Source organism: Manis javanica, chromosome 17 (assembly GCF_040802235.1).
Source record: "Manis javanica isolate MJ-LG chromosome 17, MJ_LKY, whole genome shotgun sequence".
Lineage (NCBI taxonomy): Eukaryota > Metazoa > Chordata > Mammalia > Pholidota > Manidae > Manis > Manis javanica.
Genome location: NC_133172.1, coordinates 3,051,377 through 3,118,721, shown reverse-complemented (window position 1 = coordinate 3,118,721; position 67,345 = coordinate 3,051,377). Strand labels below are relative to the sequence as shown.

The following is a 67,345-nucleotide window of genomic DNA, read 5'->3' as shown; positions in this document are numbered from 1 at the left end:
CTGGGGCTCAAGGCTGAAAGGGGTTCCCCGCCAGGCATAAGTTCTCTGTGAATCTGCTGAGACTGAAGAAAAACAGGGGTGGAAGACTCGGGAGGGGGTCTTTATTTCTCACTGTCCAGTCTCTGTGCGCAGTCATCTTTATCTCCCAGTGCTCGCGCCCCCTCTCGCTGTGCTGTGCTCCCCAGCTCTCTCCCCGTGTGCCCCCAAATCCTCCGTTTCCCTGCTGCCAGTTCTGCTTGCCCCTCCCCCTCCGTGCAGGAGCAGCTTCGCGGGTGGGTCCCTGCTGACCAGAGGGCGCCTGGCCAATTCTGTACCAGAAAAGGAGGAGTGGAGAGAATTACCATTTCCCGTCCACGCCATGCCCTGACCAGCAGTGCAATTACAGGCTGGTGGCCGTGCTGTGCTGATGATCCCACTGGTGTGCAAACAGACCCTTATATGCATCCAGGTGGGGATTCTAGTTGAAGACTCCCATTTACCCAACACCCCCCATCACATTGTTTGGGGAGCGTTGTGTATATCCTCTGTCCTTGTCCCCGCCGCGACAAAGAATTGAAGGGCAGAGACAGTAGTGAAGCAGAGTAAAAGTTTTATTTAAAGTAAGTTAAAGAGACAAGTGCAGCAGGCAACCTCAGCAAGGAGAGGTGCCCCGGAGGTTTTGGAGCGAGAAAGCTATGCACTTAGTAAGTGCAGACGAGCTCAGAGAGAGGAGAGCCCTGAAAGGTTGGGGTTTCCCTCTTTTAAGGTTTCTTTAGGAATGTGACTAAGGGCTGGGGGTGCGGATTTGTTAAGTGGTCTTTGAATACTTAGAATTAACTTAACACAAGGAAGTTCCTGCTCTGATTTCTCCTTGGGATCCCAGCGTCTGGGTCTGGGAGCACATCAAACAGCTTCCTTCCCAGAGTTTGCTAAAGGTAAGTTAAGAATCCTAGATTTTTATCTTCCTGGGTATTAAAATACACTCTTTAAGATGGAATCTTTCCTGCCTTTTACTATCTTGTTTAAGGCTGGGCCTGCATGCTAAATTAGTTGCCTAGGTTACAGAACTACTTAATTAGGGACGGAAGGAGAAAAAAAACAGCATATAGGTAAAGGTGAAGATAAAGTAAGCTGGGCCTGGAAAAACCTGGACTGGATCACTGACCGAAGAACCAAGTGGCACTGGCAAGTCTTGGACTGTTGAGGGTTTATTTTACACGGACGGGCTTAGAAGGGAGTTGTCTCCAAGGTCTGAGCCCCCAACAAAGGCAAGGGGAGCAATATGTATCTTTCTGCTTTGTATCTGCACCATTTCTACTTACACAGCAAACGAGCAGCAGAAGGGAGCTACCTGGGCCAGACTGCTGTCCTTGCAAGGTGTTCCCTGTGAGTCACACTGCCCTGACTGCAAACATCCTGCCTTGCTTTCCCCGGAGGCCCTCCCCCTACTCTGACCACACCCACGCTCCCTGTCTCACAGGGACTGGCGATCTGCATTAGTATGAGCCTTCGCCCTCCACGCCCTCCTGGCCAGGTCTCCCTGGGCAAGTCTTTGAACACAGCGGAGGGTTGAGCTCTGACTCCAGGACGAATGGCGATGTGCAAGTGCGGTTACTGGGGTGTCAGTGTGAAGAACCCCATTCCCCCCAGGTAGACTTTTCGTTTCACATTCTAGCTTGCATGTCCCTCACAGACAGTTCCAGGATTTAATGAAATTGTTTAAATTGATTTCAATTGCAGGGAGGTTCCTGGATCCAAGCATGGCTCCACGGCCACTGCTCCCCTTCCCCTAGTTCCCGGATTCTTAGTTGCTTCAGCCTCACTGGCAGAACTTGTGTCCATCCCGCTGGAAAAAGCTTTTCACTTGAACTGTTTTTCACTGAGGGAGAAGCCATGTTTCCCAGCGTCAGTGGTCCTCGCAACTCTGCAACATTGTATCTTGAACTGTCTGAAACATAGAGATAGGCAGGATGCAGCCCTTCACGGAAAGAGGAAAAGCTAGTGAACAAGGGACCTGCCAGCAGGGGGCGGGGCCTCACGCGCCCAGCTCAAGGGCTGTGCCTCACGCGCCCGCGGTCATGCGCAGACCGCCCCGCGCAAGGCCCGCCCCCAGGCCGCCCGCCTCTTCCTGCCGGGCGCGCAGGTCCCCGCAGACCCGGAAACGCCCTGCGCGAGGCGGCGGAGGCCCCTGAAAGCGTAGGTCCCGCCGCCTTCGGTCCCCCAAAAGTGGACCGGGTTCCCTCCGGCCTGTTCCCCGCCCACCACCGTGATATCTCCGACGTCACTGCGGGCGCCCGCGCGCGCACCCCTCGCGGTTCCCAGTCCCCGTGAGGCTGGGCCCCGCCCCTGGCCCGGCCTCCACGCCCCTTCCCCGTCGTTTTCCTGCCTGAAGCCCTTCCCTGGCGTCTCGGGCCTCCCGCGCCGGGTGACCCTCCACCAGGGGCTGTGTGGCCCCCGAAGCGTGGCGCCGGCCGCCCAGCTCCTGGACAAGGCCCACCGCGCCCGCCGGTCCCCTGCTGGCCCCTCCCGCCGCCCCTAGCCGCCTCCCCGCGGCCCCGGGCCGGGCTCTCTGCTCCCCGGGCCGCCCCTGCGAGGCGCCTCCTCCCCGGACTGCGGTGCGGGAGGGGGACACCGGGGCTCGAGTCCCGGATTCCGCCGACGGTGAACGTGCTCTCCCGGGTGGCCGCGCTCGGTGCCGCCGCGCCCCTGGGCTCGCGGGCGACGGCGCTGCGGAGAGGCCGGGCCGGCGCGGCGGGGACAGAAGCGGGACGAGTGCGGAGGCCGGGAGGCTGCGGGAGAGCAGGCGCAGGGAGAGGACGGGCGAGCCCGGGAAGGAGCAGGCGGCGGAGCCGGGGAGGCTTAGAGGCCAGCGGGTCCCCCGGGCGGAGGTGAGCCCCCGGGGAGGCAGGCCCTTGGGGGGCGTGGAGGCGCTCGGGGCGGGGGTCCGGGGAGGGTGCGCGCTGGGAGCCGTGGCCGCAGGGCGGCGTGGTGCTGGGCCCGAGAGGACCGGGGCGGCCCGGAGGGCGGAGGAGGGAAGCAAAGCCGCCTGGGGTGCCGGAGAGGGGACGGGGGGCGCGTGACCGGGCGGAGGGCAGGGGAGTGACTGCGCTGGAGAGTGTAAGAGGCGGGCGGAGGGCGGGAATGCGGGGAGAGCGGGGACCGTGAGGAAGGCCGGGGAGAAGAGGCAGCGGGAGGGGGACCAGTTGCAGTGGGCGGAGCAGGGGGGGGGAGGCCCCGAAGGGAGAGACGGCCGGAGAGGGGACGGCACCTGAGTGAGCAGCAACCCAGCGGGAAAACACAAAATCAAAGAGAAAAAGAAATAGGGAGGTGGGTATACAAAGTGAGAGATGGAAACACAGCGTTAGAGAGGCAGGGGTGGAGTCGGCAGGGCGCTGGTGCTGAGGCTCTGGGTCCTGATGAGTGCTCCGTGATTCAGCTGTGATACATCGGTGGCTTTGAAAATACATCTAAAATTCGTTTCAGCGAGAGATGAGACTGAGAATTGCAAAACTTCTAATAGGCATGGGCAATTTCTATTGTATGTCAGAAAATAGCTTACATTTGCAACTTTTAGCCTGAGGGCAGTGACCTGACTTGGTCAGTGGTGGGTCACCCCCTTCCGTTTTCCTGGTGTGGGTTACAGGTTGGGAAAGACAAGTGTGGACGAAACGACTGTCACTGTACGGTGCTCTTTTTAAGGGTACAGTAAAATGACTGCTTTGTTTTTTAGTTTCTTTATAATGGAATTTTATATATGTACATATATATATAGACACTTAACATTTAATTCGTAATTTGGTAGTTTGAGATAAATGTTAGTTCTTTCATTCTCTACTTCCTTATGATTCTCAAATAAGTTTTGGTGCCTTTAATGAATTCATGTCATTCTTTTATCAGGGTGATGTATTCTAACATTTACTTTTAACATCAAAATGACTTAGACTTGAAAAACTAGACGTCATTTCCTTTTTAAACTTGTTTGTGGTTTACGTCAGGCCTGCAGTCTCTGTCCCCTGTATCTTCTGTCTTGGACGTGTTCTTTGGGGACCAGTTAATAATTTTAGACTGTTTGATTGGTAGTTGCTAGGGATGTCAGTGATGTTTTAAGAGTCAAATACTAATTTGACCAGTTTTGTAGTACTCAGTTTTCTTGCCTTTTATGTGATTTATTAACATAGTGAGCTGTGACCTCAGAGTAGTTGTTCCCCTCTGGTCTCTCTTGCCTTTTTTCTGCAGTGTTGAAGATGTGCTGGATTGACTTGGAAGCTCTGCGCAGCAGAGCCCAACTATGTCTGGTGCAGCAATATTCTCAAAACAAAAACAAAACCGCACCCATGTGTAAAGTCGAAATGAAAAGGAAACACCCTCAGCACTTATTTCTACAACTTACTTGTTCCGTGTTGTGCACACCTGTAGTCGCTTTTTCACAATTCTGCATTTTAAAAACATTTCACAGTGACTGTCTGGAAAGGAATTAAGTGTTGGTATCAGGGTGAGAACCTGGGTGTGTAATGCTGACTCGTGGATGGTACTTTGGTCGCAGCCACAAATGATGGTAAGTGCATCCGAAGCACACAGAGGAGCCCCGCACACAAGCACAGGCCTACCATGCACTCCATTCTCCCATCTTTAAAAGCAGACGTTATCGCACACACTGCAGCAGTGGGGACCCTGGCTGTCCCCACACCTCTTTAGGTCACAGACCCGGTCTTGATCACACCCCATGGAGGCCTGACAGCCCTCCCTGCAGCCACCCCCAGCCTCAGGAGAGGAGGCTCAGCGCCCTGGTGCTCACTGCTGCACACAGATGACATACATTAAGGCTGGTCCCGTCTCACCTCCTGGAAGGGGAACCTCTGGTCAGGTGACACTCTATAAAGGTTTTCACACCGATAGTAACACATAACTCCGTTTCCAGGAAATAATTGTAAAATATTTTAAAAATACAGAATTGCAAACATAGCTATACGTGTGCAAAATATTGAAAGAGAGTCAGGTGTAAGCTCTGAGCAGATTTCTTTTTAATTTCACCTTTATTGATATGTAGGTTTTTGGTGCAGAGAGTGCGAGGGCTTCCCAGGAAGGCAGGATCTGAAGAGATGGTGGAGGAACTCACTGGGTGGCCTAAGGAGGTTACTGTCCGCGAGTCCCTCCTGAGCAGTGGGCAGCAGGGGACCGTCCTTTCCACACCGGGAGGTCCCCCCATGTGGTTGTGGCAAAGGAAGGGAATGCAATGACTCTAAGCATTAAACGGCATGTTTTCCACCTTCAGGATTGGCTTCTAAGAAAGACTCACGTTCCCTGAGGCCAAACTCCGGAAAAAGAGGAGGACGACGGCAGAGAAGGAGCCGGGAATGGCTGTTCCTCAGGTAAAGTCCCTACCCTTTGGGTAACCTTCTGTCTGTCCTTCCTGAGAGGCCCTTCCTGGGTGTCCCTGAGCCCTGACCCTGACTGCGTGACCCCTGGTCACTCCACTCGCCCCTCAGCACCTCTCATCCCCACTTTGGTTCCATGTCAGCTGACCCAGTGACATGGGGCTTGTGGGGGGGAAGGGGCGTCAGGATGGGTGGGCAGCAGGGACGCGTCCGGGGCTGCACCTGGATGCACCGTCAGCTCTCCGTAGCCCAGATGAAAGAGGTTGCAGGGGGAAGCCACGTACCTAATGTTCATAAATACGTGGTAAGTTGTGGGAAAGGAGACCAAAGAGGGGCAATCTTTTCAGCCTGATTTTGAATATATTTGAAGCTGGACACGTGAGTCACTGGCTCAAAATCTTAATGATTGGGAAACACCATCAGAGACAGAGGGTGTGGGATTCTATCATGCATTTTAAACTATGGCGTCCACCTTTCCAGCACGGATGGCTCCTGGTCATGTGCGTGGTAATGACCTGGCTGAGACTTCGGGTAGTTCAGCACTTTGCACGGTACTCGGGTCCGGGTGCATCCTGAGCCGCTCCCCGAGCTTGAAGGAAAGCTTCTGGTCTCACTGTTCTATGTGTGCCTTTCATATAGGGTCCTCGTGTTTACTATTCCTGGTTCCTTCAGTGTTTATCTTCAGAGTTTGTCAAACGTTGTCAACGACTTTTTTCCCATTAACTGAGATGATTGTGTGTTTCTTTTCCCTTCCTTCCTATTCAATGGAGCGCTTTAGCATTGAGTGGTTTTGTATGTTGAATATTCTCAGTCGTGCAGGAATAATTCCACCTGTGGTCTGTACTGGTTTGAATGTGCTGTTGAGTTTTATTTGCTGGTATGTTAAGGATTTTTGCATCAATGTTCTTCAGAAATATCGGTCTCTCCTTTTCTTCCTGTCTCTTTTTCTGGGTTTGGTGTCAGAATCATGTGATTCCATACAAGTGTTTCTGAAGATTTATAGCAGGATTCGTGTTTATTCTTCTGTAAGTATTTGGAAGGCTCCTGGGGAAGCCTTCTGGGCCTGGGTGTGTGTGGGAGGTTTCTGAGGACTGCTTGACTCTCTCTCGTTGTAACTGTTCACATTTTCTTTATTACTTGGTGATGTCTGCGAGGTTGTTATGTTTCTCTGAATGTACCCATATTTTCTAGGATATGTAATTTCTTGGCATATAATTGTTGATAGTACTTTCTTACAGACCATTTGCAACATTTCTGTGACACCTGTTGCAGTGTCCCCCTTTCATTTCTGATTTACTTGAGGGCTCGTCATCCTCTCTCTCTCTCTCTCTCTCTCTGTCTCTCTCTCAGCCTAGCTAAATGTTTGTCAATTTCTAAATCTTTCAGAAAACTTGTTCTCGGTCTCTTGATTTTTAGGTAGTTTTCCTATTCTGTTTCATTTCTCCCTGCTTTAATCTTATTCCTTCTACTAAATTTTGGTGCAGTTTGTTACTTTTCTGATTTCTTGAGGTATAAAATCCTATTTCTGATTGGAGACCACTCCTTTTCTGTAATGTAAGATTTACCACTGCAGGCATCCTCCTCAGTGCTGCCGCCACTACGTCCCCCGAGTTCGCTGTGTTGTATTTCTATTTTTATCGTGATAGTTTTAAAAATCTATGTGATTTCTTCTTTGACAGAAAATCTAAACTTTCAAGTAATTTTAAGTATACACTGTAGTGTGCCAGCGATATTGTAGATCTCCAGAACTTATTTCTCTTGCATAAATAAAACTTTGTACTTTTTGATTTTTGAACCGCATCTCCCCATTTCCTGCTTCCCCCTCCCCTAGCCAACAATGTTGTATCCTCTGATTCTCTAATTTAGACTATTTTAGATTCCACATACAAGTGTGATTATACAGTATTTCTCTTTCGGTATCTGGCTTGTTTTCATTAGCATAGTTTTCTGTAAGGCTATACATACTGTCAAATAATGACAGGATTTAACTCTTTTGTAGAGGTGAATAGGATTATATTGTACATATATATAGCATTTTCTTTATCCATTCTTGTGTCACTGTTCATTTAAGTTTCTATACTGGTCTATTGTGAACAGTCTTTCGGGGAAAATTCATGGAGTATTGGTATGTCTTTGAGATCCTGATTTCATTTTCCATGGATATAAACCCAGTACCGGGATTAATGGATCACATGGTAGTTCTGTTTTTAATTTTTTGAGAACCCTCCGTTATGTTTTCCATAGTGATCGTACCCATTTCCATTCCCACCAACACTGTGACGATGTTCCCTTTTGTTCCACATCCTTGCCAGTTTTCATTATTATTTGTGTTTTATTAACAGCCATTTTAACAAGTGTGAAATGATATGTCATCGTAGGTTTGCTTTGCTTTTCCCTGGTGATTAGTGATGTTGCGTAACTTTTCACATACGCGTTGACCATTTGTACGTCTTCTTTGAGAAATGTCTGTTTAGGTCTTTTGCTGATTACTTGTTATTGAGGTGTCACCAATATACAGTCTTATGTTGGCTTCAAATGTACAGTACAGGGGTGCAGCAGTTACCCATATTATTATGATTGTTATCTGCCAATGTGGAAGGATGTCCCAGAAACACTGACTGTATTCTCCATGCTGTGCTGCTGTCCCACGACCAGCTTACACTGTGACTGTGAATTACTGGGCCTCTGCATCCCTCTCGCCCTTCCCCCCACCATCCCCAGTTCCTCTCCCTTGGTAACCACGAGTCACTTCTCAGTATGTTTGAGTCTAATGCTGTTTTGTTCCTTCTGTTTTGCTTTCTTTTCTTTCCATAAATGACTGAAATCATATGGTGTTTGTTTTCCTCCTCCTGGCTTATTTCAACGAGTATAATTCCCTCTAGCTCCATCCATGGTGTTGCAAATGGCAGGGTTTCTTTTCTTTTCATAGCCGAATAATATTCCACTGTGTTTATGTCCCACATTTTCTTTATGCACTCAGCTACTGATGGACACTTAGGTTGCTTCCATAACTTGGCTATTGCAAATAGTGCGGCAATAAACATAGTGATGCATACGTCTTTTTTAAACTTTATTTTGGTATCATTAATCTACAGTTACATGAAGAACATTATGTTTACTAGGCTCCCCCCTTCACCAAGTCCCCCGCACAAACCCCATTACAGTCACTGTGTGTGAGCGTAGTAAGATGCTGCAGAATCACCAACTTGTCTTCTCTGTGTTGCACAGCCCTCCCCATGCCGCCCCCCACACACATTAAACATGCTAATTGTAATGCCCCCTTTCTTTTTCCGCACCCTTATCCCTCCCTTCCCACCCATGCTCCCCTGTCCCTTTCCCTTTGGTCACTGTTAGTCCATTCTAGGGTTCTGTGATTCTGAGGCTGTTTTGTTCCTTCAGTTTTTCTTTGTTCTTATACTCCACATATGAGTGAAATTATTTGGTACTTGTCTTTCTCTGCCTGGCTTATTTCACTGAACTCAAGACTTTCTAGCTCCATCCATGTTGTTGCAAATGGTAGGATCTGTCTTCGTCTTATGGCTGAATAATATTCCATTGTGTATATGTACCACATCTTCTTTTTCCATTCATCTACTGATGGACACTTAGGTTGCTTCTGTTTCTTGGCTATTGTAAATAGTGCTGCTATTAACATGGGAGCGTATCTGTCTTTTTCAAACTGGGCTACTGTGCTGTTGTTATTTTGATAGGAATTGCATTGATTGCTTTAGGCAGGATGGCCATTTTGACAGTATTAATTCTTCCTGTCCATGAGCATGGGATGTGTTTCCATTTATTGGTATCTTCTTTAATTTCCTTTAAGAGTGTCATGTAGTTTTCAGGGTATAGGTCTTTCACTTCCTTGGTTATGTTATTCCTAGGTATTTTATTATTTTTGATGCAACTGAATGGAATTGCTTTCCTGGTTTCTCTCTCTGCTAGTTCTTTGTTAGTGTATAGGAATGCCACAGATTTCTGTGTATTAATTTTGTATCCTGCAACTTTGCTGAATTCAGATATTAGATCTAGTAGTTTGGGAGTGGATTCGTTAGGGGTTTTATGTACAATATCATGTCATCCTGCCCTTTCTTATTTTAAATTCTGTGAGGACAGTGGCTCAGTGCTGCTGAACACACAGCAGAAACTGAAAGAAAAAAAACAACTATATTGTGAATACTGCAGGTAGAGTGGCGTCTGGATACTCTGTTGTCTGGGCTCACAAGGACAGAGGGCTGAAAGTGGGGAAGCAGGAATGCCTCCGTGCAGTGATGGTTCCCAGCCACGAACTGGGATCATTGAACTTCACCGTATGAACTGCAAGAATGGAAGGGAGGATGTAGAAAGAGAGAAAGGTGCTCCCCAAGGCAGGATTCTTTGGGAAGCTCTGTTCTCAGAAGAGGATCTGGATGAGTGGTAGGTCCTCTGAATATGTGGGAGTTGATGGTTCCATCTTTACAGGATGGACACCATGTCTATCCACTTGGTCATGAGTCCAAAGTACAAAGAGCAGGAGAGATTATAAAAGCTGTCAGTAGGGGGTGTTATTTTGCCAAGCATGCTGGAGCAGTATCTCAGATCCTTTGTGATGTTTGTCTGGCTTCATTCACTGGACACATATATAAAGACAACTGTATTTATAAGCAAGTACAAAACCCATGGCAGGTAAATAGAGAAGCCAGTGTAGGCTGGGAGCTTTAACTTTAAGCTCTGTCCATGTGGAGTTTCTGGAACTTGTTGTGATGGCCTGGATGAGGCTCAGGAGACGTATGGTGCTGAGGGCACAACCCTGGCCACTCTGTGAACACAGAGAAGTCGGCCTCCAAAGTCACTGAGGAGATGCCTCCTTGTGTGGGAGAGACCTTTAGAAAGGAGTGCCGAGATAGTGGCAAAGGTCAGGAGCCAAATTTGAGGACTTTAACCTGCATCCTCTGAAGTAAATGATGACACCTTTATTGCTAAATCCCTGGGGGCCGTTCTGCCCAGATACTGATAGTCAGAGTCAGAATGTCATGGCACTGCAGGGAAATTGGAGATTTGTGTTACTGTTAACATGACCATTGATATTCACGATTTTTCATTCACAAACTCATTAGATATATTTTCTCTTAACAAGTGGTTTCATAAGTTTATATATTATGCTTTATATATGATGAAAGTAGACTCGTTATTGTTTTGTATGTCACAACTGATTGTATCTTCAACTCTCTAAGTATTGTTGTTGTTATTTTACAGATGAGGAGACCCTAGGCACAGCATGTAAAACCGTTCCAACTCACATCTCCCTGTGTTGCAGCATTAGAAGCCGAACCTGTGTTTTCTGGCTACGAAGACAAGCCTCTTAATCACGCTGCTACATACAGAAAGGTAGTTTTCCTCTTCAAGTTCTCAACATCTCTACTTACTTCTGCTCACGTCTTTCTCCGTTTTTAAGTAGTTTTATCTTCATGAAAAATTGTGATTGTGGCAAATTTGTAATTATGTCTGTAAGTTGATTTTATAGGCCAATATTACTTATGAATAAATATTTAAAGATGCAGATAAGATGATACTGCATTAACTGCCATGAAACCCTTTAGAAAGATTATCCAAGGCCAAGTGTTAGGTTTATATGGGCAGGACTGGCTTGATATTCTGATGGGGACAAAAGATGCAGTTGTCCTTATCCAAGGAGCATGTTTGTAATTGCAGCAACAACCAAAATCTGTACATTGTAAAATAATGGGCTGATCTTTGGATTTTGAAACACGTATAAGAGATGAAACACTAAAATAGAGGCTAAATTATTATTGATTACTTACCATTGATTAATAATGAATGACACTCTAGAAACAATGTAACAATTATTGAAATAGACTGTATTCAAGAAAAACATTCAAAATAATATGCAGAAGGGATGGACATGAATGTATTGAATAAGTTTAAATGGTCGAATCGCTGTGAGATTACAGTTGACATTAAAATTTTTATTTTTAACAGAAAAATATCACTGGACACATTTGAAGCTGCAAACTGCCAGGTCCCAGATTTTTTTGGTCTGAAACCCTCAGTCATATAAACTTCTCCCCAGATAGTCATGGCCTGATTTCAGGAGGGATGATAGTTCCACCAAAATCCATAGACCAGAGTTTTTCCCCTCATTGCAGATGCAGTAACCACATCTATTAATCACATATATGCCCAGTTTAAGGGGAGAAAAAGATGTTTATACTGTAGCCATTGCCTCTCAAACATCATTTCTCTATAGAAATATCTAGATATATATTATTAATTAATTTAGTATCAATAATCTATTAGAATTGTCTGTTGACATACATGATTTATAAAAATAAATATAAATTTTTTATGAGTTATATTTGTTAATCATCACATGAAAAGAAGTTTTATATCAATACCTCTACTATCCTGAAAAATAATGTTTGTGATTCTTGTAGGGTGGGTGAATCGCACAGCTACAATCACAGAGTGACTTATGTTTTAGATGATATTAGAAACACAGGCTCAAACACCAGTCATCCCCGTCAGGGTGATTCCATGAAGTTACACTGAGGCATCAGGGACTGGTTAGAGTTAAGAATCTCCAGTCTCTCTCCACCAGTTCAGCACATGCCCCAGGAGTTATTCCTATGTTGCAAAGGAAGTTAGCACTGGGCCGGTTCTACCAAGAGGAATCCTTTTTCTGCAGTGAACACCTCACCTCATCCCTACAAACTCCAGTCTTTATTGAGGGCTTCTCAGAACAAAAGTACAAAATACAAAATACTCACTAGACACCTGCTTGGATGGTGGGCTCCATGAAAGGGTCCCCACAGCCAGTATGTGTGTAAGAGAGAGACAGCCAGCCCCTGAAGGCTTGTCATTCTGTGACCTCACCTATCCATACCCACAATTACCATTTTACCTGTAGTGGAGATGACAGTGTGCTAGGGGACCTGAAAATACTTGAAAGCAACGTGTCCCAGTTCTCAACACCAGAAACAGTCACAAGTATCTAGTGAGCACCTTCCAAAATACAGCTGGAATGTTTGGGAGAGGCTCTCTCGTGTCTGTGCACCGGAGCATGTACAGGGGCTTCCAGGGAGAGAACCAGAAATGCTGAGTTCAGGGCCATGAGGGACTTGCAGCAAGGCACGTGTTTCCCTGGATCCTCTGATGCCTTGAGACATTCTACAAAGGATTCTAACTCCTTCCTAGGTCTCGGACCCCTCTCAAGTCTTGTGGGGATGTGAGAGGATGACACGAAGAGACTGAGAAGGGTTTATTAATGGAGTAAGAGTTAAAGGAGGAACATGACGCCGAGAACGGATGCGTGAGAACATCTGATGGCTTTCTATGATGTGAATGGTTGAATAAGTAAATAAATGGGAGAAGAGACGATATCCCATACAGAAGAATGCTGAATGATTTACACTCACTCAGAGAGGTGGACGATGTTTCTCCACCCCGTAAGTGTTGGCTGCATATAGACATTTCCTTTTAAAGAGTAGAGTATGCAAGGGGAGAAAAGATGAGGTTTCTAAGAGAGGAACTTCACACATTCAACCTTGGCCAGATGATCAAGGTCAAAACTGGGGTCATGTTGGTAGTATGCAACCTTGAGACCATGTGATGAAACAAGGCTTTCCTCTGCGGTGTTCTTCCCCAGGAGACCTAACCCCAGTGTGACAATGAGGAAACCTCAGTGAGCTTTTAGGAGAGTGGGACTCGCCAGTAACCGCACTGACTGCTGCTCTGTCTGACCGCTGTGCCTCAAACTGTCAAGAACATGAATGTATCCCTCACATCAAACTCTATTCTCTCAGGTAAAACAGAAATTTGGTAAAAATAAAAAGCTAAATGATACAAACACAAAAGAAAACTTTGGTGATTTCTTTTATACCCTGAGAGAGGATAAACTGGCCTCAGCATGGCACAATTAAGAAATATTAATAAACATAAGGATCAATAAACCACAGATGAAAAATGTGCCATGTTATGCTTGGTGAGAAACACGAAAAGCAAAATCCTGAATTCCAGACGGAGAAAACTCATTAGATCTTATATAAGAAAGGGAAACACTAATCTGTTCTAGGAAGTCAAAGCATGTGAGGAGGTCATGGGACACACTAGCCAAGGAGAAGGGGCTCCTGCTGGCCTGCAGGGAGACAAAATTTGAGCTCAAAAAGAAAAAAAATGTCAGCAATGGGTTGAGTTATACAAAACATATACAAAATCCATGCATTCATAATGCTCCTAAAATTCTCTCATATGATCTTGGAGAGCCTTTCGGCAAAAGGAAAGCTAAAATTCAAAATACACAATTTTTCAATTCCCAGTGAAGGAATGGAGTTAGGAAACATTAATGAATGACAAAACCATTAGGTCAGTCGTTGATGGATGGAGCATCCTGTGAAAATAAAGTGAAACCTTACTAAATGGAGTCAGGAGGCTAGAAGGGGGAGTCACACCACCCCACTTCCATTACAAGAGGCATTGTCAGTTACAGGCCCCGACAGGAAGGAATCATCCATTACAGGCCCCAACACGGAAAGACGCACACAGCATCTCCTACAAAAAAATCAACTGCCTGGCAATTCAGCCAACGAGACATGGTCATCACTAAACTGCTGCTCTCCAAAGGACTTCCCTTCAGAACAACCCCTCCCAACACCTTTCTTCTCCATAAAATATTTGACAGTGGTATTTCAATTGTTCTAGCTGTGCTAGAAAAATGTATTTGCTATTTTTATGTCACAGGGACTAAATAACTATTTGTGAAATTAGTTCCCAGTTTTAAAACAACTTTGAATCTTTAATAATTTGCATCTGTTTTATAATGATATCAAAGAGAACCATATTTCAAAACCTTTCTGTGATTGGGGAGATACCCTTTTTTTTCCTTCTGAGTATGTCCATTTTGCTCCCTCGAAAATTTTACAAGCCACAGAACTGCCCATAAACAAGATGGATTCATGATTTTTTCACCTATAATCAGCTTCTCTGCTGTGTTCTGTGTGTCATGAAAAGTCCCACCATCAACTCCTCGCCATGAGGCAGCGCAGGGACACTGGACAAGCAACATGATTAATTTTCCCTGCCTATGTTGCAAATGCCGACATATAAGCAGTATAGTAAGAACAGAAGGGACTCCATCTGAAGGCTGCGGTTCTATTTCAGAAACCATGGACTTAGGAGGTGCAAGAGTCCTCATCCGTTCTTTGGCAGTCAGCCAACAATCTGTCCTAAGGCAGAGCAAACAGTCCTAAAATGATGATCCCAAGGCTTGAGGGTGATCATTATCTTGCAAAAGAACAGGATCAATAAATTCCTGGTGTTAAACGTTTATAATGCAGAATATATAGAGGACTGACTGTGGAGGGTGGCATAACGTCCATGCTGGAGACAGACATCATGAGACCACATGTCCAGCCCGCATTTCCCCCCATCCCCCACCACCCTTTGCTGCATTCCTGAAAACCTAGAAAGTCAGAGTCCGGATGCCCACACTACACTCCCCTTTCTTTGAGTGTGTTTTTAATAGCCTTACACATAGACTTCCCACTGCTCAACTTGCTGTATTTGTCACCATTTGTTACTTTGCGATTTTATTGTGTTTTCCAGACTTAAGCACCAGTCTTCCCTCTGTCTCTCCTACCCCAGACAAGTAGGGAGGTGCTCTTGAGCTCTCTTATTTGGACTCGGAATTCCTGCTGCTTGGGGTCCCCAGAAAAGACTGCTGCTGTTATGATCATGTTCTTTAGTAGCCTGCTCCCAAGTCTTCCTTGGCCCTTGGGAAACTCACAGCAGAATTTCACTCCATCAAGTGCTCTGCGGCTCCCCCAAATCCTGGGGTAGTAGGACTCAGTACCCACATCCTGCAGACCCAGGCGGACATTGGGCGCCAAGTGAACCTGGCTTCAGGAGCTGGCAAGGGATGTGCCCTTTGCTGAGCTAGAGTTCAGTGAACTTCCCTTTCCTGCCTATTCTCTTCCTTGCTCTCTGCTGCCTGCAAAGTGGCTGCCATTTGCTGCTACTCTCACTTTGACGGATTCCCTCCTTACCTGCTCTCCTCTGACCTGCTCCGGAGTTCTTCCTCCATCAGAAGCAACAGCCCTCTCCTTTGCAGGTTCAAGTTTCACCCGGTGCTCAGGGAGAAGTCTCCCCAGACTCAGCTGCCCGGCAAAACCCTCCTGGAGTCATGGAAGTCTGCGATGGAACTTGTTTCTTGCCAACAGAGCTAGTGAGCAATACCGCATGATACAGGATAATTTACCTTATAAACATCCCAAATCTATTGCAAACACCAAATCCTTTAAAAATGTGATGTTACGCCTTTTTGTATTCATCTGTGTCCTATGCCAGGGCATTGTGCTCAGTTTAATTTGAAAATGTGTTAAATGTGCCATTTTCCCCATCTGAACATTTCAAGCGATCACAGTGGATGTCGCGGTGAGTAGAAATGAGGCCATTGAAAATTTGACCATCCAGTTTTGCTTCTTTTGGATTGTTAGGAAAGAGCATAAAACCTCGAGACTACCTGTATTTCCTCGAAAGCACCATGACGCTTGTGTGTGTGTGTGTGTGCGCGGAGAGCCTTCCGTCTCGAGTGCGTCCCTTCTCTTTGCTTCCTGGGTGAATTTCCAGCCAGCTCTTAGGTGGGACTGCAGCCTCCCCTTCTCGGGTTTCATGGCGCTCCTTCATGTGGATGGAGTCAGTCACCCCCCTTCCCTGAGCTCCATGACATACAGGATTTATTAGACTAAGTGTTGATTGTGTGTTCATATGCTTGTTTTTGTCACTATTTTTTTATTTTCTTAAAGTTGTCATTATTTCCCTTTGCATCCCTTTCCTAAGCCCATTGTAGGTGCATAGTTAATACTTGTTCAAGACATCAGTGAATAAACAATGATAAAAGAAATGAACCCATTTGATGCTAGACATTACAGGAAGGAGCTGGTAATACCCTGTACCCAGGGGGAGACAAAACAATTTGTATTTTATTTTCCCAGGTTCAGCTGTCCAGACAAGGACATGTTACCCTGAATGCAGCGGAAGTAAAAGCATTGTCACTAACTAGCTTCACGTTCGCCTAACATTTACTGAGCCCATGCCATGTGCCAGGACCCGTGAAGGACACTTGCACGTTCATGTTCTAGTTTAGACTCCCAGCAACCTCGTAAAAGACGTCTTGTTTTCTCCATTTTACCAATGAGGAAACTGGGACTTAGAAGGACGAAGTGTTAAGGCCAAATGAGCAGTACACCAGGGGTCCAAACCCGGCGTTGTAGAGCTGGTGGGATCCATTTCCTTGCCTGGGTCCTTAATGTTTTTTCTGTCCCCTTTTTTCTTGGCCCCAGGCTCTGCTTAGGCTTTTTGTTTTGGAGCTTTGGGTGGCCCTGTGAAGTTCCTCTGGAGTCTGGTTTGCGGACTCTTTGTGGAGGGGGCAGCATGTGCCAGTGGTCAGGGCAGTGGTGAAGGTCACGGTGGTGGCGGCGGCGTTGAGAAGGAACAAGGCCGACACCGGACGACTTGCTCTCAGGCTCCAGGAAGAGGATTCCGGGTGGTCCAGCCCAGGTGGCCAGGGAAGCAAACAAGACAGTGATTAAAAGACAGGCACACTGGCCAGAGTGAAACCACCGCTGGCAGGAGGTCCCTGTGCTGGACCTTTCTGGTAACTGAGGGAGGGGCAGTCGGGGGCGTCCTGGCATTTCCCTGCTCTGGGACTGGCGAGGTCTTTGAAAGGCTTGGTGGTAGGGTGGGGCTTGCCAGACAGGTAATGACGAGTGCGACTGACCGGGCCTCTCAACTCCAGGTGGCAGCCACTAATTTCCCACCAGTTGTCACCAGGAGAATTTTGGCCATATTACCAGGTTTTATAATTTTTTGAGAGAAGCCAGATTTTATGTTAAAGTTCCAAATGTTAATGTTGAATTTAAAATTAAAAAGAGGACACTCCCTCCCTCACTCTGGCCGGACAAAATAACCATCAAGAATGTCGCTCTGCTTGGTATTTGGGGCCGAATGATTCCTTCTCCGGGACTCACCTGCACATCAGATTTCCTACCCCCCTCCCATCCAATACCGATTTTTTGTCGTTCTGCCAAAGAAAAGTGCCCTCAAATATGCAAATAACTCCTAGGGGAACAATATTCCTACCCCCAGCCATGGTTTCTCCAGACTCATTATACAGGATATTCACGTATCTGTCTGTGTTTCCTTTGCCGGGAATAATCTTGGGCCAAATGGGACACTTCAGACTCTTGGTAGAATCCTGTACCTCAGCCATCCTTCCTCTTACTCTGATTTCAGTGGGATTTTTTTTTTTTTTTTTGAGTAAATGCACCTGGCTCCTGGTTATAGGCGAATCAGGAGGTGGTTAGCTGGCAGGATTACCTGGAGACTTCTGTGAATCTCACACCTTTCTTTGGCTCTAGCAGCCCCGACTCACAGCAGATACTCAGTCCTGAGGCTTTTCCCAGGAGGCATCGTGCGCTAAGCTGGCAGCATTCCGTCACGGAAGTCGGTTGTCATCGGCCGTGCCTAGCTAGAGCTGAGGTTGGGTGATGCGTGCTCTTCAAGGGGAAGTTTCATTTTCTGGAAAATAGTTTAGTCATGTCTAAAAGTGTGTGTCCATCTGTGTAAAGATGATCAGAAATGTGCACAATTATATTATTTCTATAGCTAATTCCAACAGCTGAAAGTAGTAAGAAAGAAGTGTTCCATAGTAGGAGAATGATTAAATAAATTTAGATTTAGCCACAGGATATAATAATAAAGAGCCCTTTAAAACAATATTTATGAAGAATCTTTAATGACATGGGAATATGACATTAATCCACAGAGAAAGAATATAAAATTATGTATATGCATGTAGTTATATGTATACCTATTTTTATAGGTGTTATTCTTTTTTACAATTTTCTGTGTCTTTCCAATTCTACAGAAAAAAACAAGTATTACTTTTTTAAAAGTAAGCTTTTTACTTCAGAGTACCTTTTTTTTCAAAGAAAAGTTGCAAAGATAACTTCAGTTCCAGTATACAGTATCCAGTTTCCCCTATATTTGTATTACTGTTTAAAATTAGAATAAAATAAAAGCTATTTTAAAAATGATTAAAAACTTTCTGAGGCTAACATCAGAAGATAACTTATATTATCAGAAGATGTCTTAATTAGGTTATTTTAAAGGAGGCTTTTAAAGGAAAAAAGTTATGTTCTTCATTAAAGGCTTGTGTGACTGCCAGTTACTTCATTACTTATTTGTGCTGCTCCGTTTAACTGCAGTCCCAGGCATTTCACGTGGACTGGATGGAGCGTTAGAACATTCAGAAACCCTCTGTCAACATTGCTGCTTGTCCTAAAGTGACTGAAATGAATCTGTTATTTATCACTGACTGACTTTGGACTTGATTCCAAAATAGATTTGTATTTGAGACAAGAGAAGCCATTCATCCTGCCTTTTTGAGTTAGATATTTATCTTTTTTAAAACTTGCTTAGCCATGAAAAAGACAGCTTTATGTGAGTCTGTAACGAATACAAGTTGAAGATGCAGTCACCTTCCCAGCACCCCCAACCTTCCCCTCCAGGTAGAGCTTGTCTTGGCTCCTTCCACGGCCTGCAGGCCTGCACGACACAGCCACACGGCGGCCGACACCTGCCTCCCGGTGTCCTTCCCAGAAGCATCTCCAGGGCTGGTCCATCTCTGTCTCCAGAACGGCCCGGAGGACCAGGCAGGTGACAGTTCGATTGGCCAACATGCCTGATGTTCTGTCTGGGAAAAACTTAAAAACATACTCATGACTCTTGTGGAATATCCAGAAAATACAGAACAGGCACAGAAGGAAACAAGAATCACTCATCAGCCACACCCAGGAAAGAACCCCTGTATATGTTTTCTTTCGTATTCATTTTTCCCATTTTTTTATTGTGGTAAAATACACTCAACATAAAATTTGCTACGCGGCCATCTTAAATGCACAGGGCAGCTGAGTTAAGCACACGTTGTGCAGACACCACCGCCATCCCTCTCCAGAACCCCCCACATTTTGCAAAACTGAAACCCTGTCACCATGTGACCACAGCCATGGGAAATGGATACCGGTGTTTAGAGTAACCCGACTGAGGTCACCAAAGTTAGCAACTACTGCAACATTTCCTCTGAAAGTCTGGTGGTGAGGACAGCATACTGCTGCCCAACCTCGGCTTTTGTGCCACGGGGACAGATTGCTGAGGACAGGCTGATCAGAGAGGTGAGGATAGGTGTGCGACCACAGATGTCCCCTTACCGGTCACAGGGCTGGCATCTGTGCTGACCATTACTCTTCACATGCCCTACTCATCTGCAGGGCTCCATGCAAAATGCCAAGCCCAGGAGGCCTAAACAACCGGCGTTTCTTGTCTCCCAGCTCTGGAGGCTGGAAGTCTGAGGTCAAGGGGGCAGTCGGGCTGCGTCCTGAAGCCCCTCTCTCTGGCTTGCCATGGCCACCTCTCTCTGGGTCCCCCTGTGGACTGTCCTCTGTACCAGGACAGGGAGAAGGACATGTCTGGGGTCCTTACTCTTCTTGTGAGGACACGAGTCCCACAGGATTGGCATCCATCCCATGACCTAATTCAATCTCAATCTCCGTGTTATACTCCTTTCTTATTTCTGTTGGAGCTCATCCCTGCTTTCACACTTGGTGACATGTAGTGACACTGTCACACATTGACTTGTATGAACTTGAGTCCCCTTCTGCGAATAAGGAGATGGATGGCAGGTTTTTTTTTAAAACACATTACTGCTCTGCAAGATAATGCTATTGTCAAATCCTTTGATTGCTATTTCTTATTAATTAAATCAGATTTCCTATTAATGAACTTTAATCTTATTTCATTGATATATTGGGATGCGCAAGGGTCTTGTGCTAGCCTGATGGCTTTTTTGTTGTTCTTCAATGCAATTTTTTATTTATTTTTAATGGGTGTATCGAGGCATGATTGATGTATATTTTAACAATGCACATGTTTGATGTATAGAACATGTGATTGGACACATATAATCTGTAGCCTTTTTAAAACACCTTCAAGCACATGCATTGTCCCTTTGCTCTTCCCAGAAGTCTATTTTGGGCATTTCATCTCCACTCTACAGAGGCGGAGGTGAAGGCTCCTGGTGGAGAAAGGATGGGGTCAGCCTCACTTGGCCTGGTCCAGAGACCACCCACCTGGGGCTGCGAAGAATCAACGTGTGTCGTGTGCTCCCTCTTGTGGTCAGAGTGGAGAAATTCCCTTCTGAGTCAAAGAAAAATAATTTTTTTCACCTCTCAAACTCATTTTTTTTGTTTCATTCAAGCATTTGCTGGTGCTCTACTGTGTGACCGACACCGTTCAAGGCTCTTGAGAGCCATCAGTAAACAAAACAGACAAGGATCCCACGCTTATATTTTTTGCAGAGGGAGACAGAGTACCCCATCAACCTAAGTAAATTCATAGTCTACAGGAAGGTGGAAAGTGATTTGGAAAAGCAAGAAGGGTGGAAGGGAGGTCCAGGCGATGAGAATGCGTGAGGACAGGAGGTCAGGGAGGGCTTCCTGAGGTGGCATCTGAGCCACAATTAAATGAGAGGAGGAGCTGGTCAGGGATCTGCAAGGGCAAAGGCCCATGGTGGGCGCATGCGTGGCCCTCGGTCACCTCCAGGGAACACAGGGTGGCGGGTGTGAAGAGGGAGGTGCCAGGGTGAGCTCAGAGAGGTAAGCGTTGGAGGCCGCAGGTCATAGGTGTCCTGGGAGGCACTGCAATGACCCTGAGTGAGGTGGAAGGTGACAGGAATGGCCCCACGTGGTGCACACTCCATCAGCAGTTCCTTCCGAGCCTCCTTGGGAGAGCTGAGCCGGCCCTCCCGCAGGGGATACCTCATCCCTCCAGTCTCCACATAGTCTCCCTGGTTCTCTTTCTTCCTGGGTGTCAGGCCTCCTCCCTCCTGGTCTGGACCTGCATCTGGCTGTCAGCGATGCCTGTCCTGGAAGCCCGAGAGGGCTCTCCACACTCAAGAGTGAGAAGGCTGTATTGAAAATGGAGTTTGCGGGATGGGGACCCTCGGGTTGTGCAGTGCACGACCTACACAGCTGTACGTGGCGCCCTGAAGTCCTTTCCCTGTGCTTCCACAAAGTTCTGGCTATGTTGCTTCTCTGGGAGGTGCGTCGCGTTCACTCCTCTCCTCCAACGACCTGTAAGTCTCTGAGGAGAAGAGAGCTGGAATTCCATCTGTGTCCTGGTACCCAGAAAAGGGGGCTGAGATCCTGGAGGCCTCAGTAACACACTACTTAATAGATATAATAAGCAAATTGGATAATTATGATTGGATTTCTATAAACGGCCATATAGTAATGGCAGGGTCCTAGGATTTGGCGCATAATTATGTAGAGTCACCAAAGGACGTAAAGTCACAGGAATCAGCTAGGGAGTCGTGGTATAGACTTAGGAACCAGCCGGGTGATTGCCCCAGGAGCCTGCAGACCAGCTGGGTAATTGCCGTAGAGTCTCTGGAATCCACCCTCTGGCTAATTAACCATGGAGTCAGGAAATCAGCCGTAACCGAAGGAACAGGCATCTCACTAAGGCTCGGATTGATGGGAACCTCTTGCCACATAGGAGAAGGGCCCCTATGCGGACAGCGGAGAATGACAAGTGTGGCCTGCTCTGCTGCGTGCACCCACGCAAGGTGACTCCTTAAATAAAACCTCTCTTCCCACGCACTCTCTGCCAGGTGCCCAAAGTCATTTTTGTAACGAAAAGAAACTGATGAGCCGGTGGGGTGAGACGACTGTTATAGGCTGAGTTTTTCTCCGACATTTTACTATGAAAACTTTTCAAACATACAGAAGAGCTGGAAGACTCTTCAGCGAATACCCGCCTACCCCCTGCCCAGGTTCGTCCACTGACAGTTTACTCCACCGGCTGCGCCTGCAGCTATTCACCGGCCCCTGTTTGGGGTGCCTTGCCGGGAAGCCGTAGACTGGGGTAAGCTTAAAGAGTCTTTCTTGTCCTTTGGTGTTAAAATTTGCATACAGTGAAAGGAAATTCCCTAATAGCAGCATTTTGACAATTAGCTACCCAACCCCCAACGGAAATGCAGATTAGTGTCATTGCCCCAGGAAACCTGTGCTGGCCTGGGCGGCGGGGGGCAGGGGGGGTGGGGGCCTGCAGAATTAGCGTCTAAAGGGGCCAGAGTTGCCGTATTAGAAGCTGAAAAGTCCTGGGGATGGGCGGTGGTGATGGCTGCACAGCAGGAATGTAGCCAGTGTCCACTGTGCTGCACACTTAGAAATGGCCGGCATGGCAAATTAACGGTATGTACATTTTACCACGATTTAAACATGAGAAATAAGAAAATAATAATAATTTTATGGCATGGGGATTATTAGAGTCGTACTGCTAAAAAACAACAAAAACAGGCCAGATCAGGGTTGTGAGTCCCACAGAGTCACAGACCTAGTGAGGAGGGCGGAGGGGGACCAGGATTTGAACTCGCATCTGTGTCACTGCAAGATCACCCACTTTCTTTCTCCTGCCAGTTTCCAACCTCTCCTGTAAAATCCCCAGGAGCTGTAAGAATGACAGTTAGTAGTGTACTCGTGAAAACTAAAAGGAGGAACAAAATGTGGCCTATCCATACCTGGGGTCCCACAGAGGGCCTGCAGTCCTGGTACGGGCTACAAAATGTCAAAGCATCCAGGGGTCCTCTGGGGGATGGAGAAGGTTTGGAACTAGAGGGAGGTGATGCTCACAGCTTTGTGAAGGTCCTACGTGTCACCGAATCGGACACTTTAAAGTGATTACTTTATGTCATGTGAATTTCATCTCATTAAAACATAAAAACCACAGTTAGCCCTTTCTGAGTATTCACTCTGTAAGCCCTTGGACAGGCGTGAATCTTAGGGGGGAAGGGTGGCTATCTCCATTTCTGGCGATGGGTATACCAGGTCACAGCGTCACGAAGCTGGCAGGCGGCACTTCTGAGGTCCCAGCAGAGGCTGTCTGGCTCCGGGGCTCCTCCTTTTAAAAGAGTGTGGCCTCCGCTCCACCCTCCTGTCCCGCAGGGCTCAGGCGGATCCGGGAGTCTGCAGCTCGCACTGCCTTTTTCTCGGCTGGCGGCCAGTCTCTGTGTGCCTGTCATGCTATAAATAAGATGGTTTGATTTTGTTCCACCTGCCGGAGCTAAACTCATGTGCACAGCGGGACCCACACACCGTTTCCTGCCAAGCTCCATTCACAGCCTCACTGTTATGTCCAGAGTTGCTGGGAGCCCCCCATGGTTTATGCTGCCTGAAAAGGAGTTCTAAACTCCTCTGGACTTCAGGCCCTGATGGACTGGCCCAGCCCACCTCCCCAGCCCCATCCTCTAGCAGCCGCCCCCCTCAACAGCACCTCCCACATGGGGTGTTCCTTTGGGTCCCTCCGCAGCTCAGCGTGTCCCTGCCCGAGGGCCTTTGCACATGCCGCTGCTCCTGCCTGAAACTCCCTCCCTGCATCACCTTCTCATCCTTCAGGTGCCAGTTTGCACCACTTCCTCCAAAATTCCTCATCACACCAAACAAAGGGACCCCCCATTCTTTTCTCTCATATCTCTGTGATAATTTGTAACCAAATGGTGCTGTACCCTGGGATCCCCGTCACTACACCGGAAAGTCGAAAAGTAGCCAACAGATGCAAAGGGCACATCCTCTCTGGTATTCCTCCCCAAACCCACATCTGAGCCCAATCCTGAAGAATGTTTGTTAGACAAACCATGCAGAGGAGGATAGAACACCATCCCTGCCGGCTCTGCAAACCTGTCAAGGTCATGGGAAATGGAAGGGCTGAGGGCTGCCCTGGATGGGAGGACACCACATGTCACCTGCGATCCTGGGCCGGGGGAACAGTGTTTGTGGAAAACCTGGGACATCTGGAAACAGTTATAGTTCAGCTAATTGCAACATGCCAGCATTGGTCTCTGTTCTGAGCAGTGTAAGGTAGGCCGGTGAGATGTCAACATGAAAGGCGTGAACACACAGGGCAGGGGCAATGTCAGGTAAGATGTCAGCGTCCGGGCTCGCCGAGAGAAGGGTGCTGGGGATCTCTGCACCGTCTCCACAGCTCTTCTGTAAGTCTAAAATGACTTCAAAATAGTTTAATAGAAAGTAGACATTCTAAGCACAAAGCAAGTGAATACCAGCAATCCCACCCCGGAGCACCCCCCAAAAGAATCAAACGCAGGGTCTCACAAGGAATTTGCACACTTGCATTCGTGACAGCATTATTCACAGCATCCATCAACAGGGGAATGGATATAAGCAAAATGTGGTCCATCCGTACACTGGAATATTATTCAGCTCTAAAAGGGATCGAAAATTCTGACACTACAACATGGATGGACTTTGAGGTTATTTATGCTCAGTGACATAAGCCAGTTACCAGAGGACAAATACTGTGTGACTCCACTCGTACGGGGCATCTGGTAATCACATCCACAGAGGCAGAGGGCAGAATGGGGGCTGCAGGGGCCCGGAGGACAGACAGGTAAGCAGGGAGTTGGCGTGTAACGGCGACAGAGCCTCAGGTCTCCAAGATAAACTAGTTTGGGAGATGAGTTGCACAACCATGTAAACTTAACACTTCTGAGCTTCACACTCACAAATGCTTCCAACGGTAAGTTTTATGTATTGTACCACAACCTAAAAAAATCTTAAAAACAAGCAAGACGCTGACCTGTACTGAGGTGCTGGAGCGCAGGGTAGTTCTTTGGTGAGGATGAAAACCCCCCAAGAGGAGAGTGTAGGGGAGCAGGGCCCCTGGGGGGTGTTGGAGAACCTGCAACCAGGTCCTGGTGATTTAGATGAGGTCACCAGGGGTCCCCAAGAAGGGATCAGTTCCCTTAAGGAGAGGAGGAGACCATCTTGGGGCGGTCAGCTGCATGCTGGGAAGGCCACTGCCTCTCGGAATCCGAGTGTAAGAAGCCGTCTCCTCCTGGACAGGTGCCCTCATGGCCTCGCCATACCCAAGTAATAATAGAACCTGTATTTGAGGACATCTGGGCACCTGCCCGGAGCAGCTGGAGCACGGTGAGAGGAGGGCATGCCCCTGAGGTTGGGGCTCGCCGCTGGCTGGAGCCGGGCCTGCTAGCACTCAAGCCGGGAGGCTGCCCGGCGAGGGGGCCGCTCCCCAGGCCTGCCCGAGGCTGGGGCCTGGGTGTGTGTTGGCGAGCAGGAGCTGGTGGGTCCCAGGACAGCGAGGGAATGACAGGGAGAGGCAGAGGGTGCCGGCGGCCCTGCGGTGGGCAGACCCCCACTTGGGGGTTTGGCACAGCCCGGGTGGGCCCATCCCAGGTAACGGGATGCCCTGTCTTTGCAGATACTCCAAGGGCAGAGATAGTCATGAGGCCGGGGGGCGAGAGGATTGCTTCCCAGGGAGGCAGGGGAGAGGTGGTCTTTCATGGAAGAACGGAGGTCTCAGCAGCACTTCATGCTGAGGACAGGGAGCCGGAACTCGGGGCGGGGGTGGAGGGAGCGCAAGGGGAGGGGCTCTCCAGGGTTCCCACCGCCCAGAGAGACCAGCTGGACACCTGGGCCTGGGGACACGGTGGCCAGCACTGCACAGCACCAGGGTGCTGAGTCTCCCCTTCACCCTGAGTGCCTGGACGGAGGGCGGGGAGGGTGGACAGCAGCCATGTGCCCCCCACGGCTACCCTGCTCCGTGGGGTCCTCCCTCAGGCCTCCCCCAGGAGAGGGGTGTGACCTGGGATGCCAGATGGTTCCTGTGATGTTAGGTTAGGCTGGACTGTTGCCCCCCCTGAAATCGGGACAGTTGGAAAACCCCAGAATGGTAAGAAAACCTGGAAGACCAAGGGCAGGGGGCAGGAGCTCAGGCAGAGGGGGCAGGGCTGCGGTGGGAGCCGGGAGGGCTGCTTCCTGCTCACACCAGCCAACCCAGACTTTGTTTTTCATTTACTCTCCTGTCATTAAAAAAAAATTATTTTTTGGATTGCCTTTTTTAAGTAAAACTTTTATTTTAGAATAACTTGAAATGCACAGAAAAGTCACAAGCAGAGTACAGAGTGTTCCTCTACAGGCTTCGCCTGGCTTCTGGGCTGCTAGCCTCCTGCAGTCCCGCGGGGACACAGGCACAGCTACTGACCCCGCACTCCCAAGGGCCACATTCGGCTTGGACCAGGCACCTTGTAGAATGTGCGAGAGACTGGGGTCTGGGCTAAGGCAGATGTTTTTCTTCTGATTAGACCAGGGTCATGGGTCTGGGGGAGAAAATCACAGAGGTAAGGGCCATTTCCACACAGGGTATCAAGGCTACACAAAGTTACCGTGCATATTCACTGCTGGAGCCAGGGTCCCCTGGCTGAGGCCGCGGCTGTCAGGTTTCTCAACTGCAAAAGCACTCTTTTCCCCCATTTTCATGCTGTTCCCTTTAGTGGAAGTCATTGTGCTCAGTCCAACCTTAAGTCATAAGGAGTTACAATCCGCCTCCTTGTGAGGAGAGGATCTACATGAGTTATTTGGACTTCCTCTGCCTAGGAGATTTGTCTCTTCTCTCCCATTTGTTCCATTTATTACTTTAAGTCAATCGTTTATTTCTATCATTTTGAACTCGTGCATATTTGTTTCATGCCTGGGTTATAATCCAGTACAACTTTATTTCTTTTGTTGCTCCAATTGTAGCTCTGCACTTTCCTTCTCAACATCTTATTAGGAAAATTTTCAAACAAAAGAAAGGTGAAGGAATATTTCAGTGTGTGTGGGGGGGGTTCAATTATAAGATGGGCAAAGGACCCGAATAGACATTTTTCGAAGAAGATATTCGTATGGCAAACAGGTACATGAAAAGGTGCTCCACATCGCTAATTGTCAGGGAAATGCAGATCAAAACCACAGTGAGACATCACCTCACACCTGTTAGAACATCCACAGTCAAAAAGACGATAACAAGTGTTGACGAGGATGTGGAGAAAGGGGAACCCCTGTGCATTATGGATGGGAATGTAAATTGGTGCAGCCACTATAAAAAACAGTATGGAGGATTCCTCTAGAAATTAAAAATAGAACTACCATCTGATCCAGCAATTCCACTTCTGGGTATTTATCCAAAGGAAATGAAATCACTAACTTGAAAAGATATCTGCATGCCCATGTTCATTGCAGCATTGTATACAATTGCCAAGATAAGAAAACAACTGAAGTGTCTATCCATGGATGATGAAGAAAGTTGTGGTACACACACACACACACGCACACACACAAAATGTAATTGTGCAAGGTGATGGACATGTTCACTGACCTTATTGTGCTCATCATATTGCAATATGTACATAAATCAAATCATTAGAGTGTATACCTTAAACTTACAGTGTTGCATGTCAGTCATATCTTAATAAAGCAGGACAAAAATAAACAATATTATAATGAACATCTGGATACCCACCACCTAGATTCAACCACTAATGCTTTGCTTTATTACCTCTCTCCGTCTTTGTTGATCCATCTTATTTTCTTTTTGATCCACCTCAAAGGAAATTGCAGACACACCACACTCCCCAGAACTTAAGTATGCATACCCCTGACTAGAGTTCCTATTTTTCTTTTGAGATAAAATTTGCAGTGAAATGGAAAAATCACAAGTAGGCCGCAAATGCAGACCCCTGTACGACCCAAACCCTGATGGCATACAGAACAATGCTATCTCCCCAGATTGTTCCCTCAGCCCTTCTCTGTCGGCCCAGTCCCCACGCTCCCCGAGGCAGCCATGATATCACTTCTGTTACCACCATAGATGAGTTTTGAATGTTCTAGAACACCATCTAAACGGACTTACACAGTATGTACTCACACCACCTTGTTAAATTGGTGGGTCTTGGGGAGTTTAAGTCTCAGGAAGCCCTTGCTGAGCCCTCAGCCAGGATCTGCCCTGGCCTTCCATCAGGAGGGCTGCTCGGGAGGCCTTCCTGGAGGTGGTGGCATTGCCGCCTCCCTTCTGGCTTCCTTCCCATCTGCCTGGGCTGTTCTTTCTCAGCCTCTCTGCAGGCTCCTCTTCCTCCGTTGCCCCTTCCATGCTGGTGCCGCTCAGCATCTGGCTAGACTAGAGTTTACAATCCAGCCAGTTCCAACCCACAGACAGGTTTTAATTGGCCCACACAGTACTTTTTTTGTTGCTGTTGTATTTGACTTCATTTTGACATTTAAAAGCTGAGGGATTTTGCTTTTAAAAATACCCAGATTTCTGTCTTCTTTTGGAAATTTGGAACCTCTGGTGATGCTGCGTCCCTCTTCCCACACGGCAAGCATTGCCTGGAACGGAATAGCAACAACCATGTGCTCCCAGCACTCCTCCACTGGGGGGTTCTCGTGCACCCAGGCCCTGAATTCACACCTGTAGGGTTTGAGATGGCACTGGAAGGGTAATCAGCCAAAAGCCCTGGAAATTATCCGGGACTGCCCTGGAATGACCATTTGTCTTTCCCAGGAGGAACAGACCGAGGGGACAAGGGCCAGAGACGGCCAAGGAGAACTAACTCCTATCAGACAGCGACTCAGGCTTCCCTTCACGACAGTACAGTCAGCACAGGCTAATGCGACCCTCTAAAGACCCTGGAAGCGGCCCTTCTGGGACCCAAACCATATGCGAGAGAGACAGAGAGATGGCACAACAGAAAGCCGGGAGATTCAGCCAACCAATTTTCCTGAGGAGAGTGAAAGGGCATGTTGTGTGTATGTGCACAAGTGTGTTTGCACACACGTGTGTTGCATGGTGGTGCACTGAGCTCCCCCTGGAAGCCAATAAAATCTACTGCTGCTTAGTAGTAGTTACTCCTCTTCCAACACCAGCCCACGCTGTTCCCTGGGATTCGAGATTCGGGTTTTTCAGGTTGCAGGTGAAGACCCATTAGCCGGCAGTGAAAGATTTAGGAGGTTGTGACCAGATTTTTATTTACAAAATAGAGTAAGCATAGAAGAGAACACATCTGCGAGCACCGCACACCGTGCAGGTCAGTTCTGCTTCGTGCGTGTGCCCGATGACGATATACAATGTATTTCTCACCGTGAGTCCCGCAAGCTGGAAATCCACCGCCCTCAAATGTTATCTATACGGGGAGGGCTGGCCGAGGACCAGATGACGGGAGAGATAAAAGTGAACTGAGAACATTTCACTTGGTCCCACAGGCAACAGGGAGTCACTGAGTGTTCTAGAGACCCAGCGTTACAGTGAACACCAAGTCCCACCCACGTACACATGTGCGCAACTACACACATCGTTGCATTTGCAGTTCCCCCATCAGCAAGTCCTGCTGGTTCCACAAACATTGGCTGTGGGCTTTTAGGACAGGCGAATCTCAACTCTTTCCCCCTCACTTTGCAGACAGAAAAGCAGACACTCCAAAATGGGGACTCACTTGCCTGGGGTCACTTAGTATGACTCACAGCTGCTCATCTCAGGATCTTGCTCCTCTCCGGACCCGTGCAGCCCATGCGGTTGAGGGTGGTGGAGGACGTGCTTTCAGCCAGAACTGGAAGCAGGCTGGAGAAGACCCACGGGAGTAACGGTGAATGAGTGTGTGCGTGTGTGTGCGCGTGCGTGCACGTGTGCTGCGGGGGCAGCTATCCTCACTCTCCCGTCTCTACCAGTATCACCATCCACTCTCATCACCATCACCACCATCTCCACCACCGCCGTTATTTTTCCCCCTAGTAATGTGGCAACTCCCCACCCAGCCCTTTCTCGCCAATCAGAGGCACCATTGGGATGAGACAGGTGCGGTGTGAGCCTCTCCTCCCCCCTCCTGCCCATCTCATTCCCGCCTGGTGAGGCCAGGTGTGGGGTCTCCAGGTGGCGAAGTCTAGCTCCACAAGGGTTTGGGGGTCACCCCTGGAGTAGATTCCTGGGAACCTTGGTTGTAGCTCCGACAGGGACTGCCTGGGTGGTGACGTCAACGTGCCCAGGTCCCCTCCAAGGGTCTCTTGGTCCCCATGTATCGGTGTGGCATCTGTGGGCTCCTGTGACGCTCAACATAGGTAACGGAAAATACCTGGTGAATTAAAGTGAATGGCAAGGGGCAGGGCATCCTTATGCGCTCTGAAGTAGTCCTTGATCAGTGTGCAGAGGCTCTCCAATACACGGCAGGCATCCTTATCAGGACGGGAGGGGTCCCTGGAGAGCCCAGCCGGGCTCTTCTTCCGGAGGGCAGGGCCTCATGCAAATGGAAGGGGTCCTGACACGGTGCTGGGGTACACAGCGGAGTGGCCCATACACACAGGAAGGCTGTGTGTGGAAGCTGCGTCCTTATACAGATTTAAAGTGGGGGGGCTATTACCCAAACGGAGGCGTCCTTTACAAGCGAGGGCTGTTTATTGCTGCAGCTGAATGTTATTTGCACAACGCTGTGAAAATTCTGGCGCCCCTGGCTCAAAAGGAGCTCCCCCGAGGACCGAACGGGCGGTACCTGCGCTGTCACAGGTGCGAGCCGCCGCGGGGCGGGGCGCAAGCGGGCTCCCCGCGCCGCAGTCCTCCGCGCAGCCGCCAGGGGCAGCACCGTCCGCGCTGCCCGCACCTCCCCCTCCCCCCAATCTCCGCCCCCCACCTCCTCCCTCCCCCAGCTCAGCTCCCCTGAGCCCCGCCAGACCCCGCTCCACCCGCGCCCCGCTCCGCTGCCCAGGCGCCCGCTGCCCAGGCGCCCGCAGGCCCGGAGTCGGCCCCGCTGAACCCTCCCCGGGGGCCATGGGGGCGCCCCCGGGCTACCGACCCTCGGCTTGGGTGCATCTGCTGCACCAGCTGCCCCGCGCCGACTTCCAGCTCCGCCCGGTGCCCAGCGGTTTCGCGCCCCAAGAGCAGGAATACCAGCAGGTGGGCGCAGGCAAGGGTGTCCTGGGGCCGGGGCGGGAGGCCAGAGCTTCTGGGTCCCGAGGGAGAAGGAGGCTGGTGGCCGATCCCTGTGTTCTCCGGGGGTGGGGGTCTGGCGCGGACTTAGGGTGTCTAAGGGAGGAGCGTGGGGCTCCCATACCCGCAGGCTCCCCGGGGACCGGCGTGCGGTAAGACCCCTGGCTCCTTAAATAAGGGAGGGCGAGGGGCCGGACTGCCGAGTGCTAGAGGAGGGAGGGCAGGGCCTCTTGGGCTCCCGGGTCCCTGAGCTGCCTGGGGAGCCAGCCTCTAGGGTCACCCGGGGACAGGGCCCCCCTCCGTGCCCTAAAGACGAGCCCTCCCCCATCGGATCGGGGCAGGCCAGTTAAATACGTCCCAGTTAAGGCGGGACCCCGGAGAGAGATGAGCTGGTGAGGGTGGAGGGGAAAAGGCTGGGGGTTCCGCGGTTCTGGGACGGGACTCAGACCTGAGGTGGGGAGGAGGCTGCGGGGGCTAAGGGCCGGGCTGGGAAAATGGGGTGGGGGAGTTGGAAGAGGGAGCTTGCAGCCTGTCCGAGGAAGGAACGGGCAGCCAGGACGCTGGGGGTGGGGGGCAGTGGGGGGTGGGTGGAGATGAGGTTCTGCTTGGGCGCCAGGGCACAGAAATGGGGCTGGAGGGTGGGGCCCAGGTGGGAATCTTACAGAAACCGGGTCCCTGGGGAAGGGAGCTCAGCCTGGGTCAGTTCTAAGAGGGGCAGAAGAACTGTCCCCTGACCCAGTTTAATTCAAGCCCTTGACTTTGAGATTAATGAGGAGCAAGGCTGGCTGAGCGGGGGACCCGGTGGTGGAATGGGGGACGGGGTGGAATGGGGGACGGGGAGTCCTAGGGAAGCCCCAGGGTGGGTCCTGGGCTCTGCCTGTAGGGTCGGGGCCCCTTGGATGTGCTGGGATCTCCTGGGGCTGGGCGCTGGCACTGGAGAGCTTAGACAGAGGGGTGTCTGCAGAAAAGCGAGAGGGGGATGTGTGCCAGCGCTGAGCTATTTGGGTCAGGGCCGGGCAGCCCTGCGTGGCTCCTCCCCGCCTGCGCTGGCTGCCCCCTCCCACGGCGCGGAGTCCCTCTCCCCAACCTCAGGGTTACCGACCGCAGCCCCCAATGCGGGTCACCGCTTGCTCTCCGCCCTACCCGTTCCCCACGATGTCCACACAGCCACAGGCGGGGTGCCTGGCCCCGGCTGCCACCAGAGGCACTCCGGGAGGGTGGCGGCCTTGGCACTGGGCTCAGAGCCACGCGTCCAGGAAGGACACTGCCCCCCAGGGGTCACTACAAGGGCACAGCTGGAAAAATAGTGAGGGACTGGCCACCCTGAGCCAAGGGGACACACATACACACCAAGTCATACAGGCATATACATACCCACACACACTACACACACTCAAACACACACACCTATGCAAACACTAACACACAACCTACACACAGCTGTGCACACTCACAGATATGTACCCATACACTCACACACGTACAGGTTTTCATATGCACGACACACACACACTTTTGCACTTAGACAATGCACACACAAATTCATGCAGAGCATCCACACATCTATATGCTCATACTGACACACACACATACACACTTTCTCACACACACATACACCCCAAGGGACCACTCATGGACTCAAGGAATGGTGCCCAGAAATACACAGGTGCACACAGGCTACTCTCTCACACCTGCAGACATAGTTGCTCTCACAGAGGACACCCCCCCACACACACAGGTGCGTCATCTCATGGCAGACAAACTCAGTCAAAGATAAAACATCCAGTTTCACAGCTGAAAACACACACACATCCCACTGCGCAAAGGCAGAGACACCATGGTTTAGGTCTGATTCTGTTCCCAATGATGTCCCAGCTATGCTGTGTGGCTCCAGGTAAACCCCAACCCCACTCTGGGCATCTGTGAAGGCCCGTTATTCTGCAAGGCTTTTCCTTCTACCGAGACCTTCCCTCTCCCTGCCTGTTGCCCCAGCCTTCGGGTGCACTCCATCTCCGCCTGCTGCTGCGTCTCCCTTCCTGCATCTCCACTTCCCCCTCTCCCCCTCTTTCCCCTCCCCTCAGTCTTCTCTCGCTCCCTCTCCCCCACCTGTCCTGTCTTCACTCTCCCAGTCTCCATCTCGGAGTCTTGCGCACACACACTGTCACGCCCCCTCCCCATGAGTCCTGGGTGACAGACTCACACGGTGGTGGGTGGGGGTGCAGAGCTCAGAAGAGGGGAGAGAGCAGCAGAGAATGGGGAGAACCAGCAGGGAGGAGGGAGGAGGGGGCCTGCTGCCCCCAGGTTTGCACACGTTGCCAGGAACAGGCCCCCAGCCTGCCCCAATCCTGCACCCTGCAGGTCCATCCCAGCTGCCTGGGTGTGGAGAGGGGGACACTGAGGCCCAGAGAGGGGGAGGCCCCTGCCGGAGGCTGCACAGCTGTTGGAGGACAGAGTGGACCTAGAACCCAAGGCCTGGGCCGCCCCCCACCCCCCAGTTGGGGCCTGCCTCTTGCTGCCTGGCCCCCAATCCGCAAGCCCCAGCTGCCAGCCTGGGGGGACTGGGGATGCCAGCTTCCTCCACAAGCCTGAACACCCCAGTCTGGCCAGGGGTGCCTTCTACCTCCCCTGAGACCCCAGATCCAGAACCACAGTCAGGCAGGGGTGAGCATGGAGCCCCCCTGAGCCAGTGTCACCCCTTCCCAGGCCCTGTTGCTGGTGGCTGCCCTGGCAGGCCTGGGCTTGGGCCTGAGCCTCATTTTCATTGCTATCTACCTCATCCGCTTCTGCTGCCGGCCCCCCGAGCCCCCCGGGGCCAAGAGCGCCACCCCCGGGGGAGGCTGCGTCACCTGGAGCTGCATTGCTGCCCTTCTCGTCAGCTGGTAATGGGGCCCCGGGGTGGGTGGGCGCAGGGACAGGGCTTCCGTGCTCCGTCAGCCCCCCGCGGGTCCTGGAACTCTAGCCTTGCAGCAGGAAGGCCTGCTGCCCTTTGACGGGTGGAGGAACTGAGGTCCAGAAGTGACTTCCCAGGGGCAGCCAGCCTGGCAGGGGGGTGGGTGGGGTGAAGAGCCAGGCGCCAGACTGGGTGTGGTGGCCCTGCCATCGAAAGGCTGTGCAAGTAGGGAGGGACCTCACCTCTCTGGGCCTCAGTTTCCACATCGCTAAAATGATGCTACAGTAACACCCACTATCACTTATGGCCAGATTAGACGAGAGCTCAAACGGAGCCTGGTTACTGCCGGACGCGGCAAAATCTAATGGGTTGATGTCATTCATTCAGTCATTCAACAAACATTTCTTGAGTACCTACTATGTGCTAGGAGATACCAAATGGGCCAGACAAGGTCCCTGCCCTCAGGGAGCTGATGTTCTGGTCAGGGAGACAGACGGCAAAGGGGTATTTACAGACTGGCCAGCCTCCTCTGAGCCCAGACCCCCACGGGAACTCCTGCCCTCAGCTCCCCCCCTGGATTGGGCTTGGTGTGCCCCGTTTGAAAAAGGAAGGCTGGGGAGAGGGAGGAGGCAACTTTTCAAGGCCAGGTCTGCCAAGTGGCCCAGGGGAGACTCAGACCCGCCAGCCCCTCGGAGCCCAGGGCCTCCTGCAATGCCCCCAGGGTTAAGGGCAAGGGTATTTGGAGACAGAGCGTTTAGGAAGAGCCGCCTTGAGCCAGGGTCGTCCCACTGGGGCAGAAGAGCTATCCTAGAGCACAGACAGGGCCAGAGACCTGCCCCCTGGGGCAGGGCACCGAGGTGGGCCTCCTGCAGGCTGGGCTCTGCCCCTCTCCTTCCCTGAGAGAGCAGCAGGTGTGTTTGGGGGTGTGTATGGGGGCAGGGGCTGCGCTTCCTGTGCCCAAGATGTTTCCTCTTCAGGCTCTCCTGAGTGGGGCGGACGGGGGAGGTGGACAAAGGCCCCGCGGGGGAGAGACACGGCGGCCCCCGCGGCCTGGGAACAAGAGCAGCTTTGTGGGAGGCAAACAATGGGTGTGGGATCCCAGGGCTGGGAACCGCGAGGGCGTCTGGCTCCCTCCGCCCCAGTCCAGGCCCCTCCGCGGAGGGACACGGAGGGCGGGATGGGGGCACACAATGGGGCTCTGTGTGTTGGCGGGGGAGAGGTGGGGGCCCCGTTTCTGGACCATCGGCCCACATTCCCTTGCTTTTCTCCCAGCTGGCCAGATGCTTGGGTCCCGGGCGTGGGGCGAGGCTGAGCGCTCCAGGCTGGGGACCCCCAGGGGATGGTGGCTGGGGGTCTGGGCTCCTAGGAGGCGGGGGAGGGGATGGCGGGACCCCGAAGGGACAGTTGCAGAGGGCTGGATGCTTGGGGGAGGTTGGATGGGGTGGTCTTCGCGTCCTGGAGCTGGACGCCACCATTCCGCTCCGGTGAGGGGCAAGTTAAATCTGGGCCCCCTTCCCCTCCGCCCGAGCCACCACATTAGCATCACAATGACGGCCCTGGGCGGGGGAGTCGGAGGGCCTTCCCATTACCTTGGCAACCGGTGGGGACCGCCGGAGACGTTCCTTTCCCACGGTGGGCTGGACCACTGGGGTGGGGTGCGGGCTGGGATTGGGCGAGCAAGGAGGTGGGGTTCGGCGCCCCCAGGGTCCCGGACCGGTTGTGATTTCCGGTCCCTCCTCATCCCAGCGCCGGCATCGGCATCGGTTTCTATGGCAACAGCGAGACTAGTGACGGGGTGTCCCAGCTGAGCTCTGCCTTGCTGCACGCCAACCACACACTGAGCGCCATAGACCACCTGGTGAGGGGCCAGGCACCCGCCCGACCCCAGACCTGAGCCCAGACTGGCTCCCCACATGGGGACAGAGGGCCCTCTCCCAGGGAAACGGGGTCCAAACCCAGAGCCAAGGCCCTGCACCTGAAACTTAGGACCCCAGACTCAGAATTTCAGGCTCAGACCTGCAGACATCGTGCAGTGCCCCAAGCCTCAGACCTGGCTGGTCAGGACCTCACACGTGGCACCTCAGAACCTTAACCCAGACCTGGAACCCTGGGGCCAAACCCAGACCCCACAGTCGTCACACCCAGTCCCAGCCCTGGGCTTCGACTCTAGCCCAAAGCAGACTCAACTCGGGAAACCCTTGCCCCTGCCCCCAGGGCAGATTCAGGCAAGTACCCTATTCTGCGCCCAAACACAAGCTCAGGGACCTCAGTGCTGACACCCAGGACGCAGACAAGAGGCCTCACTCTATCCACTGTCCCAGGATCCCAGATGCCGGGCTGAGACCCAGCCTGACCTCAGACCTCAGACTACAGGTCCAGTGCAGACCTGGACGGTGGAACCCAGACCTGAGACCCCAGACCCGGGAGGGCGGATGCCAGCTCCAGATCTAGTACCCCAGACGTAACCCCACCTGTGGGGCCTGACTGTCCCCTCGGGGGCCCAGGCACTGACCACCCACAAGCCCCACCCCCCTGCCCTTCCTGAACCCTCAGAGGCCCTGCTGCCCCCACCCCCAGGATGCCCCTCCTGACCCGGACCCCCCCCGCCGTGCCCAGGTCTTGGAGATGGTGGAGAGGCTGGGCGGGGCCGTGAGGACAGAGCTGACCACTCTGGAGGAAGTGTTCACGCAGCGCACAGAGCTGGTGGCTGCCACCCGGGGGGCTCGGCGGCAGGCGGAGGCCGTGGCCCAGCAGCTACAGGGGCTGGCCTTCTGGCGGGGAGTGCCCCTGAGTCCCCTGCAGGTTGCCGAAGATGTGTCCTTTGTGGAGGAGTACAGGTGAGTGACTGTGCTTCGTGCCCTGTGGCAGGGGTTCTCACCCTGGTGAGTGTGCGTCCTAGACCCATCGGGCAGTGTCTGGAGACAGGCTTGGCTGTCACAGTGGGTAGGGTGCAGCTGGCATTCAGTGGGCTCTAAAACCAGACAGCTGCTCCCTAACCTGTGACCTTAAACAAGGTACTGGCCAGCTCTGAGCCTCAGTGTGGCCTCCTGTAAAACAGGGGTAATGGGTAGCCTTCCCCTCGTTGGATCGTGAGGGTCAGTCCGGCGGTGCATCTGTCTGGTGCCTACAGCATGACTAGCACACAGTATACAGGTGTCTATAAAAGTAGGTGCACCTGAGACAGAGCCATGAACAAAACTCAGAGGTGCCTGCATGTCTTCCTGCGGGTGGGGGGCAGGGGGCCCAGTGAGAAACCAACGCAGGAGTGACACATTGCTCTGAAAGGGGTGGGGGATAAGAGCTCACAGGAAAGTAAGCAGAAGGGGAAGGGCTGGGGACTGAGCAGCTGACAGCTTGAAGCTGGGGGTGGGGGGTCCGGGAAGGCCACTCTGAGCAGGTGACATTTGAAGGAGGGGAGGGAACAAATCACGCAGTCGTCTGGGGCAGCAGCCCTTCCCAGCAGCCGATGTGACCAGTCCTCACCACTCTGCCCCTGGGAATCATTGCTCATTCATCAGACACCCTCTGAGGGCCCCACCCCAGGCTGGGGGCGTTGATGGGAAGGCTGTGTCCTGGATCCTGCGCTCCAGGGAGGGGTACGCAGAGCTGCAGCAGTCTGCTAGGAAGACCCCTTCCCCGTGAGACACCAGGCCTGGGTCCCAGTGAATCCTGGTTCTGAGCCCTAGCCAAGCTCAGGTGCCCCCCGCATTGCACTGGGCCGTAGCCCCCTTCTGGGGTGGCTGGGGGTAGCTGTGCGTACCACACTAGGGTGAGGCAGACCCACCATCACCAGGAAATGTCTCCTAGAGGCACCTAAAGGAGAGTGCCTCGCCCTTGGGGGTCAGCATGCACCAGCTAGCAGTGGGAGGGAGCAAAGGCCTAGAGCCAGCTCCTCCTCCCTGGGGAAGGAGGTGCCCTAGCCACTCTGGGCCCCGAGCCTCTGCACAGCTACGTGGGGACCACTGAGAACAGTGGCATTTAATGAGCATTTGCTACACGCCAGCCCCTGTGCCTGGCCTCACATGGACCTCCTCTCCAATCAGCGAATTAATCATTAATAATTATTCTAACATTCACACTTCCCTGATTAACACTCAGGCTACTATTCAAGTGCACCCACATGCTGGGCTCTAAGTGCTTTATCCCACTCGGGAGCCTCCCTGTGGCCTTTGAAATAAATGCCACCGTTCTCCTGGGTCACCGGCAAGGAAGACGGGTCCCAGGAGGCGAGGTCCCTGGGACCGTCAGTGCGGCCAGGAAGGGGAGGGGCTGGCATGGGACCCGGGCTGTGCACGCCTGGGACCATCAGGCTCTGCTCTGTACGGTGGGGTGGAGGCTGGGTTGTTTCACAGGGAGCTGGGCTGTGGCACCTGGGAGGTCACACCTGCAGGAACCCCAGTGTGCGGCCGCCCTCCTCCGAGTCCTGCTCTGGGGACCTGGGGGCCCGGAGGCTGGATTTGCGGCTTCAGCCTCATGCCCGTTTCCCCAGGTGGCTGGCCTGTGTCCTCCTGCTGCTCCTGGAGCTCCTGGGGTGTCTCTTCACCCTCCTGGGCTTGGCGAAGCAGAGCAAGTGGCTGGTGATTGTGTAAGTCTGGGCACCCTCAGGCGGCCCATCTCACGGCACAGAGGGTCCTCTCTCCGACCCACAGCGTCCTTGGGAGGGGGACTGCTGTCCTTCCCAGGCTCACGTTGGTTTCATTCCCTTGTCCCATTAATGTCCATGGAGTTCAGGGCTGGGCCCGCACTGACCAGGGAGCAGCCCAGGCAGGTCAGGGGTGGACCTGGGAACAGGCATGCTTGCAGCGGAAAGTGCACCGAAATCCTAGACAAGCAATCATAGTGATACTGTGGATGGGGGCAACCACAGGCTTCTATTGAGGGCTGCACACCGACCCCTTCAATTTCCACAATAGCCCTGAGAAACAGGTACCCTTAAGGCATCCACCTGCAGATGAGAGGGCATTTCTGGAGTGGCAGGACCACACTCTTAGCAACTGCCAGCTCTGTACCAGGCCCTCTTCTGGAACCCTCCTGCTCACCCTAGGAGGTGCTGGGGATAAGAGGGGTTGGGCCACTTGTGCAAGGCTGCATAGCCAGGCATTGCTGGAGCTGGGATTCCACGGGGCCAATCTGTCCCATCTGGAGGAGACCCAGTACCCTCACTGCCCCTGGAAGCTGTGCCAGTGCCCACACTATCCCCCATTTCCCTGGGGTGAAAGGGCCAGCCAACCCACTCTGCCCCAGGCTTGGAGATAGTGAAACATGGCCTGGCCAGTTGGGTCTGGGACTTGAGGCCAGGCCTTCAATATGGGCTGCCTGGCTGCCCTTCCTGCTTGCTGACCACCCTCCACGGGACAGGGGATAATTTCAGCCCTAGAGCTGTCTCCACTCTTGGGAGCAGGCCTGGGCAGGGCAGGAGGCCGGACCTGGGAGTGAGCTTGGGACTTCCTGGGCTCCAGTGGAAATCAAGGCCAGGAAATGGAGCCCAGAGGTGAGGGGAGCCCTCCCAGTGCCCCAGAGCAAGGCAGGGCAGCCCTGGGCTGGGATCTGGGCTGCTGGCCTCCTGCCCAGGGCCCCTACTGCTCCTCCCCTGGCGGGAGCAGAAGCCAGATGTCCAGGCTGACATCAGCAACCACAGGTCTGCAGCTGCAGCCCCCTGCCAATTTCCCTGCCCCTCTCCTGATCCTCCAGGCTTCCGAGGTTGACAGGGAGTGGGCGTGGGTGGTGATGGGATTTGGGGTGGAGGGAGGGGAGGGGTGAGGCAGGAAGATTAGGAGCCCCAGACAGATCCCCGGGTCCAGGTCCGTTCTCCACTGCAGGATGATGGTCATGAGCCTCCTGGTTCTCATCCTGAGCTGGGCCTCCCTGGGCCTGGAGGCAGCTGCAGCTGTGGTGAGTGCTGGGGCCAGGCCCTGCGGCTCTGGGACTCAGAGGGCTGGGGGTCCCAACTCCAGGATCCTGGGGCTGGGTGGGGCCCTAAGAGGAAGGACCTGGGTCACAGGTTCTGAGGTTGGGGCCGGCTTACTAGATGTGAAGGCCTGGAAGCTGAAGTCCTGGACACTTGGTTTGTAAGGGAGGAGGCTGGGGGCTGGGCTCCCGGGTCTGAGGGGGGAGGGGCGGGGGGCTGGGCTCCGGTCTGAGGGAGGAGGGTCTAGGACCTAGACCCTTGAGTCCGAGGGAGGGGCTGGGGGCCTGGGTCCCGGGTCTGAGGGAGGAGGGCTGGGGGCCTGGGTCCCGGTCTGAGGGAGGGGGCTGGGGGCTGGGCTCCTGGGTCCGAGGGAGGGGCTGGGGCCTGGACTCCTGGTCTGAGGAAGGAGGGGCTGGGGGCTGGGCTCCCGGGTCTGAGGGAGGAGGGGCGGGGGCCTGGGCTCCCGGGTCTGAGGGGGGAGGGGCGGGGGGCTGGGCTCCTGGTCTGAGGGAGGAGGGGCTGGGGGCTGGACTCCGTGTCGGAGGGAGGGGGGGCTAGGACCTGGACCCTGGGACTGGGGGAATGCCGGGCACTCGTTCTGTAGGATCATGGAATTGGGGCAGCTCTGGGCTGAACACTGCCTCCCCCGCCCCCGGTACTTCTCTCAGGGCCTCAGTGACTTCTGCTCCAGTCCGGACACCTACCTCCTGAACCTGACCCAGGAGAAGACTGGGCTCAGCTCAGGTGACCCCATGGCCTCTGTGCCCACGCCTCCTGAGGGGGGATGGGGGTGCCCAGCTGTCCAGCAGGTCCAGCCCTGACCCTGGAAGTGTCAGCACCTCTCCTGCTGGAAGAGGAAAGGACGAAGATGCTGGAGCCGGGGGAGGATGGGGGTCCGGAGAGGGGGTTGGGCCCGAGGGACGGGAGGACTTGGCCATTGGAGAAAATGGGGAGCCTAATTCAGTCAAGGGGAGGCCGTAGAAATAGGAGTTCCCCGGGCATGTGGAGACCACTGTGTTCCTTGGCTGTGGCTGGAGCATTACAGATGGGGTCGGGGGCAGGTGGCCTATCCCTGAACGCCATGGGGATCACAGGAGGGTCCTGAGCCGGGGAGGAACCCGTGGTCCCCGCCCACCCCCACCTTCCCCCTGGGAGGCCCCGGGCCCAGGCTCACGCCTCCCCCTCTCCCCTCCCGCTTCAGACATCCTGAACTATTATTTCCTCTGCAACCAGGCGGTCTCCAACCCCTTCCAACAGGTTAGGGCTGCGGGCAAGGTCCCTCCTCCACCGGTGGGCGAGGGCGGGGCTGCGGCCGGCACTGCGGGGTCTGGGAGAGGGTGCAGGTGCCACGGGCCCCGGCTCTGGTCCCGAGGGAGGCGGGTGGGCAGGGAGCGCCGACTACCCCGTCTTCCGCAGAGGCTGACTCTGACCCAGCGAGCCCTGGCTAACATCCACTCCCAGCTGCAGGGCCTGGAGCGCGAGGCTGGCGTCCAGTCCTCCTCGGCTCAGGTGAGCCGCCCCGCAGTGAAGGCGTGGACTGGGCCCGCGCGGAGGGCGGGGCCAGCAGGGAGGGGCGGGGCCCGCGGGTTGTGGGCGGGGCCTTGGGGAAGGCCGGGCCTGAGCAGTTGGAGGGATAACCACCCTCCCCAACTTGCCTTTAAGGAACCTCTACTGTCCTTGGAGGAGACGCTGAATGTGACAGAGGGAAACTTCCATCAGTTGGTGGCGCTGTTGAACTGTCGCGGACTGCACAAGGTGATCCTGGTCCCCTGCCAGAATTCTCCCAGGGGAGCCTCTGGACCTTTCTCTCCCCCGACGTCCAGTCTTTCTCCCACTGCCCTTGAGAACCCAACCCTGTCATCACTCATCACAAACCTGTTCTCTCCTGTCACCTGTGTCTCCGTCCGCCGCCGGTATTCCTCTTCCGCGCCCTGCATCCTCCCCGCCATCCCCGACCCCTCCGTTCCTTCTAGTTCCCTCCCCCTCCCTCCTAGAGGCTATGATTTAAGCAAGTCGCTGACTTCTCGGGGCCTCAGTCTCCTCACTTATAAAACCGGGATTACAAGGATAAATCCGGAAATTTCCCCGGAGCCGTCATCCCCTGGGCAGGGGTGGGCGGGGCCTGGAGGAAGGGGGCCTCGTGTCCTGCAGACAGCCAGCCCAGTTCTGGCTCTGCCGTGGCGGTGTGGCCACCGGCAGGTGAATGTCCCAGCCCTGTCTTTCCCCACCTGCTTTGGCCTCTATCTCAGCCTTGCCCTATGATGCCCCACGGGCGTGGGGGCTTCACTAGGCCAGCTCTGGTATTCTACAGGTGGCAGCTCACTGGGCCCTCACGGGTAATGCTGTCAAGAAGCTGTTCCCATGAGGCTTGGCAGATGAGGTGGAGAGGGTCGGTCACCCAAGGTGGCAGGGCTGGCCTGCACCTATCCCTCCGGGACCCCCCACACCCCTGCAGCAAGGCAGTGCCTGGTCTCTCTCTCCTGCTTCTGGAATGTCTGCATGCCCCCTCCCCCAAAGGCCCACTGCAGCCCAGGCTTGGTCTTCTCCCTAGGGGAGGCCACGTGCCTCGGCTTCTGGTGTGTCCTCCCCATGGGCTCAGTAGGGCTCACAGATTCAGCCAACGACAAATATCTCTCTGCTATAAGTATGTCCCATGCCGTATGTGGGAGATACTTGGACACAATTTTTTTCATTGTTGGGTATGTTCAATTCAAATCTAACTGGGCATCCTGTGTTTGATTGGAGACCCTACCCGGATGATCCCTCTATCACACAACATGGATCCAGGCTGCTCCTGTGTCCAGGTTCCTTCCATGGCTACCGTTTCCCCCAAAGCCTCTGAAAATGCACTCAACAATCCTCAGACGTGCTGAGTACCTGAGCTAACCCTGGAGGTTCTCCCAGGGGAGCCCAGGGCCCACAAACTTCTGTCTGGTCCAGGTGGACCCAAGGTCTATTCCAGAGGGAACGTAAGGAGGGACGGAGGTGGGTCAGCATCTCCACCCACCACTGATGCAACCTTGCGATCCTGTGCCTCAGTTTCCCTAGTCTGGGCCTCAGGGTCCCCACGTACTAATATCAGGATGAGAGACTTCAGGGATGAGGCGGCAGGAAGGTGGGTTCTGGAGCCTGACAGACCTGGCTTCAATCCCAGCTCTGCCCCTTCTGGGCTGTGTGACTCTGGACAAATGACTTGACCTCTCTGGGCTTTAAGTTCTCACCACCATAAATGGCAGCTCTGGAAGAGAGGGGGGAGTGTATTTCTGCCTTGCAGGGCTATTGGGAGAATTAGAGGATGTGCGTAGGTGCCAGACACAGTAAAATGGAGGCCCCTGTGGCCCTGGCAGCCCCTCCATCCCGAGGAGTAATACCCTTTGCTCTCTGTCCTTACCTCCCACAACCATTCCACAGGCAAGTTCTGTTGGCCCTTCATCTGAAAGTATCTGGACTGTGAGCATGGCTCTTACCACCACTGCCACCCTGGTCACCCTCCCCACGTCCCACCGGCTGGCCCTGGGGCCTTTCCGTGGTCCCCCTGCCTGCCCGCCCCATCCGCCCTCCCTGCAGTGGCCGTCTGCGGGTGAGCCTTTTAAACACGATCCGATCAAGTTCTTCGTCTGCTTAAAACCCTCCAGTGACTCCCTTGCATGCGGATTAGAGCTGGGGCTCCTCACCTGTGGCTTTCCTGGCTGGTCCTGGCCTCAGCCCTCTGCTCCCCATCCTCACGGGAGATGGCTGTGAGCCTCCCATGGGTGGTCCCTCCTGGGGGCCCTGCACTGCCTCCCTCTGGCCCCCAGCTCTGAGCTCCTTGTTGTCTGAAATGACCTTCTGGGGCCTGGCTCCTGAAGCACCCGGAACTTGGAGCACCCCTGGTGCAGAGCAGGCTTTCAGCCAGTTCATTCTCGGCTCTGGGAATTGTGGCTGAGCGTTCAGTAAATGGTGGTTCTGACGATTTCCAGGGATGCCAGCAGTCACCACCAGCATTTCTGAGTGCATTACATGCAAGGTGTAATTCTAAGCCAAAGGTCCTGGGTGTTATTCTGAACCCACGATTTTGCCACTTGGCACATCTGGCCAAGGAGGAGACATACATGGTCATCATAGTTGGGGTGGGAGTGTTTCTGGCATCCAGTGGGTACAGCCCAGGGTTCTACAGCCCGGGTGCACAGCATGGTCCCCACCATGGACAGTGATCTGGCTACGCCAGCAGCACCAGGTTGAGAAGCCCTACTGTGCACCAAGCCTACGTGGGGGCACAGGCTGCAGCGGGGAGGAGGGTCTCAGTGATGGAGAGGAGAGATTTAGGTTCCTACCTGTGGGGTGTGATAGAGAACACAGCACCTACTAAGCACAGACAACAGGGGAGGGCATGGAGGCAGAGAGGCTGAGTGACTGGTCCGGCTTGCACGGCCAGACGGACGGTCTGGGTCCTGCACGCTGCCCTCTCATGCCCTCCCCCGCCCACTGCAGGACTACGGCGCCGCCCTGCGGGGCCTGTGCGAGGACGCCCTGGAAGGCCTGCTTTTCCTGCTGCTCTTCTCCCTCTTGTCTGCAGGGGCCCTGGCCACCACCCTCTGCAGCCTGCCCCGAGCCTGGGCCCTCTTCCCACCCAGGTCAGGAGGGGAGGGAGGCACGGTCCTGGGTGGGGAGGGAAAGGCCCCTCGGGCCATTGTTGTGGGGGAGCATCCTCCTGATGGATCCCCCAGCCTGCTTCTCTACCACTCCCCCCATCGCACCCCAGTGACGACTATGATGACACGGACGATGATGACCCTTTCAACCCTCAGGTACTGAACTGCTGGGCCTGGGGACCTGGGGCCCAGGTCTGAGGGAGGGGGCTGGGGGCCTGGACTCCGGGGTCTGAGGGAGGAGGGGGCTGGAGGTCTAGAATCTGGGTCTGAGGGAAGCGGCTGGGGCCCACACCAGAAGCCAGGTCCCCTCATCCCCAATCTCCTGGCAGGAGTCCAAGCGCTTCGTGCAGTGGCAGTCGTCCATCTGAGCCCTTCCTCCATGCCAGACTGGAGTCTGTCCCCCCTCTCTGGTGAGCTTGCCAGTGACCCCCGGCTGCGGGAGCCGGCCTCTGCCCTCCTGTCCTTCCCTCTGGGTGCTGTGCGGGCCTCCTGCCTGTCATCGGTGCCGTCTCTGCCTCTTGCAGTTCCCCCCCCGGCTGCCGGAGAAGACCCCACTAACCCAGCCTGACTGGGCTCTCACCACTAACACCACCCCTGGCCACGGACACCAGACAGGGCTCCTCTGCCTCTGCGTGCCCTTGCCCCTGGGAGCAAGTGGAAGGGACAGGCCAGGGTCTGGGGCTGGCAGGAAGGGGTAGCCAGCCAGCCCCATACCTCCGACCCTGGACACCAGACCCATCCTTGAAGGGACATGAGCGCCTGGCCCCTGCCGGGCCCCAGTGGGCTTAGGGCCTTGATCTCAGCTTGCCACACTAACTTGGGAATGGGTTGATCTGAAATAAAAGGGAAGACTTTATTTTATGAGCACCTGCATCCTTCTTATTCTACTCCTTCCCTATCCAAAGGGATTGCTCTTTTTAAGGAAGAATAACTTTCCCCTGATTCTAAAAGCAGTACTTGTCTTCTGATGCAGTGATAGACAGACAACCCTGGAACAGAACAGACAGCCTAGAAATAGATCTCAGCGTGCGCATGTAGGACAGAAGACAGATCCCATGTCTGAGGTCAAGCTGTTTATAAGCCCTGTTGACCCAGTGGCTCACCACTGGGATGAAAACACTCTACATGCAAGACAGGTGGAAACCTCAATGTGGACAGAGAAAGTAGGAGAACTTGGTTCACTGTGTCCTGGTTGGAGGGGGAGGACTTTAATCAAGACACCTGAAGCTGGAAACAGAAAGGTGACAAAGGAAAAGGTTGACGAACAGGAGTGACAAAACTACCACAAAGTCACAAGGCAGACTGGCAGTCTGGGGAAAACTTTTTTATTTTCAAACACATACAGCAGAGAAATGTATTCTTAACACATAAATATAACCTACAAAGCTCCCATAAACTAAGACAAAGACAGCCTAACTTAGAATAAGCCATCAATGAAGTAAAAATACCAACACAGTCAACAGAGGAAAAGATGCTCAAACCCTAAGAATTAGAAAGTGTGATTTGAAATAACCAGGAACTTAATTAAAAAAATGTTTTCACTACCCAGTGATCAGCAAAGTCAAAGGGCGCTAATATTCTGTGCTGGCAGGATGTGGAAGAACCAGGCCCTCCAGTGCACGGCTCCTGAGGCTGTGGACTGCAACGCCAGGAAAAAAACCATCTGCTTGCCTGTGATAAAACCCAAACTGTATAGACCCTTTGACCAGGCAGTCCTCCTCCTTTTGGAATTCATTCAAAGAAACAAAGCAGAGGCATCTGAGGTTGTATATGAACGGCTGTTTGCTGCAACAATTCTTCGATTGGCTCAGCTCTGGACACTAAAGGTCACGGAAGGAGGACGAGTCCAATCACTGTACAGCAGGGCTCTCTGGACCATGGCAGCTGTCAGCTGGGTATGGGATTTTAGGGAAAGCCTGAGAGGGCAGAGAACGGAGCTGGGTGCGACAGACAACTGCAGCAGAGAGGACACTCACAGAGCACCACGGTTAAGGGCCTGGCCTGCTACTCACCACCAGGTGGCTATGGGCAGTCACGTGACCTGTTGGACCTTGGCTGTCTCATCCGTCAGATGGGGATGGCGTAAAGACAGTCCCCCAGTCCCTCCTCTGCAAAGAGCTCTGCACGGCAGCAGTCTTCCCCTGCCTGCCTGCAAATCCTGACCGGACCTGGCGGGAGGCGGGAGGCTGCTTACAGCCGGCTGCCCCTATTGTGAGCGCTTGCCTGCACCCTGCATACACACTGATGGGGGGACTGCTCAGGGCCGTGCAGGGTACTGTGTGAATATAAACCGTGTTACCTCTTGAAATTCTGATACTGCCCCAAGTGTTTCAGGTCAGGGCTTGTTGGCCCAGAGGGCCAGATGTCAAGTAGAGAGTGTGGCGCCTGCCACTGGGGAAGCTCCATTCTTGCTAATCATTTCCATCTTGTGCACTGTAAGGCATGTTCAAAGGCGATCTCACTGTGCAGGGGCCTGAAGCCAGGAAAGAGAAACTGACTAGTCTGCAGTGAGGGGCTCTGGGGCCCCCGTGCACTGACTCGCTTTCTCAGGACCCCAGGCTGGGCTGATCTGGGGGCCAGCCCTGCTGGGGCTGTTCTGGCTGCTTTGCTCTCAAGCACCGCCCTCTGGTGCCTGGAACTGTCGAGTCCCTGTCAGAAGCTGAAGCGCTTGCCGCTGTTCCCAAAGTACCCTGATTTCCAACGGCAGCCTGATTTCCTGCTAACAGGCCCGGGAGTCATCTTGAATCAGGAAGATTTAACCAAGAGAAAAGGACATGTTGCCTAACCTTTACAAAAGGTGACTATTTTTATCTTAAAATGACACGTACCAGTACTTCCAAACAAGACGGAGTAACAGGGAACTGGGTTTGCTCTCCTTCCTGAGACAACAACAAAGCCAGACAAAACAAAAACACGGGGACATCGGCACTCGAGGCTCCATGTCAGGCAAGGAAAGCAAGGGACCCCTGAGAGATGGAAAAGGGCCCCCGTGCGCCCTGAGGGGTTCCAAGCACAGGGGAGAGGAGGGGAAGTGAGGCAGAGCACCCCCCAAGGGCCCCGCCTAAAACTGCCCTAAAAAAGTCTACTTTAAAAAATGCTCAAGCTGGCAGAAGGCAGAGAAAGAGGAAATGGGGAACAAAGAAAGATGGGGCTAATAGAGACCCAATAACAAGATAATAAAACGTCACCAAACCAATAATCACGTTACGAGTACAAACACCTCTTAAAAGGTGGAGATTGTACAGTGGGGTAAAAAGGAAATCCAACCATAGGGTGTGGACAGGAAACCCACCTTCAATATAGCAGTTCAAAGTAAAGGGGTGGCAAATGCAATGGGGTAGTTGGGATTGGACTCTGGCACTTTATAAAGGAGGCATTAGCGGGAAAAGTGGTGACATTCAAGTAAAGCCCGCAGTTTAGCTAATAGTAATGTGCCAACGTCAGTGTCTCGGTTTTAACACACCCACCACAGGAACGTAAGATGACTGCCATCTGGGTGCAACTGGGAGGAGGGTATGCAGGGCTCTGAATTACCCGCACAACTCTTGCAAACCTAAGGTTAGTATAAAAACAAAAGTTTAGTAAGACAAAATAAAAGGATGGACAAAGATCAACTGTGCTGACAATAACAGAGCGATAGTCGTTATCAACAGACAACTTTCAAATAGAAGATGGGAGGGCAGCTGTCTCGTAAGCACTGCGGTACCACCTGCTCCAACTAGTGACCGGTCCCTGGACCCGCCTGCACGGAAACAGACGGCGAGCTAGGTTACTTGCGGAGTTAAAACAAAGGCCTGTTTGCGGAGATGGCCCACATTCCTCCGCCTGACGTCACCTGCCTTGCGGCATCTGCTTCCTTGCTCACCTCTGCAGACCCAGGCCCCCAGACGCTGCTATCTTCACAGCCACCCGCCCTGCATCGCCTTCCGCCTCCGCCAGGTGCGCCGCGCCAGCCTCATTCACTAAGGCAGCTGCCCTTTCCGGGTGGGCGCTGCTCTCACCCGCTTCCCCGAGTTCCGCACTCTTCCCTAGGCTTCCGCGCCACTGTACGGGGGTTAGTTTACGGCTCTCGTCACACTAGTTTATTCGGAAACAACCACGGCTACCGCTCACGGAGCCAGAAAGAGGCTTCGCGGAAGGGCGCAAGGCCGCCGGCTCCGCCGTGCGGGTCCCCTCGGGGCCACCGTCCCCACCCCGACTTCCTACTTGCCTTACGGCGCCCGCGCGTCATAGCGGGAGGGGCGAAAGGGGGGCGGGGCCCGAACTGAACTCAAGCTTAAGGCGCCCATTGGTTGTGCGGCTGGAGGGGACAGGGCGAGGCCTCCTCGTGATGTCAGGACGCCGCGGTCGGGACGTCGAAGCGTAAGGAAGACAAGAACCCGCCGGGTCGCTAGCAGTGCGCGGCCCTGTTGCTGTCGCCTTGGGCCGCCGCTGAGGAGTGCCGGGGGCGAACGGCTGAGGTGGGTGTGAGGAGCACCGGGCGGGTGGGCGGGGACGGCGTCTCCTTCCGGCCTCACGTCCCGGGCCCTGAGGCCTTGTTGGCCGTCTTACCAACGGACGCCGCGCGCTAGCGAAGACAGGGTGTGGCGGGCACGGGCGGCCACTGCGCCTGCGCACAACAGGTGAGGCGCGCGGCCGCGCACACGCGCCTGCGCCGTCGACCTCCGCTCTGCGCCCGGGTCCTCGGAATTCCTAGGACCCCAGCGCCGGTCCGTTTAACCCCCACTGACTCTGCGGTTCCACCGAGAGAACGGCGTTACCCCGGGCGACCCTCGCGCCGTCGTCTTTCTCCGGGGTGTGGTGCGCACGCGCCGCGCGGCCGGGGCGGTGGCTCCGGGGTCAGTCCTGCGGACCTGGGCGAGCTCTTTACCCAGCGCCCTCCTTCGCTTCCCCGGGCCCGCGGGACAGCAAAGTGCTCCTCGCGCCCGCCGCCCGCCTCCGCCCGTCAGACCCGCTCAGGACCCTCATTCCGGGGTCCCCAGGCCTTACCCTAGTCTTCCCGTCCTGGGCCCTCCCCGCCCATTGTCCCCGCCCGTGGCCCTCGTTCTGGCTTTTTGTTTGAGGCTTGTCTTCTCTGGGGCTTCCCCTGCTCGGGCTCCCGTCCCCCCCCTGCACTTCCTATGTGACTGTCGGGTTCTCCAGGGGCACCCGACTCTGAGCTCACCCATACTTAGCCGTTGTCTCCTCGAGTTTAGGGCCCCCAGTACTTGATCTACTCGCCTTCACTTTCTTGCAGTTCTCTCCACTCCACTCTCAACTGCCTGAGGCCGTTTGAACCTCTTTATCATCCCCAAAGTATTCTCTCCAGACCCCCACCCAAGAGGACTGCCCTTCTCTCTCCCAGGCCTACCCCTGCTCCTGGGAACCTCCCATACTGGTTCTCCTCTGCTTTCTGGAACCTTTCTGAAATTAGTCTCTTAAGAGCTTCCTAAGAACCCTCAGCTTCTCCCTGCCTCCAGGAGTAACTCCCAGACACTCCTTTTTCCTCTCAGATGTTTTCCTCCGTTGTCCGTGTTGTCTCCTCTCACGCCTCCCTCCTTAAAGAATTCCCCTTGGAAATCTAACTAAGGCGTCCAGCCTAAGGGTTCACTTAGACCCGCTCCTTGGAGCCTCCTGGAATCCTTCGTGGACTCCTTACTCCTTGACCAAGGGCCCCATTTCTGCCCTCTGGGTCTTCCCCCATCTGTCTTAGGGTTGCCCTCAGGCCCTTCCTTTCTTTCCTTTCGGACTTGCTGTTCTGACTGTTTTCCACCTAGAACGCCGAGAGGAGCCAAGGGTACTCCCTCACGCTGCAGCCCTTTTACCCACACCCTGAGTTCTTGTCAGATCGCTTACCCCAAGGCTGCTCCTTTCTCACACTCCCTTCTTACGCCTGTGTTTTCGGGAGTCCACCTCTGCTCTTAGTACTTCGTTAAATGTTTATTGCTTGAGTCTTCCCTAACTCATCTTTTTTCTCATACAGTGAACAGTCTGGCTCCCGAGGTCCACCCGTTACACCCCAAGGTCCAGATGGCGGCCAATGTGGGTGATCAGCGTAGTACAGATTGGTGAGTGGTGCTGGAGGGGCAGGAAGCAGGACCCTGTGTCCTTGGGCTGTGGCCTCACAGGGAGTGGGACCAAGGCAGCAGCCCTGGGGTGTGGGGGTGGGATGGGGAGGAGGCCCTCTGCTGGCCCCACGGATGAAGGAGGTGTTGGGTTGTCTGTGGAGAAGGGCACGTCTTCGCTTCTCCTGAGCTTTCTGTTTTCACAGTTAAGACCTTGTTTCACAAATCGTGATGATTCGTCCAGGGAACTGTGATTGGGGCAGTGTCCACCACTTCCCCTAGGTTATTTATGTTACTATTAATGTCTTATTCTTTTAACCTGCTGGTTGGGGGCGGGTGTCAGGTAGAATTCATTGGTTCGTAATACATTAGGCCTCCGGGGCACCAGGTTTTATGTTAAGTTCTGTGGGTGTTGGTGATCTTGCTGTTTGAATTTCTAACAATTGCTGCATATCAGGCACCTGGAAAACTACCTTAAGTGGGTAATCGCATTCATTCCTCACAGAAAACTGAACTACAAACTGGTTGTCAGCATAGCTTAGAAAACTTAGAGTCCAGTAAGTAGCAGGAGGGAGAGCTGGGTGTCAAGCCCTGGTGTTCACCTGCCCGTCTTGCCCACCGCATGTCGTGTGGAGAAGCCTGACTCGGTGTCTCCTCCCTGCAGGTCCTCTCAGTACAGCATGGTGGCCACGGCGGGTAGAGAAAATGGCATGGAGACTCCCATGCACGAGAATCCGGAGTGGGAGAAGGCCCGCCAGGCCCTGGCCAGCATCAGCAAAGCAGGGGCCGCCAGCAGCTCAGCCAAGGCCAGCAGCAGTGGGCCTGTGGCCAGTGCACAAGTGAGGAGGCTGCACGGGCCCTGGGCACGTGGGGGTGTGCTGCGCTCAAGTCCTGTCATAGCACCAGGGCAGGGTGCTCTGAAAGATGCTCTTGGAGCCCTTATGTGGGGGAAGCAAGGTCTGTGTCCTTGAGGTCCTTGTCCCTGGGGATACGGCCTCAAGAGGGGACATGCCCTCCGTCCCCAAGAGCCATAAGTGATGGTAGGCCCGGACCCAATCCTGTCCCTTAGCAGTCAGCCACCAGGTCGTAGCCCTGCCCTCTGGGGGGCCATGGGTTGGGGGCTTCTGCTGCCAGCACAGAGGCTCATGGGCCTCTCTCCACAGTATGTGTCACAGGCAGAAGCCTCAGCTCTGCAACAGCAGTACTACCAGTGGTACCAGCACTACAGCTACGCCTACCCCTACAGCTACTACTACCCTGCGGTGAGTGCCCGTGTGGCTGCCCGTGAGTCCCGGTTCTGGCCACTTCTTTCCCTGCACCCAGTCCACAGTCACCACAAAGCCCGTCCATCTCAGCGCACACCGGGCACTGGTGCGCCCGTGTCCTCCCCCTGCGCCTCGCCCGCGGGGGCTGCCTGGACGGCGCCTGCGGAGCTCTTCTCTGTTGACAGCCCGACTGCAGCAGCTGCCCTTCTCACCCTGCCGCTCCGTCCTCACGGAGCCTCTCTTCCTTGCCCGCTGCGGGGCGTGTTATGTGTCTGTCCACAACCTCGTATATTTAGGGTGCAGACCTTGGGACAGGATGTGTATTCACCGTGTTCACTCTTGTACTGGTTAGAAGAGTTGGCACTCGGTGCTGTAATGAAGAAATACTCCTGAGAACTAGTAGAAGTGGGATGTAGAATTGATAGTCCCTATTTTATCTATTAACTTTTATTTTTAACGAGAATTTGGTGCGTTTATGCAATGGAGTGGGTGGGAGATGTGTGGAGGGCCTGGATTGCGTGTGGCTCTGGAGCGGGCAGCAGAGGTGGGAGGGTGTTGGGCCTGCACTAACTCCCTCTGTGCCTACGGCAGAGCATGTACCAGAGCTACGGCTCCCCATCCCAGTACAGCATGGCCGGCTCCTACGGCTCCGCCACGCCCCAGCAGCCATCTGCACCCCAGCACCAAGGAACTCTGAACCAGGTACTGTCCCAGCCCAGCTCTGTGTCCTGTCCCAGCAGGGAATGCGGTGTTTTGAGTCGGCCAGCAGTGGGGACACCTGCATTGTTTCAGCTGCCCCTGAGCTGAGAATGGAGAGGGCAAGGTGGGGGGCTTTTGAATTGAGGACGGGCTTAGGGCTTGGGCGAGGCCAGGAGCCAGGTGTTGGGGTGAGGTGGGAGCAAGCTGTAGTGCGGCCATCTGTCCTCCCGCACTTGGGCACAACATTCACATGCACATCTGGGCCTGCACTAGCGTGCAGCCGTGAGTCCCAGCTCTCCCTGCTGGCGGAGTAGTCACAGGTCACAGGAGCCCTCTGTGTCCCAGCCCATGCTGCAGGGAGGATGGTCACTGTGGTAGGGCTCCTGTGAGCATGCGTATTTGGACAGCCACCAGGGGTGGCGGGGGCGGTGCTGTGGGGCGGTGCTTGCAGGAGGACTCAGGTTGGAATACTGCCTGGGGACCGGGGGACAGGGCCTTGGTGTCTGAGCCTGAGGTGAGGCTGTGAAAGGGGGTTGGTAGAATGCTCTAGCACAGAGCTGCTCCGGGCTCAAGATGAGGAGTGCAGGAAGGCCCTGGCACCAGGTTGAGGGCTGGTGTCATGATGTGGGAAGAACCCGAGAGCAAGCACGAGAGCTCCTCTGCTCCTGCCCCCAGCGCACGCTTCCTCCCGCAGGCCCAGGTCCCTGGCCTGGACGAAAGCATGTCCTACCAGGCGCCTCCCCCGCAGCTGCCAGCAACCCAGCCCCCACAGCCCTCCAAGGCCCTGCACGGGGCTCATTCTCTGAACAGCGGCCCCCAGCCTGGGACAGTCCCAGCCACACAGCACAGCCAGGTGGGGCCCGCCATAGGCCAGGCCTACGGGCCTCATACCTACACTGAGCCGGCCAAGCCCAAGAAGGGTCAACAGCTTTGGAACCGCATGAAGCGTAAGTCACAGTGGGCTGTGGAGAGAAGAAGACATGGGGGCTGGCCCTGTAGAACCGGGCGTGTGGCATGTGGGTGGCACTCATCCTTGCGGGTGGCACAGCCCCCATCAAACTGGGTGTGTCTGCACTGGAGCTCTTCTCCAGAGCTTGGCTTCTGTTTCTGGGGGGACCCAGATGGTGGGTGAGACCTGACCCCAGTGTTTGTGCCCTTATAGCAGCTCCTGGGACAGGTGGCCTCAAGTTCAACATTCAGAAGCGGCCCTTTGCTGTTACCAGCCAGAACTTCGCTTCCACCTCAGAGGGCCAACACAGCAGTTTTGGCCCCCAACCCAACCCCGAGAAAGCCCAGAACCATAGGTACCAGCGCATGCCCACCCCCACCTCCCAGTCTCTGCAGTCAGGCCACCACAGGTCCTGCAGGTCCTGCAGCCCGAGCCTGGGGTCCCTCCAGAAGTGGAGGGGTCCCTTGGGCCTGCAGCGATTTGAGTGTTAAAAGGTGGAACCAGTGTCAGCTGAGTGGTCCTGCCAAAGTCTCTGTGGGGTGTGGGCTGCTGCCTTGCTGAGCCCCACCTGTGCGCCCACCCACAGGGGCAGCCTGTCCGGGAAGCCTGATGATTGGCCGCAGGACATGAAGGAGTATGTGGAGCGCTGCTTCACTGCCTGTGAGTCAGAAGAGGACAAGGACCGGACGGAGAAGCTGCTCAAGGAGGTGCTGCAGGCCCGGCTCCAGGACGGTTCTGCCTACACCATCGACTGGAGCCGGGAGCCTCTGCCGGGGTCAGTCCTGGGGGGGAGGCCCTCTGCGCAGGAAGGGTGCCTGGGTGCCAGAGTTCAGACCAGCGGACTTTAGGGGCCAGGAGGGCTGCAGAGAAGGGAACGGGAAAGGGGGCCCTGGGGCGCGAAGCCAGCGGGGTGCTGACAGGGCAGGAGTGCTGGGGTGGGGTGAACTGAGGGGCTGCGAGCACCCCCCAGACACGGAGAGCCGTGGGTCTGCCTCTGGCTCCTGCGGCGTAGTAGCTGAGCGCCCAGGTGAGCGCCCTCCCTGCCTGAGGCGGCGCGTGGCCCTGGGCCGGGCTGCACATGGGCGGTGAGGGCGCTGGGTTGGTGACCCCTGCCCTGTGTATCCTCAGGCTGACTCGGGAGCCTGTGGCTGAGAGCCCCAAGAAGAAGCGGTGGGAGGCCCCTAGCAGCCTTCACCCTCCTAGGGGGGCAGGCTCCACGACAAGGGGCGGGGGTGCCCAGTCCCAGCGAGGGACACCGGGGGCTGGGGGTGCTGGCCGAGCCCGGGGCAGCAGCTTCGCCAAGTTTGGCAACCGCAATGTCTTCATGAAGGACAACAGCTCCTCCTCCAGCACGGACTCCCGCTCCCGCTCGTCCTCCCGGTCCCCGACCCGCCACTTCCGCCGCAGGTGGGCACAGGCTCGGGGAGGGGCCCGGGGGAGGAGCCGCTTCAGGCCTCACCTTCGCGCCTTCCCTGCAGTGACTCCCACTCGGATTCTGACAGTTCCTACTCAGGGAATGAGTGTCATGCTGTGGGCCGCAGGAACCCACCCCCCAAGGGCCGGGGAGGTCGGGGTGCGCACATGGATCGGGGCCGAGGCCGGGCGCAGCGTGGGAAGAGGTGAGACCAGGTGGAGGGAGGGTGGCTGGGATCGGGGCTCCTGGGAGAGGGGCTGTGTGTCTCAGAGGGGCGCTGAAGAGGCAGCTCGCCAGCGTGGCTGAGGCGGAGGGTGGCGCGACGCCTCTCTGCTCCGCCCCCACATCCCAGGCACGACCTTGCTCCCAGCAAACGCAGCCGCAAGAGGGCGGTGGTCCTGGAGAGTGAGGACCCTGAGCGGGAGCTGAAAAAGCAGAGGCGGGCCGCCCGCTTCCAGCACGGACACACCCGCCGCCTGCGCCTCGAGCCCCTGGTGCTTCAGATGGGCAGCCTGGAGGGCAGTGGGGCCGACCCTGACTGGCAGGAGCTGCAGATCGTGGGCACCTGCACCGACATCACCAAGCACTACCTGCGTCTCACCTGCGCCCCCGACCCATCCACTGTACGCCCTGTGACAGTAAGTGCCAGGCAGGGCAGGGCCCCTGAGGTGGGTGCTGGCAGGGCCCATGGCACCAGCGCCAGAGCACGTGGTGGGGCATGGGCAGGGGCCTGTGCCTGACAGGGTCATGGCCCCAGCGGGCACTGCCGTGTTTCCGAGCCCTGAGGCCACTGCAGCCTTGCCCGGAGGTGCTTGGCCTCCATGCCTCTGATTCCTATGCAGGAGATGGGAGGAAGTCCCCTCCCAGGCCAGTGATGGGGTAGGCAGAGGGCTCCTGCGCCCCAGCAGTCTGCACTGGGGCTGCTCCTGAAATGTAGTAAAGGCTCGTGAGACATAGGTGTATACTCTTGTAAGTTTCAGCTCCTTTAATTTTCATAAAATTGTAGTATAGTTGACATGATACTTGTTTTAAGTTCTTTCCAGCGTGGGTAGCAAGTCACTAAGTGGGTTTAATGCTGCAGCCTGCATTTTACAACACTGAGTTAGAGGGACCACAACACGTTTCACTAAGTATGCCCTTGCTCTCCCACCGAGATCACACTGACCTTCATTTGACCCCCTGTGCAGGTTTTGAAGAGGTCACTGTGCATGGTCAAGTCCCACTGGAAGGAGAAGCAGGACTACGCCTTTGCCTGCGAGCAGATGAAGTCAATCCGGCAGGACCTGACGGTGAGGCAGGTGCTAGGGGTGCCTGGCAGTCGCGGCCCTGCCTGCCCTGGCCTGACTCCTCTTCTTGCTGCCCCAGGTACAAGGTGTCCGCACCGAGTTCACAGTGGAGGTATACGAGACACACGCCCGCATCGCCCTAGAGAAGGTAGGTAGGGGTCGGCCAGACCCTACTGTACCCCTGGACTCCCTGGGCTCCCTGTCTTGGTCTCACTCTGTCCTCCTCTCCCTCCGTACCCCTCCCACCAGGGCGACCACGAGGAGTTCAACCAGTGCCAGACGCAGCTCAAGTCACTGTATGCTGAGAACCTTCCGGGCAATGTGGGCGAGTTCACTGCCTACCGGGTCCTCTACTACATCTTCACCAAGAACTCAGGAGGTGAGGGGCACCATCCAGGGTCGGCCAGCTCCAGGACCCCAGGCTGGGCCCTGCTGACCACCTGTGTCTCGGATTCCAGATATCACCACAGAGCTGGCGTACCTGACGCGGGAGCTGAAGGCAGACCCTTGCGTGGCCCATGCCCTGGCGCTAAGGGCAGCCTGGGCTCTGGGCAACTACCACCGCTTCTTCCGACTCTACTGTCATGCACCCTGTATGTCTGGCTACCTTGTGGACAAATTTGCAGACCGGGAGCGGAAGGCTGCCCTCAAGGCGATGATCAAAACGTATGTGAGGCTGAGCCCCACCCCCGTGCCTCTGCCGGCCAGCCTGCCCTCCTCCACCCCTGGGCTGGCAGGCCTCTGCCTCCCGATTCCCGCAGCCTCTGTGTCTCTCAGGCCTCCTGTCTCTTCTCTCTTCCGCACACTGTCCCACTGCTGCCAGGTTCCCTCTCTGCTCCTCTGCTCCTCTTCCTCCACTCATAGTATCCTGGACCCTAGTCCGTCTTCTCGCTCTGGCTCTTGGCCCCCCACTCCCAGGGCTCTGTCCTCCCTCTGCAGCTCTCCTGCCACTGCCCCCCACTCTGTACAAACTAGAAGAGACAGTCCTCCCCTTGGCAGCTTCTTGTCAAATGGGGCAAGGCTCTGTGCCCACTTGGGCTCCTTTGAGGGAACATGAGTGACTTGGCGGGGAGTCAGACCCTGGCAGTACTTTGAAAGAGTGCCCTCTGTTCAGGTGGCGCATGTGCCTGTGTGGGTATGGGGTGGGGGAACCCGTGGTTCTCAGTCACGTGAGACCCCCTGGGGACATGGGGCAATGTCAGGAGATGGCATTTGTCACAGCTAGGGGGTGGTGCTGGCATCTGGAGGGTAGAGGGCGTCAGTTTTGCTGAGGCCAGACAGGTCTGTGGGGCCAGGGGCCGCGGCTAGGTCAGGCTCTGCGGGCATGGCTGCAGTGGGGAGGAACAGTCAACGTGAGGGTAGGAGGTGCGTCTGAGGACCCAGCCTGGGTCCAGAAGGCAAGGCCGAGGCTGAGTCAGGGCAGGGGTCCTGGAAGCAGAGACAGCTTGGGGTGGGGACATGGAGGAGGCACTGTGCATGGGACTTGGTACCCCAGCAAGGTGGTGTGTCTACAGGGCCTGCAGGCTGGCAAGCCCACTGCTGTGGCCAGACAGGCCCCATCAGGGCAGCCCCAAGCTTCAGCGCTGCCCCTTGGGCTGTCATTGGGTGTCACTGTGTCCCACTTGGTTACACAGGCTTCGCCTTGGGAATACAGCTGTGGATGTGCTTGTTGGAGGCCTGCCTGTCCCTGGCCTTGTGCTGTCACGCCCACCTGTTCCCAAAGTCACACCGCCTTTCTTTGGTGGACACGTGCCTCCCTCCCAGGGCCGAGTCCCTATAGGGCAGCCAGGAGGCCACCTCAGGTGGGACGTCCGGAGCTGCAAACAGGGCACAGGCTTAAGTCAGGACTAGTTCAGGTGCTTTCTGCCACTTACTCCCTAGGAGACGTTGGCTGAGGGCTCTGTCTTTGGGGCTGCAGTTCTCTGCATGCAGAGTGCTTATGGGAGAGAACGCGGTGCTAACATGACAGGACTGCGAGCAGCACTTTTCTGGCACATGCCACGTCTCTTGCCACCAGAAACGTTATCCTTGGTGTGCAGCAAGTGCTGGCTGACACCTGGGCCTGGGCCCAGGCAGGGGCTGTTGTGAGGGGCTGGTCCCCAGAGTAGCCGGCAGCCCTGCTGTCGTGTACCTGTGCCCACGCCTGTGCCTGCAGGCCTCCCCTCCCCCCTGGCTCCCACCCCTGCCCCCGGCCAGCCCTCAGCAGCAGAGGAGCCAGCTGGGCCTTTCCCTCCCGTCCCCCTCCTTTCCGTTCCCCCTGCACAGGTAAGTGAGCGTGAGACGGGGCACAACTGGGCTTGGGGCCACCAACCCCACCCCAGGCCCCCCCAAGCTACCTGAGGTGGGGAGGCTGGGGGCCGAGGTCAGCAGGTAACGTGTTGCGGAAACCCTTTGGGTGCCTGAAGGGAGGGCACCCACTCCCTGCTCGGGGGCCCTCCCCTGCCCGCCGCCCGCCTCATCACATTCTCCTCTTGTCTCCGTAGCTTCCGCCCTGCGCTGCCAGTCTCCTACCTGCAGGCCGAGCTGGCCTTCGAGGGCGAGGCCACCTGCCGGGCCTTCCTAGAGCCCCTGGGTCTGGCCTACACGGGCCCGGACAACACCAGCATCGACTGCCGCCTCAGCCTGGCGCAGCTGTCAGCCTTCTGAGCACCAGCGCCGATGGGGGCGGGGGCAGGGCTGCAGTCCCCCAGCACCACTTTGCCAGTTTTTTGAGCCATGGACTTGGGTTGTAAATTAATTTGTGGGGAGTGGGCTCCAGGAAGAGCCATCATCCCAGTCCCCATTTTTCCTAACTGGAGAGAGTGTACAGAGATTTTTTCTACATTTCTATTTTTTGCCTCAGAGGAACAGGATCGGGCGAGGGTGGGACAGCACGGTGCTGGGGGCGGGGTCTGTAGGCTGGCCTGGCCACCTTGCACCTCCACTAATGCTGTCTCAGTGTTTTCTCTCTCTCTCTCTCGAGCTTGTACTCCGGTACCGACCCGGCATCCCGGCTGGCCCGTCCCACGCTGGGGGGCCAGCAGAAGACGACAGGCCGCTCCTCCCGTGCCACCCGCGGCAAGGGCACCTGCCCACCGCCCGCCCGCCTCCCACAGACTCTTGTTGTCCGGCCCTCCGGGGCCTCAGCGTCTAGGGCAAGGGGAGCCACGTATAGACTGTGCCCCGCCTCGGTCCCCACACCAGAAATACCGACGCCGCACCGAGGACTCCGAAGGCCAGCGCGGGATCGTCGCGGGCCGCCGGTCGGGCCGCCTCACCTGCAGTTGTACTAAGTTGTCTCCATGTCCCCCCCCACCCCCAGTGTCTCTTCTGGTTTTTTTCCTTCCTCCCTCCCCCACCTCCACCTGCCCTGGTTCCGCACAGGTAAACAGTCACCCTCCCTCCCTCCCTGCCTCATGGGTCACCAGCTCACGTCACGTTTCCTCTTCTTTTTGTGTGTGTTTATTTAAGTTAGTTTTCCTTCCCCCCCTTTTCTTTTCGGCCCCCCCTCCCTCTTCTGCCATGTAACTGGAGGATGGTCAATGAGTTTGCAAACAGCTGGACTGTCAGGCTGCTTTTTTTCCAGACGACCCTCCTTCGCCTCCCTCCCTCCCTCCCCTCCCTCCTCCTTCCTTCATTCTTTCCTTGGAGCTCTGAGCACCATTTGGAAGTTTGAGAGAAACCAAAAATTAAAGAGAGAGAGAGAGAGCTCCTTGTCCCTCCTGCTTGGGCCCAAGATCCAGTGTGTCTCCACTGGGGGTCTAGGACGGTCACTCCAGGGGGACCTCAGCAAGGGGCTGGTACGTGTCCCCTGCTCTGCCCATGCGGCACAGCCAGAGTTTCCCCAGGGCCTGGCTCCCCAGTTCCTGCCTCTGGCTGAGCCCAGTTGTGGGGAGGCAGACTGGGGAACCCCGGGGCACCTTGGCTAAGGTGAGGTGGGGGTGCAGCCCCCCTGGGGACTGTAGCACTCTGAGCCCCTCGGCCTCCAGCCTTTGGTTCAGTGCTTGGGCCATACCTTCTAGGGAGGGGGAGGGGGGGGCATAGAGCACACGGTGGCCCTGACGCACCAGGCACCTAAACCTCAGTCTTGGGGGTACCTGAAGCCCGGGGTCCGAGAGCACGTGCCTCAGTGCACTGACTGTAGCCGTCAGCTGCCCGGGCCCTGCCAGTCGAAGCAGGGCCAGTGTCAGGTGCAGGGCCTGTGCAGGTACCGTGAACGCAGCACAGGATGGCTCGGTGCGAACCAGTTCTTCCTGGGCCTTGGCCACTCCTGCCTGCAGCCCAGGGTCTGTCACCATCAGGGCCACAAAATGGGTGGGTCGGGGCTGGCGAGGGCCAGTGGCCTCAGCCATGGGGGCCTCTGTGCTGTTCTCAGGCCAGACCTCTGGATCCCACTCCGCTTCTCTATTAGGGAGGCCTCTGGGCCACCCCGAGGCTGCCAGGGCCTGGCACTCCACGGTCCTGGCAGTGGTGGCTGGCTCAGTCCACAGAAAAGCTTGGGCGCTAGCCACGCCCACGTCCCGCTTCCGGGACTTAGAAACTGTCAGCAACGAGCGCGCGACCTCGAGGCCGCCGCCGTCTACAGCCAAGGCATTCCGGAGCCCAGCCTGGACCTGCTCACTGCACGCTCCTGTTCCGACGCCATAAGGTGTCGCGGCCTCGTGCTGTGCGGCTTCGGCTCCACGTGCATGGTCGCCAACTAGCGCATCTCCTGTCTCGTGTGTGTCCCTGCCCACGAGCGCGTCTACAGGTCCGTGCGCGTCCTCGCCACCCAGCGCGTCCAGGATGGTGGGCCCACGGCCCTGCGCCGAGCCCGAGCCGAAGACGCAGTCGGTGCGCGAGGCGCGGTCCCACACGAGGCGGCCGCGAAAGCGGAAGTAGCGCACCCGGTGCTGCGGCACGGCCAGGACTCCGGGCCCCAGAGCTGCCAGCGGCTCGTCCCAGCAGAAGGCGCTGAAGGGTTCCTCGCGCACGCCCAGGAATCGGTCAAAGTAGCCCACCGAGAAGTCTGCTGGGTCGAGGTGCGGGTCCCAGCGGATGCGGTGGATGACAGCCTCGGCCGTGCGCAGTGGCGGCTTCTTGGCCCCGGCCTCCGCCCGGGCCTCGCGGCTTGGCGGCTCCGGCGCCCCAGGATGAGGCTGGCGGCACCGGGCCCCGAAGCGGCAGCGGCCCTCCAGGAAGAAGCGGCAGGCTGGCGGAGGCGCTGGCTCCGCAACGGGGGCCTCCACGGGCGGCTCTAGCCCTACGGCCGCGGCCATGGGAGCCGGGGTGTGGCTCCCCCGTCGGCAGCCTCACCCGGACCGGCGCCCGTCGCTGTGACGCCACGGGCGGGTCCCAGCCCCGTCCCGCCCCTCCTCGGAAACCCCGCACGCGCGCTCGCAGGAACTCTGACCCCAGTCCCGGGGAAGCGCCGCTCCTCGGTGTTCTCTGGCAGCCTGACCCCGGCCCCTCCCCGGCCAGGCGATTTAATCCATGCGGCCACGCCCACCTTGACTGGTGTGGTCCGCCAGCCTGCACTTTGGAGGCCTGGCCCCGCCTCCAGTAGAAGTGATTTGTACGTAACTTCGGCACCGCCCTCAGCGGGGCGGTCTCCCAGACTTGGCCCCGCCCCCTTCCGCGGGACAAGTGAGACCCTGCCCCGCCCTCGCCGTGCCCTCAGCGAACCAGGCTCCGCCCGCTTGCCCAATGATTTGCATGTAAAGTGCCTCCTCCTCTGGGTCCAAAACTAGTCTGGCACCGCCCCGCCTGCTGATTTGCATGTTATGCCCCGCCCCTCAATGCCCAGTTGGTGACGCCCTCTGCGGAACAGCCGGACACCTGCAGGTTCAGATTGAATTTATCCCAGATATGGGACGCTGCTGCTGCCCTTGGGACACTTTTGGCGGGGGGGGTTCGGAATCTCCACTGGAGGGTCGACTTCTCTTCCCAACCACTTTCCTGTGCGACCGCTCTCAGGAAAAAGGCGGTTTGCACGAGCTGTGTCCACCGAAGACGACGGCCAGGAGCTGAAGCTCTTTTGGGCAGCTGCATTCGGCCGAACTCCCTGAGCGAGTCCGGCCCCCTGTTGAGAGTCCGACCCAGTCCCCTAGAGAGTCAGGCCCCGCCCCCTAAAGCCAATCGGGCGGGCCAGGTCTGCAGCGGCTCTCTGTCAACGCTGATGAATGAATGAGGCTGTGGGAGTGACCACATCGGGACCCCGCCCCCGCAAGAGGCACCGCCTCAACACGGTCCCTAATCTTCTTAAAGGGGTCGTACCCACTACGTCAGACCAATCATGCGACCAGGATCAGCCAGGAACCTGAAGTCTGGGTGATCCACATGTCCCTTTAAGGTGCCGGATCCCATCACCGTTTCCCCAAGCCTGCTTCCCACGTGCAAAGTGAACAGACAGAACCCGGAGCACAGACCTTGGCCGTTTATGTGTAAAGAACTGCGGGTAGAGGAGCGGGGAACTTGGTGCCTACAGGCCGATGACATCATCCAGCTCGACGTCCCCGTTGGGGCGACAACAGGCTCTGGGGTGCTGCGCCCCGGAGCCAAGGTCCAAGTCGGACTTGGTGGCGGCGGCGCCCGGGCGCTCCGCGTCCATGACGCCCAGCACTGCATCCAGCATGGAGGGGCCCAAATCCAGGTGGAAGGACAGCAGCGGGTCAGCGGGCGCGCGGAGTGCGGGGGGCGGAGGCTGCGGCACGGCGGAGGGCGGCACGGAGCGCGGGGTCCCAGAGGGCGGAGGGCGGGGCTCAGGCGGCGGCTCGCTGCCGTGGCGGCTCAGGAACGACGTGTCCCCGAAGGCGTCGCCGCCGCGCCCCACGTGCAGCGTGTGCCGGAAGTCGCCGAGCGGCGCCGAGATGGTCAGGGCGCCGCGCTCGGGTCGCTTCTTGGGCTGCACGGGTCCCGGCTGCTTCAGCACCGGCATCTGCGAGGGAGGGGCGGGTCAGCGCTGCCCCCACTGGGAGGGGGCGCCCGAGGCCGTGTTTCCAGGCCTGGGCCCAGGCAGCCGTCCAAAGGGCGCTCCCAGAAGGGACGGGATGACTCCCCTTTTTACAGGTGGGGAAACTGAGTCTCCCGGTGACCCGAGGCCACGGCTGCTTGACTACAGTCTCAGACTCAAACTGAGGTCTGCCTACGACCACCACGCTATGCTGATTCCACTGAGAACTAACATTAACGTCTCCCTACAGGCCAGGCAACGAGCAACATGCTTCACCAACACTTCGGAGTGCTTCCCCAGCTTGACAAGAGTTCCTCTTGTCAAGGAATGGGCATTGCCAGGCCCCTTACCTGACGACAGGGCTGACTTCGTTCATTAGGTACAGGAGACACAGTGCCAAGGCCCGCCACACGCCTAGAGACCCGTGAAATTTTAAAATGTGTGTGCATTAATTTGTCCTTATACCAACACAGTTGCTCGCTCGCTCGCCCTCCCTCCCTCCCTCTCTCTCTCTCTCTCTCTCTCCCTCTCTCTTTCTCCACACAGCCTTGAAAGTTTTACTTAGGGCACACAAAAGGCATAATGCAGGCCTGCCTGAGGATTCTGGGGAGGTTTTGGGTGGGACTGGGAACCTGTATACTTCCACAGCATTTTATAACTTGAACTATTTGATTTGGAAAGAGACAATATGTCTCACTTTTTGTAGGATAATAATGATGCAAGTTTCCCTTTAAAAAGGCAAGAATAGCAAAAATTTGAAACTGGCAGCTTGTGCACTGTAAACCCAGTGTGTGCGTGGAGATGGTAAATAGAAATGCCTGCCAACCTTTGCCCATATCCTGGACCTTGGCTGTTTTTATGGAACTTCTGGGAGGGACTTTGATGACCTTGTACTTTTGTTTGAATAGCCACTGTTATCATAATGATAGCAATAATAATAAAAACTTCTTTCTGTTAAATCGAAGCCCCACCCTTTGCCAGCTATATGAATTGGGATAAATTGCGTGATCTCTCTCCGTCTGTTTCCTCTCTGAAAAAATAGATAAAATAACTCTAACTTCCTTTACAGGGCACATAGTACTCAAAGAAAACACATTTGTAGTAGTGCCAGCCGATTGGCAATATTGGGCCAGGGGTGGGGCAGGGGTGGGTCTCCAAATAATAACTGGAATAAAATTTAGATTTGATAAAACCCTATGAGGAAGGCCAGCATTATTCTTTAAGCAACTAGAACCCTGGGAAATATCGATGAGAATGTACAAAAAAAACTAAAGCCAAAAGGATTTAAAATAGCTGTAGATGGATGTGTTCTGCCGACTGTCCTTAACCCCCCACCCCCACCCCCGCCCCCACACACAGATTTGTATCTCTGGAAAAAACAGTCTTCCTTTACCACCTCTGAAAGTCTTTCTCAAACTTCTCTGATCTCAACCTAGATAAGTAAATATCTTTTAACTGCAACCTGGCACACAATCACTTCTCCTACCCTCTACATAAGGGAAACAAACATTTTATGAAAGAAGATTTACTTTTACAACATACTAGGCATTCAGATATTTTCAGTTCTAACCTATTTTATTTTATTTTTTATATGCTGACCTCCATTCAATAATGAATCTCAATCCACAGTGTAAAATAAAAACGCCTCTCTTGGTGCCTGAACTGTCCATTATTACTCTGTGGTGAGTTGTAAGGGAAAAGAGTAGAATGCACAAAGCCAGCTCCCCAGGTTCAGACCTGGCTGTGCAACTTGCTGTGCAGCTTTGGGCAAAGTTACTTAACCTTTCTGACCTCATTTCCTCACCTGAAAAATAGAACGATGCTCATATAATACTACATCAAACTCATGTGCCGTTCCTTTCGGTGGGACCAACTTCCTCCCCCGAAAGACAGGAATCAGACTGCCTGTTTGTAAAGTATACTCATGATGCTGACATTTTATTTCCTAAGCATTTATTCTGGGCCAGGCAGGGCAGTATGTCACACAATTGAACTCATTTAATCCTCAGAACAAGCCAGTGCAGTGGAGACCATTACTGCAATGTCCTTGTACAGATGTGGTGGCTGAGGTTCAGAGACATGAAGTAACTTGCCCTGGGTCACACAGTAGCAAATGTTGGGGGCTGGATTTGGAACCCAGGCAGACTTCATAGTCTAAGGATGGTATTATATTGCTCATAGTTCCTCACAGGATAAGGCGGGCAGGTGTGCATTCCCATGGAAAAAAATTATGTTTTGATTTGATATAAAGGCCAGAGATGTCCTACACCCAGACCATCTTTGGTCAGTTGGTTTTCTTTTCTTTTTTTCCATTACAGACAGAGAACAATGAATTAGAAGGCGCTTTTTGAATGCCACCTTTGTTCCCTACCTCTGAGACTGTGGGGCAAGCCACTCCACTTTCCAGAGCCTGGGTGTCTTCTTAAATAGAAGGCCCTAACCTCCGTCTGGCTGGGTCGTGTGCTTGGTGCAATGAGTTCATGCCAGGAAAAAGGCCGTCACACCAAGGCTCCTACAGAGGGGCTGTTGTTTGTGACTGATATGAACCCAGCGGGGACAGCAGGGGCCAGAGTGGGCCCCAGCGCCCAATCCAGCCACCCCGTCCCTCCTGCCCCGCAGGCTGCTGCGATTCCCTGCAGGGCTGGGACAGAGCCCCTCCGTCCTCTCCTGGCCCCAACCCTGCCCAGACGGAAACAGCACCCACTCCAGATCCAGCCCGACTGGTTCTTAGCCTTTTGGGAGAGGTGGCAAGGCGTGTGGGGCCCAGGCCAGCCGGAAAGCTGGGGACCCCTGCCCTCGGGGCTCCAAAGCGCCTCCTGGGGCCACGTGGCTGCGGCCCAGGCTTCAGAGCAGCTGCCCCTCAGGCCAGTGGCCCGCTTCACTCCCGACCTGACCCGGGGCTGCGGCCCACCGGTACCCCTTACCTCAAGGTCCTAGCTGAGTGGGGCAGGCGCGCTCTCTGGCTGGGCTCAACTGGGACCCCCTCCTGGGTTGGGAGCCCGCCTCCACCTCCTAGTCCCAGGCTTACAACTTCTGCCCTCTTCCTCCAGGCCTCACCTGGCAAAGGAAGTGTCCTGGGAACCTGGAGGGGGATCCAGGACCCAGGCATCCCGGTCACAGTGCCACCTCCTCAGGCCCCTTCCTTCTCTCCCAGGTTCCAGGCACCCTGGGTCCTAGCTCACTTCTCAGCCCCAGGAGTCAGAGGTCCCAGTGTCCCTGCCCCACACCCATGGGTCCAGGCCCCCAGCCCTCCTCGCCCAGACCCGGCAGCCCAGGCCCCCAGCCTCCTCCCTCAGACCCAGGAGTCCAGGCCCCAGCCCTCCTCCCTCGGACCAGCAACCCAGGCCCCCAGCCCCTCCCTCGGACCCAGGAGTCCAGGCCCCCAGCCCCCTCCCTTGGACCCTGGAATCCAGGCCCCCAGCAGCCTCCCTTGGACCCAGGAGTCCAGGCCCCCAGCTGCCTCCCTTGGACCCAGGAGTCCAGGCCCCCAGCCCTTCTCCCTCAGACCCAGCAGCCCAGGCCCCCAGCCCTTCCCTCGGACCAGCAGCCGAGGCCCCCAGCCCCCTCCCTCGGACCCAGGAGTCCAGCCCCACCCTGGGCAGGCCCTGGCATGGGGTCCCTTCTTTACCTGAACCAGGAACTTAAGTATCAGCCCCTCTCGGGGGCCATGGTAGAAGCCCAAACAGATGCGGAGCCGCCGCCCAGTCCAGCCCAGTCCTTCCGGAGCAGAGAGGGTTAAGTTCAGGCCCCTCCCAGCCTTCCCTAGCCCCCAAAAGTTTGCCTCTAGGATTTAAAGGACAAGAAAGAAGCGGTGGAAAAGCTGGGGCCCCTCCGGGCTGTGTGTGGGGGCGGGAGGAGGCCGGACTGGATGTGTGCCCAGGACTCGAGGAGGGGGTGGGGGGTGGACAGGGCGCGCCCCCCAGCCCGGCCCCTCCCTCTGCCCGGCGTGGAATTTCCTGAAACTGTGGAAGACTGGCTGTTCAGAAGAGTAATTTGTTCCAGACTGCAGCTGTTAGGGGAGTGTGCATAGTGGGGGATAGAGGAAGAAAGAGGGAGATAGACAAGGCTGGGGACAGGACGGGGCGGGAGGTGGTCTCCCGGGGTGCTCGGACCCTGCTTCGAGGGT

The 67,345-nt window shown here is 55.0% G+C and overlaps 4 protein-coding genes and 2 long non-coding RNA genes across 43 annotated transcripts; 3 read left to right on the top strand and 3 right to left on the bottom strand.

The window, feature by feature from the left end:
• Positions 1-2,106: 2,106 nt before the first annotated feature.
• LOC108386915 (uncharacterized) lies at positions 2,107-13,234 on the top strand. 15 transcript variants are annotated; one of them, XR_012127020.1, is made up of 7 exons: positions 2,182-2,867; positions 4,216-4,534; positions 5,027-5,348; positions 10,587-10,718; positions 11,331-11,370; positions 12,546-12,796; positions 12,997-13,234. It is a non-coding gene; the product is annotated as an uncharacterized lncRNA (long non-coding RNA). The 15 variants fall into 15 exon arrangements; XR_012127012.1 differs by lacking the exon at positions 11,331-11,370 and having other exon boundaries at positions 5,027-5,111; positions 5,252-5,348; positions 12,997-13,232; XR_012127008.1 differs by lacking the exon at positions 11,331-11,370 and having other exon boundaries at positions 5,027-5,121; positions 5,252-5,348; positions 12,997-13,232.
• Positions 13,235-26,335: 13,101 nt separating this feature from the next.
• LOC118973809 (uncharacterized) lies at positions 26,336-31,615 on the bottom strand. Of its 3 annotated transcripts, none has more exons than XR_012127023.1 (3): positions 31,185-31,615; positions 29,747-30,375; positions 26,336-26,595 (listed from the first exon to the last, which is right to left on the bottom strand). It is a non-coding gene; the product is annotated as an uncharacterized lncRNA (long non-coding RNA). The 3 variants fall into 3 exon arrangements; XR_005063320.2 differs by having other exon boundaries at positions 29,743-30,343; XR_012127022.1 differs by having other exon boundaries at positions 29,747-30,343.
• Positions 30,935-45,508, top strand: TTYH1 (tweety family member 1). Of its 9 annotated transcripts, XM_017645023.3 has the most exons (15): positions 30,936-31,190; positions 33,927-34,102; positions 35,860-35,971; positions 36,730-36,950; positions 38,603-38,698; positions 39,933-40,005; positions 40,690-40,765; positions 41,223-41,278; positions 41,438-41,530; positions 41,684-41,776; positions 43,433-43,601; positions 44,577-44,634; positions 44,763-44,808; positions 44,982-45,062; positions 45,177-45,347. In XM_017645023.3, exons 1-14 carry the CDS (start codon positions 31,065-31,067, stop codon positions 45,018-45,020), a joined length of 1,434 nt encoding a protein of 477 aa, XP_017500512.1. In that variant the 5' UTR covers positions 30,936-31,064; the 3' UTR covers positions 45,021-45,062; positions 45,177-45,347. The 9 variants fall into 9 exon arrangements, with proteins under 9 accessions (XP_017500510.1, XP_017500509.3, XP_017500513.3 ...); XM_017645021.3 differs by lacking the exon at positions 44,763-44,808 and having other exon boundaries at positions 30,935-31,190; positions 45,177-45,508; XM_017645020.3 differs by lacking the exon at positions 44,763-44,808 and having other exon boundaries at positions 30,935-31,190; positions 44,492-44,634.
• Positions 45,509-48,956: 3,448 nt separating this feature from the next.
• On the top strand, positions 48,957-59,737 carry LENG8 (leukocyte receptor cluster member 8). Of its 8 annotated transcripts, XM_017645009.3 has the most exons (16): positions 48,957-49,112; positions 50,615-50,699; positions 51,361-51,535; positions 51,860-51,958; positions 52,553-52,663; positions 53,355-53,607; positions 53,823-53,964; positions 54,196-54,384; positions 54,738-55,016; positions 55,088-55,228; positions 55,376-55,661; positions 56,211-56,312; positions 56,389-56,457; positions 56,559-56,688; positions 56,768-56,975; positions 58,793-59,737. In XM_017645009.3, the coding sequence occupies exons 2-16, from the start codon at positions 50,662-50,664 to the stop codon at positions 58,953-58,955; spliced, it is 2,385 nt and encodes a 794-aa protein (XP_017500498.1). In that variant the 5' UTR covers positions 48,957-49,112; positions 50,615-50,661; the 3' UTR covers positions 58,956-59,737. The 8 variants fall into 8 exon arrangements, with proteins under 8 accessions (XP_017500498.1, XP_017500492.3, XP_017500497.3 ...); XM_017645003.3 differs by having other exon boundaries at positions 53,826-53,964; positions 56,768-59,737; XM_017645008.3 differs by having other exon boundaries at positions 55,112-55,228; positions 55,394-55,661; positions 56,768-59,737.
• Positions 59,738-60,058: 321 nt separating this feature from the next.
• LENG9 (leukocyte receptor cluster member 9) lies at positions 60,059-62,093 on the bottom strand. The gene has a single exon (XM_037025836.2). It carries the CDS (start codon positions 61,544-61,546, stop codon positions 60,059-60,061), a length of 1,488 nt encoding a protein of 495 aa, XP_036881731.2. The 5' UTR covers positions 61,547-62,093.
• A 595-nt stretch (positions 62,094-62,688) lies between these two features.
• CDC42EP5 (CDC42 effector protein 5) lies at positions 62,689-67,056 on the bottom strand. Of its 7 annotated transcripts, XM_017645014.3 has the most exons (5): positions 66,848-67,056; positions 66,144-66,276; positions 65,591-65,731; positions 63,570-63,633; positions 62,689-63,204 (listed from the first exon to the last, which is right to left on the bottom strand). In XM_017645014.3, exon 5 carries the CDS (start codon positions 63,202-63,204, stop codon positions 62,749-62,751), a length of 456 nt encoding a protein of 151 aa, XP_017500503.3. In that variant the 5' UTR covers positions 63,570-63,633; positions 65,591-65,731; positions 66,144-66,276; positions 66,848-67,056; the 3' UTR covers positions 62,689-62,748. The 7 variants fall into 7 exon arrangements, with proteins under 7 accessions (XP_017500503.3, XP_017500506.3, XP_017500505.3 ...); XM_017645017.3 differs by lacking the exon at positions 63,570-63,633; XM_017645016.3 differs by lacking the exon at positions 65,591-65,731.
• Between the last annotated feature and the right edge of the window lie 289 nt (positions 67,057-67,345).

Excerpts from the sequence above, each read along its gene's own strand:
- CDC42EP5 (XM_017645014.3), bottom strand. The coding sequence starts at position 63,204 with ATGCCGGTGCTGAAGCAGCCGGGACCCGTGCAGCCCAAGAAGCGACCC.
- TTYH1 (XM_017645020.3), top strand. The coding sequence starts at position 31,065 with ATGGGGGCGCCCCCGGGCTACCGACCCTCGGCTTGGGTGCATCTGCTG. Across the intron at positions 40,006-40,689 it reads TGGAGGCAGCTGCAGCTGTG|GGCCTCAGTGACTTCTGCTC; the intron begins GTGAGTGCTGGG and ends TACTTCTCTCAG. Across the intron at positions 41,777-43,432 it reads ACTGTCGCGGACTGCACAAG|GCAAGTTCTGTTGGCCCTTC; the intron begins GTGATCCTGGTC and ends ACCATTCCACAG.
- LENG9 (XM_037025836.2), bottom strand. The coding sequence starts at position 61,546 with ATGGCCGCGGCCGTAGGGCTAGAGCCGCCCGTGGAGGCCCCCGTTGCG.
- LENG8 (XM_017645002.3), top strand. The coding sequence starts at position 50,662 with ATGGCGGCCAATGTGGGTGATCAGCGTAGTACAGATTG. Across the intron at positions 50,700-51,360 it reads GATCAGCGTAGTACAGATTG|GTCCTCTCAGTACAGCATGG; the intron begins GTGAGTGGTGCT and ends TCCTCCCTGCAG. Across the intron at positions 56,313-56,388 it reads CAATCCGGCAGGACCTGACG|GTACAAGGTGTCCGCACCGA; the intron begins GTGAGGCAGGTG and ends TTGCTGCCCCAG.